Source organism: Schistocerca piceifrons, chromosome 7 (genome assembly GCF_021461385.2).
Source record: "Schistocerca piceifrons isolate TAMUIC-IGC-003096 chromosome 7, iqSchPice1.1, whole genome shotgun sequence".
Lineage (NCBI taxonomy): Eukaryota > Metazoa > Arthropoda > Insecta > Orthoptera > Acrididae > Schistocerca > Schistocerca piceifrons.
Window position 1 is genome coordinate 78336613 of NC_060144.1, and position 69612 is coordinate 78406224.

A 69612-nucleotide genomic window follows, 5' to 3' on the forward strand; every position below is an offset into this window, starting at 1 on the left:
CGAATCTGTCATTTTCCAGGGTAACGGCTCCAAGACACCTGTACTGCGGGACGGAGACGAGCTGGCGGCTGCTCCATTATCACCTGGGGAACATTCACCTGGGTGTCCATGGGTCCAGTGGAGCTCGAGCGAGGCACCGTGAAGGCCAAGGAGCATCGACCACTCATTGCAGACCACGTACGCCATTTAATGACGATCAAGCCTCCGTACGGTAGTGGCATGCACTATGTCACATGGCCATGAGTGTGATAGAATGGTTCGAGGAACACTTTGGCGAGTTCCAATTAATGTGCTGGCCTCCAAGTCGCCATATCGGAACCCGATCGAACACATACGAGATGCGATGGAACGTGACGTCAGAGCTCATCGCTCTCATCCCCAGAACTTTCGGGAATTACGTGACTTGTGTGTGCAGATATGGTGCCAAATCCCTCCGGCGACCTACGAAGACCTCATTTCTTCGATGTCACGCGCGTCGTCGTTGTTACCCGTGCCTAAGGTGACATGCTGGCTACTAGGTAGGCGGCCATAATGTGCTGGGTGATCAGTGTATAAAATGAAGCAAAATGTTTCAAGACACAATCATCATCATCGTATTACGATGGCAACACAAAAAACATTTAACGTAAGTACACTTAGTCCACAAACTTGTTGTTCACAGTTTTGATATGTGCCGTTCCATCCTGCGTAGAAAGAAAAGGATAGTCCAATAGAGGCAATATTCACTTCATTGTTGGTCTGCAGTTCACACATTTTTTAAAACATAATCACATACTTTGTTCACATGAAATCTCTGTCTACTTCTTGGGTGTTCAGTAACTTCCATTGCTATGGACCTACTTCGTCTCTGTTAATAAACTAGCAAAGGATACTGAGAATACGACATAACAATCAATCCTATTGTGCAATAGAAATAAGTTCGTGTCGATCTAACTATCGACGTTTCGATCACGCTGTTGCTAGTCACTTGTAGTGCCTTCCACACAGCTTGTTGTTGCGCCTCTGATGTTGGTGGAGGAAATATGTTACACTAAGAGAGATTGTGACAATTTGACGTTAAACACACAGAATAAAAATTACTTTGAAGAATTACAAATATATTGATACAGAAACACAGATTCATATATATTCTTAATTATTTCGTACTTTCAATTTTCGAGTACTGGAGAGAAGTTGATGAAAAAATGTGAGTTACTGAAAACCTTAATTTCGTTTTTCCACTTTTGGTCATGGATGAATATTTCCATTTCCTCCAAGATATAAATTTTTCTCATCTTCTCTAAAGTGTGCAGACCTTTATGGTCGTTGTTTAATTCGATACCACGTCGTATTTCATTTATATGCTCCCCTATAGCTGATTTATTAATTTATCAGACATGAAGCAGTCAATATGTTCTTGAAAACTGTTTCAAAATATCTACCCGTTTGGTCAATGTACCGTATGTTACTATATAAATTCGTGATGTGATAAGTTTCGCAACTGACTATTAGGTGTCATCCACAAATTTCTTCTGTAAGTTTTTGGTAGTGGCAAAAGTGATTATGACATTTGTTTTGGTAAATAGCTTGGTTAATTTGTCTGAAATGAATATTTATGTCTTTATTTGTTGTTGTGAGTGGTGACCATGTCAGTTCGTTTTCTTTTGTTTTTTGTTACATACTGTGAAAATACATCCATTTCACATTCATGATAGCCACTGTTACGTGCAGTGGGTCTGATGGTGTTCTTGTCTGTTCAACAGTCTGAATCAGTAAGTGGGAATTTCTGTGCTCTGCATAAGTAAGCTCGGATTACAGCTTTTTATGTGATTTGAGGAGTGTGGTGGATTTATTTGCGAAAGTGTCAGCGTACATTGGTTATCTGTGTGCACTGTTGTTCAGGGACCAATTTGTATCAGTTATTGTCATATCTAAAATTTGTTTTATTTTTGAATTGTTGTATTGTGAAGCCAATGTTTTAGTATAAACCTCTGAATCTGGTTCCCTTTCTTCTTAAGTACTGTTATATACCATGAACGTGTTATGTAAATATCTGCAGCCTTCCACAGTTTTCTGCGTGATGTAAATGTTGTCCAAAAGTCTGTTTTCAAAGTGGTCAAAAAAAAGTCTACAAAGATCCAACTATAGGGCTACGTCCTGTTTATGCATTTTGCTACTGAATATGAAATAGTGGTGGGAGAGCATAAACTCAAAAATTCTCCTAATTCAACAATTTCCGCTGTGGATATACGAGCTCTGCGCACTATGGGACTTAACTTCTGAGGTCATCAGTCCCCTAGAACTTAGAGCTACTTAAACCTAACTATCCTAAGGACATCACACACATCCATTCCCGAAGCAGGATTCGAACCTGCGACCGTAGCGGTCGCGCGGTTCCAGACTGTAGCGCCTAGAACCGCTCGGCGACTCCGGCCGGCACGTAAAAGTAATTAAGACTGCATTTAGTTACGTGCTTCATAGATGGTATTCATTATAAATGCTATGACGAGGAGTGTGTCAACTGAAAAATCGTAGATCGCATATAAAAAAGTGGAAAACTGTTTTTTCGTGGTCATATTCTGTCCATTGTTTGTGTATAAATGACTAGTTATTAGTATTCAAGAATTACTGTGGATATAGCTTGGTAATTTAATAAAAGATATGTAATTCAATCTATGAATTCTTTGCTACTAACGCTGATGTGTAAGTTTACTAAATCTATTGAAATAAGTTTTTAATTGTCTGCGATTTGAAGATGTTTGATGCCTTGAATTGTTCGGTAACTATTTTTTCACTGAATAAGACATTTGAAATTTGTAATTGGTTTTATAAAATCGAATTAATATTTTTCATAAGTTCGTAGCCTGGGTGGTTCGTAGTAACTTGGTTTATGGATTTTTGGGTGAGCCCTTAACTTTGGGACTGTGGGGTCCTTGTTCTTAATAATTGAATTTCGTCCCTTGTGAATGAGAAACATGATTTATTCAACTGCTTCTTTAGTTCATTGTTGAGCTGCTGTACCATCATGTGAGATTTCTACGTTATGAACCGTGTGATTACGTTTGTCGCTGAACGCTGCAATCTGATATCAAATGTGTCACTCGATAATAAATACTTGTCATCATGCGTCATGGTATTAACTTCTCCCCTTTTACAAAAGTCATACTCCATCTTCATCGCCAAACTTTCTCCAAATTTACAGTCTCCAGTCTCTTCAAGTCCCTTACAGTTAAAGAAAAATGTGTACTTACCGTTCAAAACACACAACGACAGCAGTAAATGTGCGTCACGTTATTAATAAAACCTGCACAGATAATTTGAGAGAGAAAAAATTCTGAATCACTCCATTTATGCTCTCGGGTTAGTATAGCAAGGGATAACAAGTTGAATCCCAAATGGCTACTGCATCATTCTCAGACTCTGTAATGCAGTGTTCATCAGCTCAAACAATTACCGTAAAGTCACAAAACATTTCATTTTCTAACTTTTTTAGTTAGGAAACTTTGTTGTGCTTCCCACTGTATTGTTCAACATAGTTCCTACCTGCTGATGTGTATAAAGGAAAAACATTTTATAATTTGATGTTTAAATTATTGCACAAGATTGCATGAGAGAATGTTTAATTTAGATAGTTCAATGAATTCTAGGCTGGGGTAATCCAGAACTCGAAATTCGTCTGAAGTGGTTTCATTGTACCTGGGAACTACATGTACACACGTGATACTTTATCTGTTATGACCGAATCGCACTGTCATCTACTTCTGACGTTATCTGGCCATTGATGGAACTTGCTATGAATGTACCTTATAACAGAATAGATTTTTTAAATGTATCAACTTGTCAGTAATATCCTTAGATAACAATCGTTCATGGACAAGAGCGTGCACTTGCAAATAAAATAATAATAATAATAATAATTACACCTGAGGTGCGCGGCCACATGTCCCTGGTGCGTTATTCCAGCAATAGACCCCTCATGATATGCACTGAAGTGTGTAATTTTTTGACTATGCATAGAGATTCCTGAGTAACGTATTGTAAAGCCATAACGGAAATGTTAAGTATTGTGTTACTGGCTGGGAGATAACCTTTGGGTCTTTTTGGCCACATGGTGCAAGTCTTTCCAATATTCGCCATTTCACCGACTTGCACGTCTGATCAGGACACACGAACACCCAGAACGGAACGTAGAAAACCTTTGATCCGGCTGGGAATCGAACTCGGGACTCCGCGACTTAGAGAGCAAGACTCAATAGTGGGTCACAGACTTATGACATTAAGCCACAAACACGAAATAAGGCTGGAAACGTCACAAGTACGAGACATGTTTTCAGTCATTTTAACGAAAGTTTTTCGATACATGAAGCAAAAAGGAAGTCTTCCTTGCTGAAGCTCCTTTGTGAAATCAGCGAAAACGTTTCCAGGGACACGACAATCTTGTGGGTTCAGTGTATACATTTCTTCGTCCGTTTCTCAAGAATTACTAACAAGGGAAACTCGCCATCGGTCACCCCCTCAGATTTAGTGGTAAGCTGGCCCAATAGATAGCCCGTCAAAAATTGGACATACATCAGGCACGAAAGCAGGAATTAGTTGCACTGAACTGTGAAAAAAAAGCAAAATACAAAAAGGGAACGATCCAAGAACAAGAAGTACAATACAGAGCAGCCTGACACAGTTAGTGAGTGGTCACTGTGGACAATACGTGGTCAAAATTCTCTCCACCATTTATTTTCATTTTGTTTTTTCATAACATTGTGAACCGTCCAAGGTCATTGAAATGTTAGTTCTCTTTTTGTAGCCTTGGCAGTTCTCATACTACACCTTCGATATAGAATATGAGCCATGTGGTAAGTATAGGTTAGCATCGCAAGTAATTGTGTGAACAGTGAGAACAGTCGAGATTCCAGACAGGTGTCTCACAGAGATGAAAACAACAAATAAACGAGTGTGAACTATGTCACAACAAAGGAATTCAGGAGTCAAAACTTCCAAAAACGGAATGTGACTTCAAGAATGTTAAGAAAATATGTTTTGAGAAGCACAGAGAAACTGCGTGATTGTGAAACTGTTGCGTTCATTTCTTGTAGGTTATGAGCCAAACTATTACATTTTCAGAACTTGACTATGTATTCATCATTTCCTTGGTAGCGATCACATTCACATTCACACGAACAACTAATGCGGTAAAGAAGGTGTATCTGACACATTTACCAGGCGTACAAATTGGGTGTCTCGCTAAGAGATTCCTATCATATGACACACGTATGTCGATAATGCCGCGCGCGACCCACCAGACGCGTTTTCTGATGGAGGATTCAGTTTACTTGTCGCCTTGTCATCAAACGTTTGCGGTTCCCATTCGAAAGCAACTTCCTTTCGGCTGCTAACAGAGTAGTTATGCAGCATCAACTGTCATTGTATGTCTCTACCTTACACCTCGCCGTTGCACGTGGACATTACACCGCGAGACAGAAATTTATATACAGCGAAAGGCGAAAAAAAAAAAATTGGGGCGAGGGATGTTTGAAAACGGCTCTCTCGCTTGGCAATTCTACTCTGTATCCATTTTTTGTCTCTCCACCACGACATCTTGCTGTGACAGGCTGCCCTATATTGCACTTTTTGTCCTTGGATCGTTCACTGTTTATATTTTCCTGTTTCTTTCGCAGTTCAGTACACCTTCCTGTTTTCATGCTTGATCCGTGTTCAGTTTTCGACGGGCTGACTGTCTGTCTACTGGGCCCTCTTACCGCTAAAGCCGAGGGTGGTGCAATGGGGTGTTTTCCTTGTAAAATGTGAAAGTGCTCTATATTTCGCAGAATAATCACATAAGTTTTTCTGGTTTCGGTACAACAGATGTGTAAGGTAGTATTTACCCTCGGAAATCTTTCTGGTCTTGAAAACATTATCCTGAAAGTCACTGCGTTATTTGCGGGTGTTGGTCCCAGGGTTTTTGTAAACCCCTGCCACTTTATGAAAGTTAGAAGAAGACGTTAATCTTGTGGAAGTCACCTCCCAAAAAGGAAATAGATAAATAAATAAAACAAGACCTTCCATATGGCCAGGCAAGTGCAAATCTACACAGCAATCTGGTGAATCCACCTTGTGTAGTGCCATTCATGAACAGCATTCCAGGGGGTGTTTTCCAACAGGATAATGCTCTCTCACATATCTCTGTTGTAACCCAACATGCTCTACAGAGTGTCGACATGTTGCGTTAGTCTGCTCGATCGCCAGATATGTCTCCAATCGAGCACATATTGGACATTATCGGGCTAGAACTCCAGCTTCCTCCATTACCAGCATTATCCGTCCCTGTACTGACGGAGCTCGTGCAACAGACGTGGAACTCTATCCCACAAACTGTCATCTGGCACCTGTACAGCACAGTGCATGCACGTCTACACGTTAACAGTTAGCGTTCTGGCGGTTACAGTGGTTATTAATGTACCAGCAGTTTATTTTTGCGATAGCTTATCTCGTGGTTGCATTATCCTGTGATCTTTCACTATTAACCACGTAAATAAATGTGTTACCTAGACAAATGTATCCCTGGAATTTCCTTACTTTACACTAATTAAATTTTGGTGTTGCAGTTTTTTCCCGTAAGTGTAACTTTGCTATCTCTTTGAAGTGTAAGATACCACCTTGTGTTGATGGTAGTGATTGCACTCTTGATACTCCAGTTATTCCGTAAACAGTGACTGCTAAGTCGGAATGTAGTTTACGGTGTATTGTACGCAGTTGGCTGCAGACACTGAACTGGAGTGTCGAATTGCTAGTTTGGAACTGTGTGTGTGTGTGTGTGGGGGCTCGTCTTGTTTTGGCAGAAGAATTTCCACCTCTGTCAGTAGAAGGCGGAAGAAATTAGTCCACGATTGAGATGCTCCCTTTGGTGACTGTCTACGCTATCAGCGGAGGAGTACGACTTGCATATAGACATGGCGCGGAAGCAGAAAATCTTCAGAATTTTTGACCGCCTTCTGTGGGTCGTTCAAGTGGTTGCGCCTGTGTAGTAGCAGCCACTCGCGGTATTTGGTGTGTACCATTGAGTCCGGTTCACTACAATAATTCCTTTCCTCGGTGCACAGTGAAATGACGCAAAGTAAGCTAGCATTTTGTCGGCTGGTCTGTATCTAGATTGCTTATCGAAGTATGCGTTTTTAGAATGACCTGTAATGACTATCATTCCTCACTGAAAAGCATTTCGATTTGTCACGAATTGTAGAAAATCAATTTTGCAACACTAATTCTTCTATATAAATATTGTGTCTCTGTAGAATTATCGTGTCGTCTGTGTACGCTATAACCGAAACTGAGTCCCTGATTAAAGGATTTTAAATTACTCTGTTAGAGTCAATTGCCATCGATCACAAGGAGAAAAGTATTTCTAACGTGAAGAGTCAAAAACATACATTTATTTGACTGCAATACCACTTAATAATTGCGACTAATAATATTTCATAATCTTGTAGTGTTAATACGAGTCTATTGATACTGAATACACCAGTTCTAACAGTTTCTGTGAAGAATGACACAGGTCATGGATGTTATACTGGCAGCGTCCACTTGCAACAGTACTCCAGGGAGCCAGTGGTACGCGTTCAAGAAACCATTGTGATTTCAGTCGGCGTATTCTAACTGTTCCACAGAATAAATTCCGTTGTATTTGAATTTTGCTTGGATCTGAAGAACAATTGCAATCAACACGAATCTTCGTTACTGCTCGCCTGCATATCTCTACTAAGAAAAGTATACAGACAGAAATAAACAAAAAAATTAGCTAAATGTCTGTTAATTATACTGAAACGAAGGCGTAATTTCCAATTGTTCTTCCTCTGCACTCGACGAAGTTGATATAGTTTTTTTTTTTTTTTTTTTTTTTTTTTTTACTCTTAACAACTATCATTAACATTTGACACGGCACTGTTTTTTTTTATTAACGGTTGCAAAAACTGCAATCCAACGAGGATACATGTGACTGAAATCTAATATGTTTTATGGTTTATGTATCTGCCAATACACATAGCACTGAGATTGCAAAACACATGTTCTCTAACTTTAAGAATTTAGTACAATGTGAAACAATGACAGCGAATAAATATTGATGTGTGACATCTAAAATGGCTTAGGTATATTCATAAGTTTTCTACAGCAATGCAGTTTTGCGTGTAATCAACATGTAATAAACATCGGTTGCCCGGGAACCGTAAAGGAGAATCTGCCGACTAAATACATGCCTTACACGTTCAGTGAGAGTTATGAGAGATAGGCTTGCTCAGTGTTCGCCACAAGTAACCGGGCACTGTATGCTGGAGAATGGAATATGTGGTTGGCAGAAGAAAACACAGTACCTCGGACGCTCAAACACGACAGCTGTTCGCGTTGCTCTCTATATTTGGGATTCTTAGAGCTTCCGCGTTGTACCACTTCTTCATAGGATTGTTATTTCAGCTGAAGCAGGCTGCAAGTAAGAGTCGTTTGTAGTTCCAATAGTCAACCATGATTACTATACTTATAGTTCACTTTATGCCTTACTTCCTAGACATATTTCTTAGTTTGAGTGACAAACTCGTCACAGTATTTGAATCGGTATTCTACGACTGCCCTGTACGAGCCATAGACACGTTTCCTATAGATTACGCAACGTCATCTTCCCATTCTATACCCGTTACTCATCTGTACTGGAAAGACCAACTCGATATTTTTCCCGAAAGAGTGTCCGGGAAAGAAGCACTTGACTTTCGTACTTTTCAGCTGATACGAGTGTTGAACAAGTCGAGTGACAAGTTAATTTCACAGAAAATTGTGATATTTAATGTTGTCTGTTAGCCCACGAACAAATGTGACTTATTTAATGACCTCGGGCGCTTTTAAAACCAAACACAGGGTAGACTACACACTATATCGAGCCGATATAAACAGTCTGAATCTATAAACGGGAATCTCCATAAGACATGATCCTATCATCTAAAAAGAGTGTCGAAGTTATGTCGAGATGGCAAAAGTTAAGAAAAAATATTAGCTGTGTTTTTAATTCGCCGGCCGCGGTGGCCGAGCTGTTCTAGGTGCTTCAGTCTGGAACCGCGCGACTGCTACGGTCGCAGCCGGCCGAAGTGGCCGTGCGGTTAAAGGCGCTGCAGTCTGGAACCGCAAGACCGCTACGGTCGCAGGTTCGAATCCTGCCTCGGGCATGGATGTTTGTGATGTCCTTAGGTTAGTTAGGTGTAACTAGTTCTAAGTTCTAGGGGACTAATGACCTCAGCAGTTGAGTCCCATAGTGCTCAGAGCCATTTTTTTGCTACGGTCGCAGGTTCGAATCCTGCCTCGGGCATGGATGTGTGTGATGTTAGTTAGGTTGTTCTAAGTTCTAGGGGACTGATGAACTCAGATGTTAAGTCCCATAGTGCTCAGAGCCTTTCTTTTTTTTTTTGGTCCAGAGAAAATGTTGCTTGAGGTTTCATGGGGAATTTTTCCATGGGAAAGTGTTACTTCAATACTCATATCTTTTGAATAATGACAATTTACTGTCATCTCAGGCTATTCCATCAGAATTATCAGTGTCAGTCATTAACTCCTTGTCTCCCGTGCATTGTAGTCTGTGGCTTTATTCCTAATTGCAACCGTCTGCGTCTTATTAATACGTGCCTCCGATTTTCCCGTATTTCTAGAAGTGCTGGAAAGAACTTCTTTGGTCCAGCCATCACTCATTTGCCTTGCTACATCTCCCACCAATCTCCATTTACTTCCCATTAAAGAAATAACTACGTCCTCTACCACTACCTGTTCTCGGATACCTTTAATTGTTTCCTTGTCTCTCCTTGTAATCCCCGACATTCTTCTCTATGTTGCTCACTGTACGACGTTATCTCATGTTCCCCATGGTGTGGGCAATGTACGGTCTTTAACTTCGAGCGTGGCTCGCTAGTATCAATACGGGGTGGCCATACACGGTCTCTATTTAGCCCAGCAACACAACATAATAATGTTAACACAAAATCCTTACATTAGAAGTGAAGTATTAGCAAATATTTTAAGAAAAGATGTACTGAGGTCGGATCTGTTGGTTAAAACGCTGAAGGATAATCTCTTTCCTCGAAACAGATTGATTTTAAGTTTTAAGTAAATCTCTTTTAATCATTTTTAAAGAAGCACGACGTATGCGAATGTTGGCCCAAACTCATAATTCACCGAATAACTGAAAGATGTCTACAACCAGTGCAAATTTTGGTATCACTTCGTGCAGACGCAGGATTACACCCAACAGCATGCGCTAAATCACAACGTACAAGTCCCCGTGCAGGAAAATAACATTCGCGGCATACGGACCGAGCACAGCATTACTGCCTCCACACGAAATACCTCAGCAACACACCATATGCAAGGGATCACGAGCTCTGGCTCTGATCACTCCCCCGATTCAGTGCAGAAACTTTCGTCCTGTAACACCATTCGTAGTTTTCACAACTTCATAAATTACTTATGATAAAACACATGAAATTCTTTGCAGTCATTTTACAATCTCTTAAAAAACTGATTTATGCATTATTTTAACAATTTTGAACAAATCTAAAACACATAAATCTCCACATTCGGCATTCTCCTCAGAACACTAACTTGACCTATTTCATAAATCACAATTACAATTCAATAAACGTCGAAAGCTACTGAAATATTGCAGAAAGAAACTCATGCCGATAAGATCATTTGTGTCTCGGTGGAGCAGTTCATAGTTATGGCGGTACTTACGTAAATAAACTAAATTCTTTATAAAATTTTTTATAGTTATTTCATTAGAAACATAATCTGTTCATTATATTGAAGGCGTTATCCTCTTTGAGCTGGTGTAGCACTTGTATCACTTTCGTGATGGATTCGGTTGTTAAAATTTCCTTTTTTTTTTTGTCATCAGTCTACTGACTGGTTTGATGCGGCCCGCCACGAATTCCTTTCCTGTGCTAACCTCTTCATCTCAGAGTAGCACTTGCAACCTACGTCCTCAATTATTTGCTTGACGTATTCCAATCTCTGTCTTCCTCTTCAGTGTTTGCCCTCTACAGCTCCCTCTAGTACCATGGAAGTCATTCCCCCATGTCTTAGCAGATGTCCTATCATCCTGTCCCTTCTCCTTATCAGTGTTTTTCACATATTCCTTTCCTCTCCGATTCTGCGTAGAACCTCCTCATTCCTTACCTTATCAGTCCACCTAATTTTCAATATTCGTCTATAGCACCAGTGTACTATAAACGCTAATGCCAATAATGTCAATAACTTTCTAGCTATTACAGCTTCATACATGGATTTATGTTCAGTGAGTCCGTCCCACTGCCCACGGCTCCGAAACTGTCTTTGGCTTTTCTCTGGCATTAAAACCTACAAAAGAAATGATCGTGTGGCATGATGATCGAGAGACCCCATTCTGGGAAGTTCGGCCGCCGGGTTCCAAGTGTATTTTTTAAAATTTTTGTTTCCTTATTTATTTGCGGCTCTATGTGTTTTATATTAAATTACTTATCTCAGCATCATCTACGTCGCTAGGGAGGTTTTTAAACGTTAATGAGAAAGACCCTGTATTAATATAGGTGCGACTAGTTCAATGACTTCATTAACAATTTGTAATATTTTCTTCTGAATACATTCGTTACACATTATTTCAATCGAGATGTCATTTACAGTAGGATAGGTTTCTTAGATATGGTGCCTAAAGTTGCGGAAGGGAGGTTCTATTGTTCCAAGCAGCAATCGTCCAATGCCTCACGCTTCAATAAAAATATACAAACGCACTGGCAGAAGCGGGTCAGAAATGTTATGCTCTTAAATGAAGACAACTGTTGGTGAACGTACGAGATAAATGACAGCTGGATAGCGAGATGTCCATGACACATTCGGTACTTGATGAAGAGACTCCAGAAATCCATTGCTGTGGTTTTCAAATGCGACACCCGTGTAGTTTCCTTTCATCTTTACTGTCGCGAGAGGTAGTGTTCGCAGACCACTTTCGCTAGTGTTCCGTTACAGTAATGGCGGTATGAGTGTCCAATAATTCCGAATCATTGTGACTAATACACTTTTTTCAAAATAAAATGATTGACAGTTGAGCATGAGAGGGGTCGATACTGTCGGTTCGATACATCCACACGGTGGCGTGTAGTAGTGACTTCTGTTTAGCATGGTACCAATAACCGTATCACTCCACTACGCACTTTCACAAATAGTTTACGACATCCTTTCGCGTGAAACTAACACGCCACACCGAGAGACAATATAAATGACGAATCACAGTTTCTCCGTTACCGGTCCATACCCTTGTCTGCAATTGTGTGTGGAAGTTTATCACCTGAGGGACAGAGTGGTGCGACAATGATGAACAGAACGGAAGTTCGTGGCCAGACACAGACTGTGAATGGTTGTTGCCATGGGAGCTGTTCTTCAAACCACTAGTTGCCAGTTACTTTGTAATTCCGATCCGAGTGTTGGTGGGAAACGATATGGTACAGCAATGGTTCTACGTCACGTTAACCCTTTGTTTCCTGACATAATAAAAAATTTACTTTTTACATTTTCTTTGCAGAATTTATGCTGTTGTGACTTCAAATGACGGTAGGATTTTTTGTAAAATTTTATTTTATTTTTCACAACTTTTTTCTCTCCTGGTACTCAGAAGTACCGTCAGACTCCATGGACAGAATCACAACATGCGCAGAAAGTGCTCCAATTTTTATATCTTGTACTTTATTCCACATAAATATTAAATATTTTTACATTAAAAAATTAATTAACAGAAATATGATATTTCTAAATTTTTTTTTAAATTTCGCATAAATTTATTCTAGAGCAACTTCACAATACATAGTAACTTAGCTATACATTTTTGACAGTATATACATATCACATATTTAGTGATACCTCATGAAATTGTAGGAAACAGTTCTTTTTCTCATTGCAGCACAAATACACTTTATACGTACTACATTGTGGTTGTGGTCTCAACTGAATTTTATTTTTCGCACACATTTCGCATCGTCCTCTTTTACAACTGAACACTACAAGATGGTTTCCTCGGTTGCCAAGACGTACATCCCTCGGAACAGAAAAGTTATCCTTCCTTCTCTTTGGGAGAGTTATTTCATCTTTACCAGAGTTTCTCTTTTTGAGATTTGGCACTTGCTGTTCATTCATTAGCCCTAGTGCCACAGCACGCTTGAATTCCAGAAGTGGCAGTGCCTCATGTAGATCACTGAAAATGACGTAAGCATTGACAAAAGCAATTTCTATTGCTCCCCAGAAGAGATGGTGCCACCATTTCTTTGATCGCTTGTCAAGACCATAAGTTGAACGTAATCCGTCTGCATGATCCACACCACCCATGTTTTTATTGTAATCACATACAATAACTGGACATGGTATAGTCATACTAGTTCCATCTTTCTGTTTTCTTGTCACTGCGCTCTGTTCAGTGCCATGGAAGTTTGACGTAAAATACACTACTTTATTTTCCTTCCATTGAAATACTGTTAGGTCTAGAGATGACTCTCTGTGATTTGATTTAGACATTTTTTTTAGGTAAATTCCCTGGCAAACCTTTCCTGTTTGTTCGAATTGTTCCACAGGCAAATGTATTTACCGATTTCTGTGTGAGAAAAAGTGGACAGAACAACTAGTGAGAGGTAACGCACTGTTGCTACAATAAAGTGTTCGCACAACCTGACGGTACTAATAAGTCCGCCTTATATTTTCCACTTTATCTCATTCACTTGTAACGTAATGCTTCAAACTGTTATAAAAAACAAAGAAGGTAAGTACGTACAATGGAAAACTCAACGGAAGTTTCAATAAATTGCGCACAAATTCAGGCAACACCATGGAAACAAGCACATACAATCTTCTGTTTTCACAGCAGCGCGCGAAAAACAATTTCAAGCTCTGACCGCCAGAGAGGTCTATGTATTGCACAATAACATCTATGAAACAGTAGAGCAGAGTTACTGTTACGTACCGACAGGCTCTCAGATCACGAAACTGCACCACGAGAAAATAATGAGAGTCAAAACTTACTGGTACTTTTAAGTACCGTCAGACAACAAAAGGTTAAATGTGTTGAGAAGGCATAAGGTCGCCACAGTATGCAGGATGTTCCTGTACATTCACTGAATTTCATGCAAACACCAGTACAATGGTTCCTCATTCTGATCAGGAACATCATTACCTTTCTAAAAAATAAAAAGTTCCACCTCAGATAGCCGTGCGGAAGGCATGGTACAGTTTAAAATGATTTCCTAACCCTTTGCATGAGTATTTTTACCAACTAAAACTAAAGGTCTCACTCCATAACTGGAGAAACACCTCCATACCATCATTCCATTCCAGTGCCCCCATGACACTTTTCGGTATACACTGTCATCCACAAGGTCTACACACGGCTCTCTGAGTGCCAGGCGAGGTAGCTGATTTCTCACACCGAACATTTTCCGTGACTCAAGACCCACCTAAGACGTTCTCTGATTCACTGTCCCTTCTCCTACTTAACATATCGGAAGAAGCAGAACCACGAAAACCAAAACAAGACAATAACGGGAAACTAAAGACTAATGTTTCGTTAAAGTGCTCGCTGTAGGCAGATCACAGACCCTTATTTAACAAGGATGGTGGAGAACATCTACCGTGTAGTTGTTAGAGGAAGTATCCCGATATTCGACTTAAATGCTTTATTAAAGCCACTGAAAACCAGGCCTCGGCCGGATCTCCGGCTTTTCTACAAGCGATGTCAGCGTGTTGACTATCGTACATCCTCCGTCGAGATTAAAACACAGTTACAACGTCTCTCCACTAATGATTCTCTCACTGATCTCTCTCTCTCACATTCAGTGTATCCCCTACACCCTGCGGCCTGTGTTGAGAAGGCATAAGGTCGTCACAGTATGCAGGATGTTCCTGTACATTCACTGAATTTCATGCAAACACCAGTACAATGGTTCCTTTTTTACTGTTACAGCTCAGTAGTATTTGTACGTTAATTCTAAAAAAAAAAAGAAAGATACTTTTACCTTACCACCTTCTTGACATTACCACTGCCCAGTCATATCGCAAACGGTGTACCAAGGCACGTGAAGCTCTCGTGAATTCTCAGTGACCTGTATTTGTGGGTCTCACCGTGCATGCCTGTTAGAAATCACTCCTCTGAATCCTTCTGACGGATGCCAGGTCTATGTTACTGAAGCACTATTCCTCCAGTGGTCTACTGGTCAGCAATGCTGCCTCTAGATCGCTGAGTCCAGACTTCGATTTCCGGTCAGGTAGAAGATTTTCTTCCCCAGGAGACAAGGTGTGTTGTCTTAATCATTTCATCTCATCTTCATCACAAAGACGCTTTAAGTCTCTGAAGTGGCGTCAAATAGAAAGCCAGCCGAAACAACATCAGATGGGGTCTTCTGGCCAATTGTGCGATACCATCATTTCATTTTATTCCCCAACGTACATGGTGTCTCAAGGCTCTCGAGGCGAAATTTTGTTTTTAGCAGAGGATTTGAATCTGAGAATTTTACTATGAAGCCACAGAGTAACGGTCCCCGAAAGCCGGACGAATGTACGGAGAAATATTTCGCGACAGGCAACACTCGTATGGAACGACGTCTGTCTTACCAGAAACTGTACAACTTACGTTTCAGAGATCTGTGCCATGTGACGTGTGGTGTAATATGCGTGTGTTGTACAAGTACAAGAAGATTACAATAAAATTAGTTATTTATTATTAATGTAACATGAGGTTTTATTTAATCACTGCTTTTCCTAGCTAATGAACGTTATTTTATTAAAGAAATATACGCCTAGGAACGTGTAGCAATGTTGTCTGTCAAACACTGTAAATGTCACTAAGTTCATCCACAAAAGTAAACAGTTATAATCAGCAAATAAGCTAAATGTATAATAAGTAATCTGAACTAAGCAAGATTAACGATTTTTAGTAATTATAGTGCTGTTGTTTAAAGGACTCCTTGCTTGTTGCAGATCATTTATCAAATTTAACGCTAGTGTTATTCGAGGTGGCAACACTTTTCATTAAGCAAAATGAACAGTTTTGTCACACAATACCACACGGACACAACACTAATGTATTTTCCTGTCAAAATGTTTCATTAAAGTTGTTAAGAAACTACCAGGCTTCATACATCAGCAGATAAGAATTTGTATTTAAGATGCTGTTTGCATTCATAGACGTTCAATGTATTCACAGTCTAACAGAACTTTATTAGCTCACAGTGGGTCCTCGGCCACCAATATACAATTAATATCGCAATTAAAACCAACAACATTTATGTCTGTATAGAAACTCAGTTTAAAACTACCGCTGCAATATTTCACTAAGATGGCTGCTAACATAAGACAATCACTTATCGATTCTGCTTCAGGCTATATTTTACTCTTAATAAGTAATATATATTAAATCTTTTCTCACCTTCACTAGATGCATTAAAACTTGAAAATTTTTCTCAATGTTACAAGACACATTAATATTCACCATTTACCAATAAACTACGCTAATGACTGCGCTCTTTGGTAGCTGCGCATCAAACTTTTTATATAGGATGAGAATTGCAATTAAATAAAACTACAAACAAAGAAGATTCATTTCAATAACACATAAACTCTATTTTCAAATATCGGTTAACTACGTAACACAGTTTTTTACAGACATCTGTGTTACGTCAGAACAGTCACATCCTATGAGTACAACAGTTCGAACAAGAAGAAGAATTTTTCTACAAAATCATACGTAGCAAAAGACTGAGTTTTCGTTATCTTTTTACATGGGTATTGTTTAAGATATAATTTTTTACAAAATCTTAAATTATGTGGGTGACGATAATTATTTATTATTTTACTAACGATTAGTTCCTTTTTTATTAGTATTACGAGAATAGGATCAAAGTTCAGTTACATTCCACGTACAATGCTGTCGTGAATATTATTTTGAATTAAATATTACTGCCAACGTCCCCACAGATAGCTGTTCACACAGAAGAATTAGATTAAATGCTGTTGTAGCGTGTTGGAAAAGTTTTATCAGTAACTATCGGTCAACTTGCGCTTAAAATACACACTTCGAAGAACGTAGTGTGAAGCGCTATCATCAATGGCGTGTGCAACCAGTGAGCGAAAAGATTCTGAAGCCGAACTTTAATCTTGTCAGTGAAAGATCCAGCGCATTACTGCAGTCCAAACTCTGTAAAATTTGTATTGTGTACGACCTAGTCCTGTTCCACTATTCAAGCCATGGTGATGCTGCCACAGAAGCCATGTCTTGGACTGCTGAAAATCCACACACCGCACCGTGTAGGAAAACCAGGAAAGACTGTCTAGCGACTTTTCGACTGCAGTTGTAAGAGTTCAAGCAAACAGGAGCTTATTACTAGTGACCCTGTATGACATGCTCGTGTTGCTTTATGTTCGTTCGAGATGTGCTCGCCATAGTTCTTGGGGACTGTACCAATCGTTGACCCCGAGACAACACGACAGTGCACCAACCGACTTCGGGAAGAACGTCTGTCAGAACCTGAGCAACACATATCCTCATCACTGGATAGGAAGCACATTTCTTATTCCGTGGTGGATACAATACTCGTATCACACTCCCAGAACATTTGTCTTATGGCCTTATGTGAAACTGTTGTTTTACGAAACCCCAAGGGGAGCAGTTTGCCAGGTACGTGTCTACCTGTCTCATTGTACAACAAACAGCAGGGGTATCTGAGACTATGCAAGCGAATTCAGACTAGCGTCCTTCACTTGCAATAGACACTAAGAACTTCAGATGTTGCTGTAAGGTGTAAAATAAACACTTGCAACAGTTCCGTTTATCAACCTGCCTCCATGGATAAGTTTAGCTGAAAATGTACGCGCTTTGGCCAAAAAGGTTGTCTGCACAGGAATTTGGCGAGGTCACGTGAGGCACAGCACTTCATCCACATGGCGCTATTAGCCCGTCACTATTTTGTCACTCTTCACTGGACAAAATTTCGTAACCCAAAAAAACAGCGTATATGACTATGTGATCCGTCAAGACAGTGAGACGTTCGTCCTAGCAGCGTCACCAAGATCCGTCGTGGCAGGTATACGAGACGGGAGAAATACTTTCAGACTTGAAGAGGAATGCAATGAGCCCAGTTCCAAAGAAGGCAGTTGTTGACAGGTGTGAACACTGTAGAAACATTAATTCGATAAGGCAAGGTTGCAAATTGTTGATACGAATTTTTTACAATGGAAAACGTGATAGAAGCAGACCGCAGGGAAGATAAATTCGAGAGTCGGAGGAATATAGGGACAGATGAGGCAATTCTAATGCTGCATCTTATCTTAAAAGACAGGCTGAAGTAAAGTAAACCTACTTCTGTAGCATATGTAGATTTTGATAAATCTTTTGAGAATGTTTAATAGACTATACTTTTTGAAATTTTGAAGGCAGCAGGGATAAAATGTTATTTATACCTTATAGAAACCAGATTGCAGTTATAAGAGTAGAAGATATGAAACGGAAGCAGTATTTGAAAAAGGAGTGGGACGGGTAGCTACCCCATGTTATTCAGTCCGTGCAGTGAGCAAGGAGTAAAGAAAATCAAGAAGGAATTTGAAAAGAGAATTAAAATTCAAGGAAAATAAATAAAAACTTTTAGGTTTTCTGATGAAATTGTAATTCTGTCAGAGAGCGCAAAGGACTTCGAAGAATAGTTGATCGGAATGGATAGCGTCTTGAAAAGAGATTATAAGATGAAAATCCACAAGAGAAAAACATAGGTGATGAAATGTAGTAGAATTAAATGAGGCCTTACTGAGGGAATTAGATTAGGAAACAAGGACTAAATGAAGTGGTGGAGGTTTCCTATTTGAGTAGTGATATTACTGATGATGCTGATGAAGAGAGAACGTATGTTGTACAATATGGGAAAAAAATGATTTCTGGGAGTATGTTAACATCCTGACAAATTTAAGTGCTAGGACGTCGTTTCTACAGGTATTTGTCTACTACAGAGGTGAAGCATGGTCTATAAGAGATTCAGATGGTTCCAATGGCTCTGAGCACTATGCGACTTAACTTCTGAGGTCATCAGTCGCCTAGAACTTAGAACTAATTAAACCTAACTAACCTAAGGACATCACACACATCCATGGCCGAGGCAGGATTCGAACCTGCGACCGTAGTGGTTACGCGGTTCCAGACTGAAGCGCCTGGAACCGCACGGCCACACCGGCCAGCAGAGCTTCAGACACGAAAAGAATAGAAGCTTTCGAAATGCCATGCCAGAGAAGAAACTTCGATGCAGATTAAAACAGTGTGCCGGGCCGAGACTTTTCGTGGGAAATGCGAAGGTCCAGAGTTCGAATCTCTGTCCGGCACACAGTTTTAATCTGCCAGGAAGTTTCATATCAGCGCACACTCCGTTGCGGAGTGAAAATGTCATTCTGGAAACATCCCACAGAAAAAATTTGAAAATTAGATGATTAGATCTAAACACTAATGAGGAGCTACTGAATAGAATCGGAGAAAAAGGTCCGGCTTTTAGGACACATCCTGAAGCAACACGGAATAAGCAGTTTCCAAGGAAGTATGAAGGGTAAAAATTGTTAAGGGGGAGACGTAGTTATCAATGCGGTAATTAGGTTCTAACGGGTGGAAGTTGCATTAGTTATTCAGAGACGAAGAGGCTTGCACTGTATACGCTAGCGTAAAGAGCTCCAACAAATCAGTCTTAGGACTGAAGATTGCAGCAACAACAATGGAGAATATTTTGTGAAGGATACACATAGTCCAACGAGCAATTCTGACTAACGTAGTGTAGGAAGAATGACGGTGGGGAACACTAACAAGGGAAAGTGCCCACCTCTTCGCCCTCAGATTTAGCGGTAAAATGGCCCATTGAATATCCCGTCAAAACCTGAACACAGATCAAGCATAGAAACATGAAAGAGATGAGCAGTGAAAAAAGAAGCAAAATTTAAACAGCGAACCGTCGAAGCTCAAGATGGGCAACACCGAGTGAATTGCAAGAATCCCGGCATCACAGTTGTGTGGTCACGGTGTGGGACTGAAAAAGGGGAGATCTGTGTTCAAATCTCCCCAGCGATTTCTTTTATTCACCAAATTATGTTCTTTCCGTCCGGTCATTGACTACTGTGTTCTTTTTCTGAAGTATTGGCAATTATTGTAGTATACACAAGTTATAGAATATGAATCATGTTATGGGAATATATTACAGTCGCAAGTAAATGTGATGCATATTGACAGCAGGAGAGATACCGCATAGACTTCTCACAGAAATGAAAACAGAAAAAAACGGGTGTGATCATTATTACAACAAAGGAATTCAACAGTCAAAACTTCCAAGACGGAACGCAGGAGTCATAACACGTGGTTCGTGTGCAGAACAAACAGGAGGTACGTACGTCTGGATCTCCCTTCCTTAAAAACAAATCGTTGTTGCAAACGAATGTTACACCACAACAGAGATACAAATTTAAATAAAGCGAACAGACACGTCAATGACCGGACGGACAGTTTGAAAAGAAGATAATAATAATAAAAAGATATGTGGGGTACAAGGGAGATTTGAACTCGAATCTCCCCCTACGCAGTCCAGCACTGTAAGTAACCACGTATACATGACGCCGGCGCTATTAGAAATCGCACAATATTGCAGATATTCAGCTCACACTGTTCGCTGTATTGATTTTCTTCTTTGTTCACAGCTCAGTACACCTTCTTCCTGTTTTCGTGCTTGATTTATGTTCAGTTTTTGACGCGTTTGTCGACTGGGCCATTTACCATTCGATCTGAAGGGGGAAGGGGTGCAATAGAAAGTTTGCCTTGTGACAATAAGTCTGAGCTCTCACAGAACTTTAAGCAGAAAACGCCTTACAAGGTAACTGACCTATGCTGTGTAGAGTTGTGACACATCGTCTCTATATCCCATCTCATTGATGATAAGGTGGAATAACATGCCAAACACAGTCTTCCATCTTCTACAGCTTATTTTCCTTTACCTCCAACTACTGCTCCTCCCAATCAAACGAGACTTTCCCGCTCGCAGACATTATTCTTACAGTGCACAAGTGTTCTCTCAAGCTGCGTAAATGGCATAACATACGACACCAGGCGCTCAAAGCCACTGTACAACACTTGCTAATCTGATGTGCCTATGAAAGGAAAATTCCTACAGAAGAATGCTGAAGATTAGATGGGTAGATCACATAACTAATGAGGAGGTACTGAATAGAATTGGGGAGAAGAGGAGTTTGTGGCATAACTTGACAAGAAGAAGGGACCGGTTGGTAGGACATGTTCTGAGGCAACAAGGGATTACAAATTTGGCATTGGAGGGCAGCGTGGAGGGTAAAAATCGTAGAGGGAGACGAAGAGATGAATTCACTAAGCAGATTCAGAAGGACGTAGGTTGCAGTAAGTACTGGGAGATTAAGAAGCTTGCACAGGATAGAGTAGCATGGAGAGCTGCATAAAACCAGTCTCAGGACTGAAGACCACAACAACAACAACATGAAAGGAAATTAGGCTAGAGTGTAATGTTACGTAAACGCAAACACAGAACTGTGAAGTGGTCTCAACTTGTTTAAGGAGAACAGTGAACCGCTAAATCACGAGGACTGCACAGGTATTCGAAGTTTGCTTCTCAAGTAGTATTGAGGAGATGTTACATCGTAGCAGACATATTATTGATCAAAGTCTTTAACCATTATGAAAATGTCTCATACCTATCATTTTAGTAATAGTTTTTATCAACCGCACTATTGCTACTCAAACGTACTCGTATTTTTCCTCTATCACTTACTGATAACCTGCTATACCAACCGGAGATCACTAATGCGCAAGAACCAAGTAGTAATCAGATTCCCGCGGTAATAATCAGCGATAGCCAACGTTTATCACTTTGTCTCTTCCACGATGAGTACTGTCATCAAGTGGTTTACAGCGTATATATAAGACGCCGGCTGCAAACGCTTTGTGGCAACGCTGACCTCTGAAAATGCTGAAACCGACGCTGTTGGCAGCCCTGTTAGCTGTTGCTGCGGCACAGACTGCAGTCAACCAGTTTCCGGAAGGTTTCCTTCTAGGGACCGCCACATCTGCTTACCAGATCGAAGGAGGGTGGAATGAAGATGGTGAGTGTATTATAGACGTTAATGAATTTTTTACCTTCAGGTTGGCAACATCGATGTACCACAGCTATTAGCATAACAACTGCAAAGAGGCCTTTTCATTTGAAGCCTAATAATAGCTTGAAAGAGTAACCTGCATAGTCAATCCTCTACACATATGGTCACTTCCAGTCTTATAAACTTTCTGTTTGCTAATATTTAAACAGAGTCAAAATGATCTGATGTAGTAATTTTGTGTAACTTTGAATGGCATACATTTTAGACTGGCCTTTACAAAGAATTTGTTTTACGAATATCGCTGGAGATAAAATATGCCAATAACTGATCATTTTATTTATAACTGAACGACATGTTTCAGAGTACTGTATCTACATTATTATCGGGATTCTTAAAAAATTAATGGTCTATAAATCTTCATTGTATGTGAAAGCTTTTGTGTTGATCTTGTAACAATGGTAGCATATAGCTAAGAGAAAATCGCAACAGTACGTAAATCCGAAAATTTATAACAAAGCCGTTACTTGAATTTCGTGGATGACCTATATTTATTATAAAAATGGATATATATATATATATATATATATATATATATATATATATATATATGTATGTATATATGCGTGTACATTGAGGTGACAAAAGTCACAGGACAGCGATGTACACATATGCATATGGCGGTAGTATCGGGTACACAGCGTATAAAAGGGCAGTCCATTGGTGCAGCTGTTATTTGTACTCTCGTGACTGATGTGAAAGGGTTTCCGACGTGATTATGGCCGCACGGTGTGGACTAACGCACTTTGAAAGCGGATTAGCAGTTACTGCTAGACGCTAGGGATATTCCATTTCGGAAATCGTTAAGGAATTCAATATTCCTCGATGCACAGTGAAAAGAGTGTGCCGAGACTACCAAATTTCAGGTATTACTTCTCATCATGGACAATGCAGTGGCCGAAGGCCTTCACTTAACGACACAGCGTAGCGACATTTGCATCGAGTTGTCAGTGCTAACAGATAAACACAACTGCGTGAAATAACAGTAGAAACCAATGTGCGGCGTACGACGTACGTATCCGTTAGAACAGAGCGGCGAAACTGGGCGTTAATGAACTATGCCTGCAGACGACCGACGCGAGTGCCTTTGCTAGTAACACGACATCGCCTGCAGCGCCTCGCCAGGGCACGTGACCACATCAATTGGACCCTAGCCGACTGGAAAACACTGGCCTGGTCAGATGAGTCTCCATTTCAGTTGCTAGGAGCTGATGGTAGGGTTCGAGTGTGGCGCAGACGTCAGGAAGCCATGGATCCAAGTTGTCAACAAAGCACTGTGCAAGCTGATGATGGCTCCATAACGGTGTCGGATGTGTTTACTGGAATGGACTGGGACCTCTGAAACAACTTACTCGAAATGGTTATGTTCGGCTACTTGGAGACTGTTTGCATCCATTCACGTACTACATGTTCACAAACGACGGCGGAATTGTTATGGATGACAACGCGACATGTCTCTGGCCCATAATTGTTCGCGATTCCGAGCGGTTCTAGGCGCTTCAGTCTGGAACCGCACGACCGTTACGATCGCAGGTTCGAATCCTGCCTCGGGCATGGATGGGTGTGATGTCCTTAGGTTAGTTAGGTTTAAGAAGTTTTAAGTTCTAGGGGACTGATGACCTCAGATGTTAAGTCCCGTAGTCCTCAGAGCCACTTGAACCATTTTGTTCGCGATTGGATTGAAGAACATTCCGGATAATTCTAGCGAATGCGTTGGCGACCCAGATTGCCCGACATGAATCCAACCGAACATTTATGGGATATAACCGAGAAGTCAGTTCGTGTACAAAATCATACATCGGCAACCCTTTCGCAATTATCGACGGCTTTAAAGGCTGCATGGCTCAATATATCTGCAAGTGACCTCCAACGATTTGTTGAACATGTGCCACACCGAGTTGCTGCACTACTCGGGCTAAAAGGAAGTCCACCACGACATTAGGAGGTCTGCCATAACGTTCTGTCACCTCCGTTATGTATGCCCTAAAACACTGGACCGATTTCAGCCAAACTTGGTACACATATCACTTACTGTCAGAAGATAATCACTAAAACAATAAGAACCACCTGCCTATCAGAGAGGTGGGGATGGGGCTGGCAAAGCGTTGTAGGCCACGAGTGCGAATTCCATACTTGGTTCATAGCACTTAGCCACTTCCAGCATACTTTATACATAACGCCAAACCATTAAGAAGCTTTTCCGACCTATCAACCCCCCAGACAGATGATGAAAGGAAAAGAGGTTTCACTCTTACTACATTTTTGCCTTTCACGCAGTAAAACTGCCGTATGAAGCAAGACGTTGTAATTTATTACTTATTTACTACTAACTGCGATCGCGACAAATTTTGCAGACAGTATTCGCATACTGAATGTACCAACAACTTTATATAATTGCACGACGCTTATTTCAGGAGATACGACGTCATAAACATTGCGCTGTCTGAAAATGAAATTGCAAGGCGAACTTTTTTAGAGATACAGTGGAAATATGTATAGAAATATGTCTGAAATACGTTAAATGTATGCGAAATATATTTGGCATGTATTTACTCGGAAGGAAAGGGAAGGAGATGGATAGAAATAGTGGATAGCGATAGATGGGCACTGAGAAGAGGGACAAGTAGATAGTGAGAGGTAAAGGAGGAAGGGAAGAGGACGTGATGGACAGAAAGAGGGGATTGGAGGAGATGGACAAGGAAAGGAAAGACGAGGAGATGGAGAGAAGGAGTATTGAGGAGTTGAACAGCGAGAGGGGGAGGCAGTGGACTGGGAGAAAGGGAGGAAGAGCTGGGCAGAGTGGTTGACAAGAAAATGAACAAAGAGAAGGGAGGAGGAGATTGAATTATGTAGGGTAAGGAGGAGATTGACAAACGGAGATTGATCAAAGGAAGACGAGCAGATCTACTGTGGAAGGGGGAGAGGGGGGAGAGCAGATAGACACAGGGTGGAATAGCAGGAGATGGACAGGGGGAGGAACAGAAGAAGATGGAGAGCGAGAGGAGAGTTGGAGAGGTGGAGAGAGAGATGGAGTGTAGTAGGTGGAATATAGAGGAGGAAGGAGGAGATGGAATAATACAATACTGGCATAAACACACACTCAGGTAATACTGGATACTCAATCTGTTAATAGAGATGTCTTACAGTGGTCACCGACTGTTTTCCACAATCGTATACAAGTTACACGCTTCACTCTTGATACAGACGATATACTCTAGTATGCCATCTTATAAATATTCATTTACAAGTCAGCTGTAGTCTGTGACATCATTTTACGAGCAATTAATATTTTTAAGCACGTTTTCGCAGATTAAGATTAATCAGGTACCTATCTAGGTCTTTTGAAGTCTGTGCAGTGATTTGTCTTGAGATACACATGAAATCATTGCAAGAGTGTCCTTCCTGTCATCCGTCTTGTTTTCCCAATGTCTCAGCGCAGTAAGCGCCTTTGCCTCCAAATTGTTCAAACACTGAAGGCGTCTTACACTTTGTATGTCTATGTTCACTCCTTACATCTATTTGCCTGGTAGTGTATTTGTGAATAATCGACTGCAGAGTTCCAGCAGCAACTGACATGGATATGCTTTTTTCACCATCGAACGACTACTAGTATGTTCAAATGATTGTTACTCTAGTGCATAAGCATACGAGTCTATACTTGAGAGAAATATAATTCATTGTGACAAAAAATTCCCAAAGATTTTATTAGAAAAACCACATATGTATAATAATAATTAGAAAATATTTCTCTACTCAGTTTTAATGTAACACTGAGCAGCTGAACGTTGTGTACATGCTTGTCTGTGCAATGTACTTGTCTAACTGTAATCGCTTAGAATTTGTGCACTGTCGATGAGCTGAGAGAAACTGTGGAGTCATGTGCATATCGATCGCGATCTCTGCTGAAAAAGACGTCGCTCAACTAAAAATAATCCCATCTGCAGTGAATACGAAGAATGCTCTGACGTGATGAACATTGCTCACTACACACACTCACGAATGGAACTGTGTTTTGGCCAGAGTTCAGACAGTCTTCCTTCCTTAACAATGTCCTTATCAATGTCTGCATTTTTCAGTATCATTTGCATAATTTAGTATTCTCCCCCATAGGCCCGAACTTTTCTTTTTCCTAGAAGTTTGCCTTCCCCTTCTTCAGATGCCATTGCTTGGTCGAGCCGTTATTTCTTCTTTCTTACCGCCAAACCGTGTAGAAAAGTTCATATATTTCCCTGCTCTCACGCGGCTGTTGCATATTTAGGCTCTGCCTTACCACTGTAGCCAGTCACTTTCCCGCAGATAGATGACAGTGAGGGTTACAGATTGGTAGCAGACGCTGGTTTCTTTTCATGGCGAACAAAGGACATCCTCTCTGTGAAGCGACATTCAGTCCACGAGTAATACACTGTTGCCAAAGTATCGTTCCCGGTGCATCTACATTTACATCCTCATGGATACTCTGTAAATCACATTTATGTGCCTGGCAGAGGCTTCATCGACCCAGCTTTACAGTTCTCTAATATTCCAATCTCCTATAGCACGCTGAAAAAACAAACACCTATATCTTTCCGTGAGAGTTCTGGTTTCCTTTATTTTATTATGGTGATCGTTTCTCCCTTTGTAGGCCGGCGTCAAACAAAATATTTTCGCATTCGGAGGAGGAAGATGGTGATTGAAATTTCGTGAGAAGATTCCGCCGCAACGATAAACGCCTTTGTTTTAATGACGTCCACCCCAAATCCTGTGTTATTTCAGTGACACCCTCTCTCCTGCTTCACGATAATACAAAACGTGCTGCCTTTCTTTGAACTTTGTCGATGTACTCCGTCAATCCTATCTGGTAAGGATCCCACACTGCGCAACGGTATTCTAAAAGATGACGGACGAGCATCCGTTTTCTATGTGGCACTATTTCGACAAAACCATATTCAGCAGATTAAAAATGTTATATCTGTGACTTCAAAATTCAGTACTGAACTTAAGAACATTTATAGCCTCATATGTCATTATGTAGCCTATGTTAACCACCTTGACAGCTGATGATGACAGTAAACCAATAGATCAGTTGTATGCCACTGTTTGCAGAGCAGTTCATTACAGTATGGATTGATGTTTGAGTGAAAGATAATTGAAGAACCAAATTTAAGGGCTTCCTGCTGATATGCCCTTGGTACTCGTAAAATAATTGTTTCATAATACCTACTTCACAGAATTGACGTGTATTGTGTACAGCTCCCGTCATTTCGTAGAAATATTTACCACACTGCAACAATACCTATTTGTGCATGCAGGCAAGGGCGAGAATATCTGGGACTACATGCTGCACGAACATCCGGAGTACGCAACGAATGGTGACAATGGTGATGTGGCCTGCGACTCGTACCACAAGTACCAGGAGGACGTGCAGATGCTGAAGGCGCTCAACGTGAGTACAAGCTGGCGCTACGCAGGTGTGGTACTCGGTGAATCTACACTGTTGTGATGCGTTTCAGTTGCAGCAGAGGCCTCTTATCTTCACATTAATATATTTTCCCGGATTTCCATAAATCTGTATCGTCAACCGTATCTGATTCAATTGTTTTCATCTTTTGTTCTACTCAAACAAAAATTAATGGAATAGTTACTGTTCCATCGATATTTATTATAGCATTTTGTAACACTTTTCTCCCCTTGTTTTCGTTAAAATGTTGGTGAAACTACAGTACAAACACAGCACACGCATTTAATTATGAAGATTCGGTATAAGCACGACGAGAATGCTGTCGTTGTGACCTTCATGAAACGAAGGAGTTCGTCTTCGATAAAGATATTACATAACTTAAAGTGGTCATTCACAGCAACAGCTGAGATATATAATGCTATGCACTTCATAGTGCTGAAATACCCATTCTTGAAAGTAAAGCTGTGATGGAATATTGATATCAGCATATAAAAAGTGATGCTTTTTGAACCTTAGGTATTTTACATCATAATTAATTAGTATTACAACAAGTAATACATTACCATAAATAATTACAAATAGATCAGTGAAAACACGTCCTGTTATAATCATGGTAATAATTTTAATTTCAGCAAAGAGCTTGTAGTCACTTATCTTGTTCATTACCTCTACTACACTGGATGTGTAATTCATGCCATGAAGTGAGCCACTTCACAGCCCCAAGTTGGGCAGCGGTTTAGTGTCGCAATGGATTTGTGCTTTAACCCCAAATTAATCAGCTAATTAATGGGCATTACTTTGATTGATTACAGAACAGTTGTTACACTTCGGTGTGGCATGTTTCATTAACAAAAGGTAACTGGATTAGCTGTGCCAGCTGCAGGAATACAAATTCCGTAATTACAATCATTTTATTTCCAAGAAATGTTTGAGACCATAAGTTTCTCATCCAGATTCTGAGACAACAAGGTCTGTATTACAAAATCAAAGCAGTTATTAGCGAAACAGTAAATGGTAAAAAATCTAAGGTAAAATTCAACGGAGAAATATCGGAACTTCTTAAAACTAAAACAGGAGTGAGCGGGAGAAGGTGATGAGCAGTCTGAATTACTTTTTAGCGGCGACAGCTAAAATCAGAGTTCAAGCTGCCGAACTAAGCAAAGCAGGAGGAAGTAATACTAGGGTAGACTGCTTCACCTTCGCAGACGACTTGCCGTTTCTAGATCATGACATTTAAACGGCGCAGAAACAAATAGAAATTCTCAGAGAAACAGGAGAAAGGCTAGCGTTCCAAATATTATTTGAAAAAAAGGAAAGCGAAATACATTCCAGCAAAACTCTGTCACTCAAAATTGTAAAAACTAAATCCGGGATAATCGATATTTTTTCAATTGAAATATGTAGGGGATGTCATTTAGGAAACAAGCATCGAAAAGAGTAGGTATAAAATTCCTGTTCGCAATAAGGAAACAGCTTTCAGGCTTATATACACATCAAAAAAAGTTTTGCATCATCTCGCTTCCCAGAACTCCTGAAGACAGACGTTGACTGTGAGTATTGTATTACAGAAACAGTCCGTTTGTCTGTTCAGAGATATCACTAAAACCGCCCAAAGGTGTAAACAGCCATGCAAGAGCAGCGCCTATTAGACGGAGGGGGTCCGACAGCCGATCAGTTCCAGTCATACCACCAGGAAGGAGGTACACGGCACGTGTTGTCTGTACTTCAACCACGCCTAGACGATCAATACCGCGGTTCGATTGCCTCCGCAATCTTACTTTGCACCAGGAGGGGCACTCAACAAGGGAAGTGTCCAGGAGTCTCGGAGTGAACCAAAGCGATGTTGTTCGGGCATGGAGGAGATACAGAGAGACAGGAACTGTCGTTGTCTAGCCTCACTCAGGCCGCCCAAGGGCTACTACTGCAATGGCTGATCGCTGCCTACGGATTATGGCTAGGAGGAACCCTGACAGCAACGCCATCATGTTGAGTAACGTTTTTCGTGCAGTCATAAGACATCGCGTTACAACTCAAACTGTGCGCAATAGGCTGCGCTACTTCACTCTCGAAGTCCATGGCGAGGTCCATCTTTGCAACCACGACACCATGCAGCGGGGTATAGATGGGTCCAATAACATGCCGAATGAACCGCTCAGGATTGGCATCACGTTCTCTTCACCGATGAGTATCGCATATGCCTTCAACCAGACAATCGTCGGAGACGTGTTTGGAGGCAACTCGGTCAGGGTGAATGCCTTAGGCACACTGTCCAGCGAGTGCAGCGAGGTGGAGGTTCCGTCCTGTTTTGGGGTGGCATTACGTGAGTCCGACGTACGCCGCTGGTGGTCATGGAAGGGGCCGTAACGGCTGTACGATACATGAATGCCATCCTCCGATCGATAGTGTAACCATATCAGCAGCATATTGGAGAGGAATTCGTCTTCATGGACGACAATTCGCTCCCCCATCGTGCATATCATGTGAATTACTTCCTTCAGGATAACGACATCGCTTGACTAGAGTGGCCAGCGTGTTCACCGTACATGAAACCTCTCGAAGATGCCTGGGACAGGTTGAAAAGGACTGTTTATGGATAACGTGACCCACCAGCCACTCTGAGGGATCCACGCCGAATCGCCGTTGAGGAGCGGGACAATCTGGACCAACAATGCCTTGCTGAACTTGTGGATAGTATGCCACGACGACTACAGGCATGCATCATTGCTAGAGGACGTGCTACTGGGTATTAGAGGTACCGTGGGTACAGCAATCTGGACCACCACCTCTGAAGGTCTCGCTGTATGGTGGTACAACAAGCATTGCGTGGTTTCCATGAGCAATAAATAGGGCGGAAATGATGTTTTTGTTGATCTCTATTCCAATTTTCTGTACAGGTTCCGGAACTCTCGGAACCGAGATGATTCAAAACTTTTTTTAATGTAATGGGTAACAAAAAATGCATCGCCAAATACGCCAGACTTAGACACTACAACCTAGTCATATTCAACTTTATGTCCAAATTATGCCGCATACAGGCAAAGAGCAGATAAAGAAATTTAAAAGAATAGCAATTTGTACTCGCATATGAAATTCTATGGACATATTAAGAGAATGAAACCAATCAGATTAATTACACTGGTTGTCATATTCTACGAAATCGACAGTAAATTAAAAACTGACACAATGAAATGGGTCGGTGCGGTAAAAGAAGATCGGAAGGAAGCAGTAGTAACACAACTTAATATACCGGATAGGGAAAAATTTAGGCATAAATTCACGACTGGAGAGTTGGCCCAGCAGAAAAACCCAAGAAGATCAGAATAATTTGGTCAGACTACCGAAAAGAGCCCATTCTCAGAGAATGACAGTAATGTGGGCACAAAGTAAAACTGAAACAAAGCGCTGAGAATGGGCCGTGTTGTAGACCGTTTGATCCAGCACGGTCCAAATGTGAATAATAATAACAAAATATTTCTGTTCTGTTCTATGTCTGGACTGATGGCTAACCACTTTACAAAACGTATCCAAATACGAATAATATTTTTCCTTCACACACTAAAGTTGGGAAAGGAAACACTGTTTTGCTCTTGGTATTAAGACTCATCTTAGAGCTGATTTTCGTGGCTGTTAATCATTATTTCAATATAAACAGGACACTAGCAGGCAGATATTTACATGAGTGCTGTGGTACTTGTTTTTACTGGGAAGAACACGGCATTGAGCCGGCGTGGTAAGTTATGCAGCGCCGAACACGAGGAAGAATTTCTGAAGTCAGGCATAAATCTGGCAGTCGCTGCGTGCACGGTTATGGCAGAGGCTGCTTCAGTAGCAGTCGGGTTAACGGTGTCAAACGTTCGCTGCGGAACACTGTAACCGATAGACACCAGAACCAAATTACTGACCTCGTAGTTAAGGAACCTCGCCTAAGGCACTTCATTGGATTTGTAAGCTATGAGTATTCATCTCAAAAATCGAATTATCTATTGGCACATTTCATTGTTGTTGCGTAATATTGCAGCTATAATGGGTCCCCAAAAGGCCTGGAGCATTATTATGCAATGAGGTGCCCTCCTCTACAGTCGATGTTAGTGACATTAGGTAGTCTGTGATCCATTCTGGTGGACACAGTAAACTGTCATACAATTTCATCATCATATTTTTTATTATCGTCATCAACTTCTAATATTGGAAAAAATTACTGTATCTCAGTTATGTGTGTAGTTAATCTTACATTACCCAACATAAAATTTATGAATTTCTTTCATGTTCAGAGTTAGCCGAAAGTAGCTACGTTGGACATCTTTGTACTGTATCTAGCGACTTTGGAAAGCTAGAAAAATAATTTTCTGCTATTGGGGTGGAGTTTTACAGTGTAGTTTGATTTTAGATCATCGCCCATTATTGAGTTTTCGATCTTCGGTTAACATACTACCTTTCTTTCTAATACACTAAATATGTGTGACATATTCATCTTGCATACTGTTACACTTTCAATTATTATTGGTTTTTCCATCTTAAGTATACTGCAATTAATTGAAAAGTATTTTACACCAGATGCGTTTTGCTTTTATTTAAAAACCATCTTCTGTAGTCATTCTGAAAATATGGATGTATAAAATGTTTGTACATTCCGCTTTTCATAGATTAAAATATTTCTCTATGAAGTTGGCGTGCAGTTTATTTACGGTGTCTCTGAATCCTGTTTATATGTTATACAAACCAATGGTTTTTCATTCATTGTTAGCGGAGGCTGAAGTCGAAAGAAAGTTGTTTATACACCCACTCTCATTTCACTATCATTCGGATCATTTCTTCGACGTCACTCGGCTTTCTATGCATTCCTTTTTCTGTGTTTAACAGAGGTTTGCCATATCCACCTTATAGGTCAACACCTTTAAATTATACTTCTCCGAAGCTACGTGTAATCTGTAGGCGGTGTCGAATTTCTTCTGCAGCCATTTCTTCCTCTATATCTTATTTCTTCTCCCATCCTTTACGACATAAACTTTCACGCTTTGTTAACTTTATTTTCTAGCAACTTTTACTGTTGCTTTACTACCTCATTCTCAAGATTCTTTTGTTTCTTCTGCTTTCAATAAGTTCGAGTGATTTTGCACAATCCATTACTTCACTACACTGTGAATTACTGTCCTACGTTACTTATTTCCTATTTCACTATATTCCATGCATCCTCTACTGAACTACTTTCGACGCCTTTGTATGTGTTATTGCCACATACAGTTTGGTAATCTCACTTTCTTCTAAATTTGCAGTATCCAAATCCGTTGTATACTTTTTTCTTTATTCTCTTGCATTTTAGTGTACTCTTCAAGCTTCTGCCTGAATTTCATGATATGATTTGTAGCTCTTTACCTAGTGCGATTTATATTTTTCCATTCCTCCCAGCCGGTGTGGCCGAGCGGTTCTAGGCGCTTCAGTCTGCTTCAGTCTGCTCATCAGTATGGGACCCTTACCAGGTTGGATTAATAGAAGAGATAGACATGATCCAGCGAAAAGCAGCGCGATTCGTCATGGGGACATTTAGTCAGCGCGAGAGCGTTACGGAGATGCTGAACAAGCTCCAGTGGCGGACACTTCAAGAAAGGCGTTACGCAATACGGAGAGGTTTATTATCGAAATTACGAGAGAGCACATTCCGGGAAGAGATGGGCAACATATTACTACCGCCCACATATATCTCGCGTAATGATCACAACGAAAAGATCCGAGAAATTAGAGCAAATACCGAGACTTACAAGCAGTCGTTCTTCCCACGCACAATTCGTGAATGGAACAGGGAAGGGGGGATCAGATAGTGGTACAATAAGTACCCTCCGCCACACACCGTAAGGTGGCTCGCGGAGTATAGATGTAGATGTAGATGTAGAAGCGCGCCACCGCTACGGTCGCAGGTTCTAATCCTAACTCTGGCACGGATCTGAGTTAGTTAGGTTTAAGTAGTTCAAAGTTCTAGGGGACTGATGACCTCAGATCTTAAGTCCCATAGTACTCAGAGCCATTTTTTCCTATTCCTCCCCTATATAAGCGTTTCAATCGTCACGAACTTTCAAATTCTCGTCTTGCTCTACTAATTAATCGATTCCTTCATTTCCCTGTGAAGAGTATAGCACATTCTTACATGTGATATTACTGGTCAAATGTTGGAAAATAATCCTGTAAACATATGTCCAGAAATAATTACTTGTTGAGATATGGGTGATTCTGCCCTAAAACAGATAAATCTTTTCACATTTCAGGAGCTAATTCCGTGTTTACCACTCATTCTAACACATCCGTCAGCGTTCCTTCTCAAGTATTCATGGGTTCATGCTAACACACCCGATTCTCCTCATATTTGACGACATGCCTTGACGAACACGCTTATATAACGTGTGTACAACATCAATGGATGTCGAACACGACATTACCTTTCAATGTCACCATAGCGAGAAATGTGAGGGATTAAGGCCAAGTAACAGTGAGGTCACGTTACTGAACTTCGCCGATCAATTAGCCCCACATTAAACTTTTGTGTTGGATACTACAGTATGATAAGAGGTTTACAAAATGGGTTGCCGTTGTTTTTGTAATGCCATTTAGCCTGTAGATGAGGTATTCGCTCGAAACATGTCGCTAAATAAATAAGTAATACAATAGTTCACAAAGTTTGTGACTGGTAGCGGTGATTTGAAAAAACCTTTACACCTCTTTTCTACTTTGTGTCTATGAAAAGAGAGAGAGAGAGAAAACTTACGCATTTATTTATAAATTGATTCCACGTGAATATTCACATTTTATGTTCCACAAAATCCAATAGTTGATTACCTTTTTCTGAACATTAACATGAGGTGTGGCGACCATTCGTCCATTCTTTCCCGAGAGCCGAAACCGGAAAAGTCCACGTCCCAACTCATCACAAAGATACTGCATTGGGCTGAGGTCGGGACTCTTGGCGTGCCAGTACGTGTCCAGAATGTTATTGTCCACAAATCATTGCCTCACAGACGATGCTTTATGAGAGGGTGCATTGTCATACTGAAACACACAGTCAAGTTTTCCGGACTGTTCGTCTGCTGCACGTAGTACATGGTGCTGTTAAATCTATTAACATCTTTCTACATCCACCGTTTTCCTAAGAGGCCCATTCCTGTACAGTTTTTTCCTGTCGAGTACGAAATTAGAAAACAACCTTCAGTTGTACTGAACTCTTACGTTTGCAAAAGTCCACCACCAACACTTGTTTTTTGCATGTGTCATCTGTCATTTGTAATTTAAGCTACACTAATGATATTCTTCTCCTATTCTTACAATGTTGTCTTTCAGAAGAACACTTACTATTTTCATAAAGTATCTCACGCTATTCTGCTTGTTTATGAACAGGCGGAAGTGTACCGCTTCTCCATCTCCTGGGCGCGCATCCTGCCCACTGGAGACGTTGACGTCATCAACCAGCCAGGCATCGACTACTACAACAACCTCATCGACGAGCTGCTAGCAAATGGAATCCAGCCCATGGTAAGACGGACACATGCACGTGTTTGGGGTGGGCAAGCAATCAATTTTCACCGTACGCTGATTCTTTTGTTGGATGTATTAACAGTAGTAATAACAGCGGACTGTGTGAGGAGAGAGAGGAGTAGCTCGACCCAGCTGGTGGTTGTGTACACTGAATAGCTTTAGGACGTGGCGGTAGGCAGCAGCACATTAGGTGTTCTGCAGATAGCGCTAGACTCGGCCTCTTGCATACTGGCTGTGGCCGAGGGTATGGGCCATTGGCTGGTCTGTTTACTTCGTCGTTGATCCCGCACGCTCTTCTCTCAGCTTACAATTGGTGATTCACTGGTCGGGCATATCTAGCAAATTAAAACAATCTATCTCTCCTAGCATATACGAACTTACGTCTAGAGCAAATATTCAGCTCACGTCTATACAGTTTCCTAAGTTTTCTTCTGCAGCATCGGCTGGATGGTATGGTCTATCTATTGTTCGAGAAGTATGCTTTCACATGTTCAGGGAACGACGCATAAATCTAATTGAAAATGAAGGAAGAAATGAAAGCCTGAGGCTCGCTAAGCGCTGACTGATATTCAGATCACAAAATCTCGACTTAGGTTACAACGCACCAACATACATATTACACAGGAGACTTGCTAGAACAGTTTAGCGCCAAGAACAAAATCCAATCAGACGGTAAAACATGGTTTACGACTGTCACATTTATCGCAGTTCTCATGTTGATACGTAAATACTTTTGCTGACACAGCTACAATTGGAAATTATGTTCTTGCGTAGGCGTATATTGGCCACATTCTCTTCAACAGTATAATCTTCACACAATGATGAGAGGTTCAGTTTACTTATATTGCGTGTTACAAAAAGGTGCGGCCAAACTTTCAGGAAACATTCCTCACACACAAGTAAAGAAACGATGTTACGTGGACATGTGTCCGGAAACGCTTAATTTCCATGTTAGAGTTCATTTTAGTTTCGTCAGTATGTACTGTACTTCCTCGATTCACCGCCATGAATTCATACGGGATACTCTATCTGTGCTTCTAGAACATGCGCCTTTACAAACACGACACAACATGTGGTTCATGCACGATGGAGCTCCTGCACATTTCAGTCGAAGTGTTCGTACGCTTCTCAACAACAGATTCGGTGACCGATGGATTGGTAGAGGCGGACCAATTCCATGGCCTCCACGCTCTCCTGACCTCAACCCTCTTGACTTTCATTTATGGGGGCATTTGAAAGCTCTTGTCTACGCAACCCCGGTACCAGATGTAGAGACTCTTCGTGCTCGTATTGTGGACGGCTGTGATACAATACGCCATTCTCCAGGGCTGCATCAGCGCTTCAGGGATTCCATGCTACGGAGGGTGGATGCATGTATCCTCGCTAACGGAGGACATTTTGAACATTTCCTGTAACAAAGTGTTTGAAGTCACGCTGGTACGTTCTGTTGCTGTGTGTTTCCATTCCATGATTAATGTGATTTGAGGAGAAGTAACAAAATGAGCTCTAACATGGAAAGTAAGCGTTTCCGGACACATGTCCACATAATATATTTTCTTTCATTGTGTGTGAGGAATGTTTCCTGAAAGTTTGACCGTACCTTTTTGTAACACCCTGTATGTTTTAAGCAAGGTCTTTTCTGTTCCTATTAGGACATCTAACGAAACAGCTGTATTGTTAGGGGGTAAAATCTTCACCTGGACAATTCTTCGCACTTGTAACTAATACGTGTGACACTTCCGTTAATATCTTGTTAGGTTATCTAGCGCTGGCATAATATTCAGATATAGGTAGGACAACATCTATATGAATGAGCTTCGAAAAAAAGTGTATCTGACTGCTTAACGCCTTTTTGAAGGATCTTCTCCTAGCAGTCGAGCTCTAACGCGTACGTGGGAGGCGCTGTGAATATCAGGCCAAGTGGTGATTATTTATCGAATGTCTGGAGCCACGAGTGTCACCCAGATTATAGTTTTGGTCCTGGTCAAGTCAAACTGTGCCTCACGTCCATCTTTGATAGTCGATGAGCACGTTGTTCGCTCTCTCCTCATCTTGTTCATCATCTAAAGTGGGTCTAAGATTATCTGCGTGCGTATTTCCTGTGACCTTCACCCCATAGAGACGGCCTGTAATCATAGAAGTGGTGCTTCCATCGCCGTCACATAGAGAGAAGCCTACCAAAGGGATCCCTTGGTCTGTAACTGTACCTGTTGTGAAAAAATATTATTAATCTCGATTCGAATACGAACGAATCGCCCACATACCTCAATGACTCGACGAATTTCTACCATATCCCATTATATCCTTTATAATTTCAAGGTAATCAAAATCAACCTTTTTTGGGAAATCGAGAATTTCAATCTGCGAGGTAATTAATCCATTGATTGGATTTTCCTGCGCTCGCATTAAGGACTGTCCGGTAGCCCCTATTTGTTCATTAGTTGCTTAAACCTACTAAAACTCACCCTGACACAGTTCAAAGCTGTTTGCAGTTCCTCAGGCGGTTGAATCCATCTTCTGTGTATCGAAACCGTCGCCAAGCCCTCTAAATGTCACTCTGTGGAACATCCAAGGATACTGAGCTTCGGGCTGTGTCTGGCCTGCTTTCAGCCAACCACTAGCCAGTTATTCTAACCTTCAAGATAAGTTTTCTGTAATCCCGTAATAATTTGTTGGCGAATATGTTGCAGGTAACGAAGTGAGGAAAAGGCGAAGAGATGGTCCACCATTTAGGCCCATTTTCGTGTGTCTGGAGTAGCCCACATGATCTACACAATGCTGGTGCAATGCGTTTCTTTCGTCAATCGTAAACACTTTTAGACCGGGAAACAAAAATTACTATAATTAGAACAACAATCAGTATTAAAACATGATTAATCTGGAAGGTTCCACTGAATGTATTTTTTATACCTGTAAATACAATATATGCACGGAGGGAACTTGATTTCAGATTTAACAAGAACCACAAACATAAAACTGAGGAAGGTAATACGAATACGATATGGTATGGATTTCGAAATACAAATGTAATGATGAGGTATATGCTGTACAGGTGACGATGTACCACTATGACCTACCGCAAGCACTGCAGTACATCGGTGGATGGCCAAACCCACTCCTCGCCGACTATTTCGTGGAGTACGCCAGAGTGCTGTTTGAAAACTTCGGAGACAGAGTGAGTAGTGACAATTCTACTGTTTCTCACGTGGGTTTCTTCCTGTTGTGACACATCTCTGACAACAACGGTTCTGCAGGTGAAATGGTGGATCACGTTCAACGCGCCGGACGTCTTCACCGGTGGCTACGCCACCTCTGGTGGTCAGGCGCCCTCGCAAAACGCGTCTGGCATCGGCGACTACCTGGCCTCACACACCGTGATCAGGGCCCATGGACTCGTGTATCGACTCTACGACGAACAGTACAGGGCCACGCAGAACGGTGTGTTAAACGTTCCTTGTATTAAGTGTTCTTTGGTCACTATTATTATTATTATTATTAGTCATTTAAGCATTGTATGTAAAGATCCTAACCATTTTCCTCACAAATATACAGTACACCACAGAGAATCGAGGAAGTGTTTCTTCCATATTCATGAATTCATAAAAAAATTTACGTATCGGCTAAACCTCCCACTTACCTCAACTCTTATAGGGTCATATGTATTCGGATGCCATTGCATTCACAACACTCCGTACACTTCACTCACACAGTCATTATTCTTGTTCGACAAATATTTGAGTACGCTACCACACTGAAAAAAATCCAAACGGAAATTTTCTTTGCAGGAGTCATTAGATAGTCATAGTAAACACATTGCACAAATACCTAACAGAAACGAAGATGTTTCGCTCTGAATAATTCATTTTTCTTCGATCATATGCAAAATACCTTAAGGGCAAGCTGAACCACAAGGTTTCCTGGATGCACCTCCGCTCAAAACATTGGCGCCCACTACATCTTATTGTAACTAAAAGGAAAGATCTGCGCTACTTTCTTCATACACGTTCTTTCATTAGTGGAGACTGTGATCGGATCATGCACTAGTAGCGACAGAAGTGCGCTTCATGACTAAAAAGTTGCACTCTGCCAGAACACCTTGCAAAACAAAAATTAATTATTTCCAAAACAAGAAAAGCTGCTGCAGTACAAGAAATTAGTGACGAGATCCATGGGACCCAGCCGCTCCTATTTCTGAAGACTGGCAGAGGATAAAATCGCTTATTACCATTACGGCTGGAAACGTGTTCGGTAATCTGGAAGCAAAATCCCAGGATTTGTTCATCGAGAACGTGGATGTCTCGAAACCTCTCCTTGACGCTAAGGGTAAGGCCACTGTCATCTGGCATAAAAACCCATGCAGTTCTACAGCAAGGAGCTATGCGAAGTAAAGACAGCTGCTCAACGCTCTGTCGGCAACGGCAGCAATTCCTATTGGGAGCAACTTTGCACTGGCATACATGAGTGTTTCGATGTTGGCGACTTTGGTGGTGTGTACCCAGGCATCAAACGGGCCATTGGATCCATTCCAAAGAAGAGCGTATCACTCAAGGAAATGGCTGGAAAAGTCATCACAGGTCGGAATCGTCAATTGCACCGTTGGGTAGAGGATTACTGCAGCCTCTGCTCACATCCCATCAACATTATTTCAAAGCAAATGGATGAAATTCCTCATATGACACCTTACCATGACTTGCATGCCACACCTACTATGGAGGAGTTTCAAAGAGCAATTGCACAGCTCAAATGTGGGAAGTTCCCTGGGAAGGACATCTCCACAGAAATTGTAAAATTGAAGGCAGTTTTTCCGCTGCTTTTCAACCTCTTAATGATATGTTGGGTTGAGGGTAGTGTGCCGCAAAACATGCGCGATGCCAATATTGTTACTTTATACAAAGGTAAAGGTGATTGCGGCGATTGCTACTGTCACTGTGGAATATCACGTCCGAGTATACCTGGAAATACGTTTGCCCGTGTGGTGCTGGGCAGACTTCAGAAGCTTGCCGAAAGTATATACCCTGAAGACCAATGTGGGCTTCGTCCCCAACGATCTACAATTGACATTATCTTCACACTCCGTCAAATTCAGAAAAAGCGCCGCGAGCAGAAAACCTTTGTGTTCATTGACTTTGTCGACCTAAACATGGCTTTCGATACAGTCAGCAGAGAAAGAATGTATGCAGTACTTCTGAAGACAGGGTGTCCTCCAAAGCTCTTAAAGATGATCAAGGCTTTTCACGAAGGTATGGAAGGTGCTGTGGTCTTCGATGGAATCACATCTGACACGTTTGCTGTGAGAAGAGGGCTTCGTCAAGGCTGCGTATTCGCTCCCACCCTGTTAAATATTTTTTTCTCAGCACTCCTCGAGGTTGTTTTTGGTAAAACTAACCTGGCCATTTATCTGTATACTAGAGATTATGGGAAGTTCTACATTTCTCTACTCAGATCTAAGCGCTTCTGAGAGGACTTGCTTGTAAATAGCCTCTTATTTGCTGACGATGCTGCATTTGTACCACATACTCAATACAATCTGCAACAGCTCCATGTACATAAACGTAAAGAAGACTGTTTCCATGGCACAAGGATACACAGATCCGCCTGCCATCTAACTGGATAGCTCCTTGTTGAAGGTAGTCGGGAAATTATGCTATCTTTGTCCAATAATGACGGAAGATGTCTCTCTGGATGACGAGGTAAATGCAAGAATAGGAAAGGCTGCCGGTACTTTCGGTAAGTTTCGCACACGAGCATGGGACAACAAAAACATTGTCGACAACAGTGCTTGTGTATCAATCATGTGTGCTGCGTACTCTCCTATATGGAGCTGAGACTTGGACGTCGTATGCCAAACAGGAACGAAAGCTCAACTAATTTCACCTGCGGTACTTTGGAAGCGTCTTGGGAATGTCATGGAAGGATCATGTAACAAATGATATGGTTCTGAAAACTGAAAAACAACAGAGTATCACTGCCACGCTCAAGCAACGTCGCCTGCGGTGGTTAGGACACCTGCATCGTATGGACCACCCCCGTCTGCCCTGGCCCACATTACTCAGTGAAATAGCAGGGGCAAATAGACCCTTCCAACACCTTAGAGATTGCGTCAAGTGCAAAACGATCGTGCAGACACGAGCTTATGACTAAGCCTCCCGCTGGAGCGACTCATATTTGCCTCGCCTGTGGGCGCCAAGTCGGCTCTCGTATCGGACTTTTGAGTCTCCAGGATTCAATTTGAATCTTCCGACAGGAAGGACCAGGCCATTAAAAAAGTAGGAGTGCTCTTTCCTGTCTGACAGTACAATGTTTTTAGAACTTACTCATAAATGATAATAGTAGGTATATCCCTCACTAATTTATGGTAGTAAATTAACCGATTTTCTCTTCTTGTGATATTAGCGGCATTTGCGAGTATGCTTCAGTAGATGTTTATGGAGTTCGTGTTATGACGAGTAAACAATGCATAGCATCCTTCAATGTTACTAAATAATGCCTAACGTTCTTTGTGCGAAGTGAAAGTAGTGTATTTTATTAATTTTCCGAATCAAAATCTGTTACAGGCAGCGTAGGAATCACGTTGACTGTTTCGGGAAGAGAACCAGCTTCAAACTCGACAGAAGATTTGGAAGCTGTAGAGAGAAGGCTTCAGTTCGACGTAAGTACTGTAATTGCCACACTAGCCCCACGTATTCATCTGCTTTCCTTTATTATTAATTTGAAAGTATGTTTCGTCCTTTTCCAGTGATTGATCGTATTACTGCTTATTATCACAAGCTACCTTAATCGTGAACAGTTCAGTTCATGTCATTCAGTTTCTGTGATGTAGGAGTGATTACTGTGACTACTGGTACGGTTTCTGGCTCGTGGTCTCTCATGGGATGAAGTATTAATCCATGCTTCCAGTATACATGAATTATTTGTGAAAAACTGAGCTATGCATCCTTCAAAGTACGATCAGAGTCTACAGTTACGCAAAGATTTTATATACTGGTAACTTTTAATGGATTACATAGTTTTGACTTTGAGCCTAGAAACATATAAGTGGATCGTATTAATGTCCTCACGAGCACTCCGTGAAAGAACGTCTGTAATGCACACAGACGACTGTTTATTGTTGATAAATGAGCCTGCTCATCAATGTTTCTTACGCGAATTTCGAGAGATATCGCTCTCATTATTTGTTGCGTACAAGGCTAAATGGAGTACTAACATGCCGCACTACATTCGCAGGAGGTTCCAGCATACATCTGAATAGTGAGCTGTCATTTTCTAGAAAAAATTTCACTGGATTATTCAGTAATGCTGTCGAATTATATTTTTATCTTTATTGGTCCGCCTTTTTTAAACAATACTTCAATTTGTGAGTGATTGGATACTACCTCGCAAAATAAAAAGGAAAGGGACTGCGAAACGTCAATAACAGCAAAGACATGTCTTGTGAGCATCCAAGAATTTAGCTATGAAGTGCCATGAAACATAAAATTCTTGGTGCCCATGCATCATTAAAATATGCCGATTCTTTAATTTTTTCTACATCTATAACTATATACACAACGCAAGGCACTATACGGTGCATGGTAGAGGATGCCTTGCACCACTGTTAGTGCCTCTCATTCCTGTTCCACTTGCAATTGGTGCGAGAGAAAAACCGCCATCTGTACGCTTCTGTACGAGCCCTGATTTGTCCTATGTTGTCTTCGCGGTGCTTACGCAAGATGTATGTCGGAGGCAGTAAAATCGACACACAGTCTGTTGCAAATGCCAGTTCTCTAAATTTCCTACATAGATTTTTGCGAAATGAACATCTTCTCCCCTCCAGGTATTCCCATCGAGTTAACAGAGCATTTATGTAATACGTACTGAAGCAAACGGCTACAAACCTAGTAACACAGTCTCGATGTCTTCCTCTAGTCTCTCCTGGTGGGGATCCCAAACACTCTAGCAGTACTCAAGAATGAGTTGCACTAGTGGTTTGTACCCGATCTCCTTTATGGATGAATTACACTTCCCTGAATTCTCCCAATAAACCGAAGGCGACCATCCGCCACCTCTACAATTGAGTGCTCATTTCGTTTCATGTCACTCTGCAGCACTACACACCAGATATTAAACGAATGTAACTGTATCAAGTGGTACATCGCTAATATTGTACACAGTCACAACAGGTATGTTTACCCTACTTATCTTCATTTTCCCATCTTTAGAGCAAGCTGCAGTCACTCAGAGTTGAGACACTTTCCCATATGCTACAGCGCCATTAGCAAACAGTTGCAGGTTGCTATCACCTTATCCCTAATTTCTTTAATGTATTTAGAGGACGAGACGGTTCTGTCACATTTTCCAAGGGCACTCCTGGCTATTCCTTTGTCTCTGATCAACACTCATCGTCCAGGTTAACGCTCTGGGGTCTATTACTGAAAAGGTCTTGGAGCCACTCACTTATCTAGGTGCCGATGCCATACACTAGGACCTCCGTTTAACAGTCGACAATATGGCACTGTGTCTATGTCTGAAATCTCTAGATATATTTAAAATCCAGTTTGTATACCATTTGATTATACATTCACCTGTTTTACTCTGTGTCAAGATGTTGACACGAGCATCAATAAACTGGCTACGAGGAAAGAATACTGATTATTTTTATCTGTTGTTGATCAGGTTGGACTCTATGCACACCCCATCTTCAGCCAAGACGGGGATTACCCGACCGTCGTGCGTCAGAGGGTAGACGCCAACAGTGCAGCAGAGGGCCGGCCCCGCTCACGGTTGCCAACATTCACTCAGGAAGAGCTTGCATACCTCAGAGGTGAGCTTGCGTCCTTTTACCAACTCCACATTTATCAAAGCAGGGTACATAGGACGATATCTCCAACAAAATGCCATATTTAGCAAGATTAACATAATCATTTAATTGTACATTTTTCCTCCATCTTCTTCTTATTCCTTCCTTCTCCTTCATATGCTTCAACAGCAGTGCCACAAGCAGCAGCTGCTATCCTTTCCACAACATGCACACTTATCCTCCACATAGTCTATATTTACATGCTAAATTCGAAGACACACTTTTTGCATTCCTTATTCATGAGACTTTTACTTCGTTTTAGTTCCTTAAAATGTCACTCACCGACCAGACTAGGATATGATCTCTAGTTTTCTGTGCTCTATCGATCCAAGTAGGAACTAAAATAATCCAAAATAAAAGCTTAAATGTAAAATATATTTCATTTTGCTAACTTGTAAGTCACATTGCAATGTGTCACTACTGGCACGACCAGAGACTTAGTTCAGGTAATGCTATGTGTCTGCCTGTAAATGTTTCATGTTGTACCAAACGTATCTTGAATGCCGTGAATGATATTTGCTGTATCTGTACTGCTGCCGTAGTATATATCCTGCCTGTCTCTACATTTGTGGTTGCTACCTGTACTTGCCCATTTCAGCCCAGCGTTCATGGAGACTCACATCCTCATCCAGATGGTAGATGTTCCATGGGTTTCCTAAATCGCTTGATGTGTAGAGACATATTTCTTTGGAAAAGACAAGATCTGTTTCTGTCCCTATTCCCTTGCTCCATTTGCAATGAACTAATTATTGTTGGGATGTTAAACATTAATCTGTGTTCCTTGGTGTGAAACATACCAATGTAAGAAAATTCACCCCCCCACCCTAGAATTTGGTTGGAAAACATACAAAAGCGGGATAAGTGCAAATTGTTCCCAATTACATGCCATGCACATTATCACGTGGTAACTTTCAAACTATTTCATTGTCTTATCGTTATAAGTTATATTCAGGAAAAGTTGTGATTTACGAGCAGTATATAACCCTATCAGTCCAAAAAGTTTCGACACTGGATCAATAAAATAGAGAAAAGTAAAGATGGTGGATTTAATACTTCATGGTCTTCTACATAGTCTCACTTGGGTACAGCGTAAAAAAAAAAAAACCATACAGCAATCTGAAACTATCAGGATGTTTTCCAACTCGAAGGTCACACTGGCTGGAATGCCGATTATGTCGTCAAAGCGGTGACGGTTCATGAGACGTTTTCCACTTCGTCGTTTTGTGTAGATTCGTATTTATAACACCAACTCTCATCACCTGTGACGACTTTTTTTTTCTTCAGAAAAGAATTTTCCGGATTTTGCATTTCAAAAACGTAGCGACAGACGTAAGGGAATCGTTGCTTTTCTTTAGGAGTCTAGGTGTGTGGGACAGATTTCACACACACTTTTCTAAAGTTGCTCTGTTATGATTCTTAAGTCAGCAACACTGATACACAATCACTGCATATCCACTACTTAACGTTGGCTGTTCGAAATCCACTAGTGGACTGTTTAACGTTGTTAGTTCAAGTAGCCACTACTACGCTGACCTTGCTTGTGCGCCAAGATTAAAATCAGTCTTGGAACTTTTGGGATGGACGGTGTAGGTGGCCACAAGAAAATGTTATACGGATTAGTGAAAGCCGAATGTGAATTGATAAGACCAGTTGAGTGCAGTAATTAAACACTGATAAGCCCAGGTATGCTCACCGCCTACCGCGAAATCGAATACCGCCTGATGCGTTGTGGGTACGTGAAGTGGCAAGGAAAAGAAAAGGCGGTAGAGACGAATGATGAATAACTACAGCGGTCTACAAAACTCTCTGTCGTAAGCAACTGTGACAAAGGGCAGAATGTTATGGCCTGGTGCCTAGAAACGAGGATCTCGTAAACAGCGAGGCTCGTGGCAGTTTACGAGCTACTGTCGTAGGAACCTGTGGAAAGTGGTTCAAGTATCGTGAAACGACTAACAGGCGAGAAAGTGTTGGACGCCCCTGCCACGTCACAGAATGTGGAGGACGAAGGGCTTGCATCCTCTGTAAAGCAGAATACATGGTGGGCTATGGCAGCTTTGGTGGCAGAGTACATTACTGTTGCAGGCAGCAGCGTTTCGGAATATACCCTTCAGAACGCATTGTCCAATCTGGGGTTCCCAGTAGACGACCATTAAATGTTCCAGTTTTGACCCGTCGACAATGTCAGTTCCGACTGCATTGAGGGAGGGCTCATCGAGACTGCACCGTGGATAAATAGGAATGTGTCGCCTGGTCGAAAGAATCAAGTTTATCGTTTACCAGGTCGATAATCGTGTCTGGATACGACATTGTCCAGATGCTCCAGTAGAAAGCTTTATGCACTATTGTAATGGTTTTCAGGCGTGATTTTATTGCAGCGCGGCTGAAGTCACTCCAGGTATCTTTACAATCCATTATGATAAATATATTTGGAGCCTCCCAAAAGAAATTAAAAGCACTGTCGGAAAATACTATGGAAATTAAAATATGAAATATCTTTACATGTAAAAGATTCTTGCTAGTAGTTGTCCTTGTACATGTCTATATGTTACTTTAAATTATGTACATATGGAGACTGAAGTGGCGAGTGAAGATTTGCATCAAGGCCAGGATTCGAACTTGGGTATCCAGCTTACAAGGCAGATGCGCTAACCATTACTTCACTCTAGCACAGTGTCTTTCGATAACTGTATGGAGTACCCTAGCAGGCCACCTACTCAGACCAAATTACCGCTCACGCCACAGCACTTTAGGGATTCCCCCTATACTCGAAGAGCATCGCAGAGGGTCTCCAGCTGTACTGGAAAAAGGCAGCCGGTGTGGCCGAGAGGTTCTAGGCGCTACAGTCTGGAACCGCGCGACCACTACGGTCGCAGGTTCGAATCCTGCCTCGGGCATGGATGCGTGTGATGTCATTAGGTTAGGTTTAAGTAGTTCTAAGTTATAGGGGACTGATGACCCCAGAACTTAAGTCCCATAGTGCTCAGAGCCATTTGAACCTTTATTTTTTTTTTTTTTTTTTTTTTTTTTTTTTTTTTACTGGAAAAGCATCCCAATATCGAACGAAATGGGGATCCTGCCTGAAACCTAGACATAGGTGCTTTAACGAAATGAAACTATATAGTTCCAGAACCCTTTTCAAGTCTCAAACATCCATAAAGGATACATGCAAATGAAGTAATGCATGATTGGATTAAGAAGGGAGGGACGCTAATCTACTTCCAAAGTCACTGTGGCCGAGTGGTGTAATGGTTAGTGCATCTGCTTAATGAACAGTAGACCTTGGTTAGAATCCCATACTTGGTACAAATTTTCGCTCGCCGTTTCAGTCTGCATATATACATCACAGACGTTTCAGAGTTGGAAAGGTCTCCGGAGCCATAGTTTCATTTGATTAAATCAGATAAGCCTGGGTTTCAGGCAGGGTCCCCCGTGTCGTTCAATGGTGAGGTGCTATTGGAATACAGTGGGAGAGTCCCTCCAGTACAGTTCAAGCTTAGGGGGAAAACCAAATGGGGTGAGGCGTGAATGGGAATTGGAATTGAGGAGTCGGTGCACTTTCACAAAGACACTGTGCCAGTGGAGCCCAGTGGTCAGTGCGTCTGCCCAGTGAGCGGGAGACTTAGGTTTGAATCCCAGCCTTGATAAAAATTTCCATTCGTCGCTTAAATCCGCATTTATACATCATAATGTTTGAACTTGAAATGGTCTCTGGAACCACATACACTAAGGTGACAAAAACCATGACATACCTCCCAATATCGTGTCGGACCTCCGTCTCCTCGGCGTAATGCAGCAGCTCGACGTGGCATGGACTCAACAAGTCGTTGGAAGTTCCCTGCATAAATATTGAACCCTACTGCCTCTATAGTGTCCATAATTGCGAAAGTGTTGACGGTGCATGATTTTGTGCACGAACTGACCTCTTGATTATGTCCCATAAATTTTCTATGGGCATTCGCTCGAATTGTCCACAATGTTCATCGAATAAATCGCGAACATTTGTGGCCAAGCGGCATGACGCATTGTCATCGATAAAAATTCCATTGTCGTTTGAGAAAATGATGTCCATGAGCGGCGGTAAATGGTAACCAAGTAGCTGAACATAACCATTTCCAGTCAATGATCGATTCGGTTGGACCAGAGGACCCAGACCATGCCATGTAAAATCATACCACACCATTGTGGAGCCATCAGCAGCTCGCAAAGTATCTTGCTAACAGCCGGGGTGCATGGCTTCTTGGGATCTGCGCCACCCTCAAACCTTACCATCAGCTCTTACAACCTGAAATCGGGACTTACCACACCCGGCCACCGTTTTCCAGTCGTCTGTGGACCAACCAATATGATCGCGAGCCTTGGAGAGGCGCTGCAGGCCAAATCGTGCTGTTAGCAAAGACACTCGCGTCGATCATCTGCCGCCATATCCTATTACCGCGAAATTTCGCCGGCTGCTCTAGCAGATGCGTTCTTCGTACGTCCCACATTGATTTCTGTGGCTATTTCACGCTGCGTTGGTGATCTTTTAGCACTGACAACACTACGCAAACGCCTTCTCTCGGTCGGTAAGTGAAGGCCGTTGCCACTATGCTGACCGTGGGGAGAGATAGTGCCTGAAATTTGGTATTCTCCACACACTCTTAGCACTGTGGACCTCGGAATAATGAACTCCTTAAGGATTTCGAAAATGGAATGTCCCATGGGTCTAGCTCCAACTACCATCACGCGTTAAATGTCTGTTACTTCCTGTCGCGCTTCCATAAACCCTTTCACATGAATCACCTGAGTACAAAAAGTAACAGTGCCACTGCACTATCCTTTCATACGTTGTGTACGTGTATATGTGCATACCGCTATCCCACGACTTTAGTCACGTCAGTGAAGTTTCATTTGACTTGTACAAATTTTATTTTTATGACACTTCATTCCGCCGTTTTCAATCTATTTCTGTTATTTACGAGCATTAAGTGTAATGTTGTAGGCTCTATAATTATCTGTAGATTAATTCGTTAAACCTTGTGTGAAATTATTTCTTCCGTAAACTCTGTTACAGGTTCCTCTGACTTTCTCGGTGTGAACCATTACTACACAACCGTCGTGACATCAGGTGAAAATGGGCCATTTCCGTCCAAGAGAAGAGACTCGAACGTCGTCAGTGTCAGTACAGAGGTACGTAAGCTGCGGAGGTCTGACACTAAGTGCTCAGCTAGAAGTGCGACGATAAATAATTTAAAGTGGTATTTGGATCAGTTGAAGTATTTTAGACGTGACAGCAGTGATTGTATAGACGCATTTGTCATCGATATGCATTGATGACATATCACATAAATCAGCTATGGTAGCAATAGAGCACACGTTTCTCATTTACTGATACAGGCAAGGACGAAGGACCTTCAGCAAGTAAGTCACACATTGTTACGGCAGACCACGTAACTTTTATTGAATGCTGAACTACACTTAAAAGTGACCCAGATACATGACACTGTTCCTCAAGACAGTTACAGATTTTGCGTAAACAGGGGTCGGAACGTCCTACCAAATATTCAGTTCCTCGTCGACAGGAATCCGCTCCTTGGTGACGAAGCCATTCGAGAACCGCTGTGTGAAGGTTAGAAATTCTTTTTCCCCCTAGGTGTTCTTTCAGCTTGCCGAAAAGATGGAAATCGTATAGTGCAAGGTCTGTACCCCCGATGTGCACCACCCACATCTGTGCGTCCTTGGTTTAATCATTGGCACCATTTCACGGTGGCTCGAGGCTACGTTGCATCCTGGTTATGTAACGCTAGAACATTAATAGACGTCGACAGGTATCGAACCCGGTGCCACGCGTCCAAAGGAAGGGCTGGGCCGGTTTTCATTCACCTGCACATACTTGATGGGTAGGTAACACAAACTTTGTTTAAAATTAATTCAGACTTGACAGTTTAAGCAATTGATCTTTAATAATTTATAAGTTATTTTAATTCCACTGGTAACAACCTAGCCAGATAAAATTTTACCCACACAGCCTGAAGAGCTATACAAAAAACAAACGAAGACGGAAATACAACAGATCCAAAAGCTAACGTCAGTAGACCTGATTTTAAAAAACAGCAAACAACAAGCAATAACGTCTGAAGGGCTGATTTCAAGAAATCTGCACTACCACAACCGATAATGTCTGAAGGGGTAATTAAGGAAATGCAATTAAAAACTCAATAATTAACTGGTACTTGAAAAGCTAATTTTGAAACAGGCCTGAAGGGCTATCTTAAACATACTATATTTAAACAACAAGGTATTTGACTGAATAATTAACGAGAAGCAAAAGGTTTAACAAAGGACTCACAGAAACGGATAGACTTCAAAATTTCCACAGATGATAATTACGATCGGCAATAAAATAACTGAAGATTTCGTTCTCAAGTCTAAATTAGAGGGAGATGCTTCACATTTCGCTCATACATGACCTGGCCGGTATACTACAGCCGACTCGCGAACCACCAGTTTAGAGTGGGAGTGTCCACAAGTCTACAACAGACTGCAACATTCACCTACCGGCCGGTACTGATAATTAAATGCAATAATAGCAGAAATGGGAACCTAAACGGAAATTTTGCTGGCCCCACGTTAATTAGCTGGCACCGCAAGGAAACATTTTGTTACTGAATACAATTCGCGGCCCCAGCCGACAATTAAACAAACACACATGAGATACCAACACGCCAGACAAACCGTACACAGCAAACACTCTCTCCGTGAAGTTTTTAACGAAACAGAGCATAAAATATCTTAATATAGGGAGGAGCAGATTGAGCCGACACAGATACCAGATCAAGATATACAGTCAGGCAATTCAAGCTGCGTAACGACTAACTAGAACAGTTGGCGATAGCGGAAGAACCTTGAGGATGTGGCACACACTATCGTAGTAGTCTGCAGAAGCGAATAATTATGCTCAACATTGCACCAGGCTGCTGATTTCAGTGCTGAACTAGCAAGACCGGAATGCATAGCCCAGTGTGGCGTCGAATGAAATGAGGCTTGCACTTGGCGGCCTAACTTCCCTTGAAGTGTTGGCAGAAGAGCCAACACCGTGTTGCTAGAGGAGGCCGAAATGCACGCTTTTAAGCTCACGCAGATTGGCGTGAGGTCTGGAACAAGGTAAAGTAATTATCCTATAAAGAAAAGAACGTAGTTCTTGGAATACTTAACTTTAATCCACAATTGGAGAACATTGGTCTGACGGTACAGGCATCACAATATATGTAGCAAAGGATTATAGCGCCTTGCTAGGTCGTAGCAAATGACGTAGCTGAAGGCTATGCTAACTATCGTCTCGGCTAATGAGAGCGTATTTGTCAGTGAACCATCGCTATCAAAGTCGGCTGTACAACTGGGGCGAGTGCTAGTAAGTCTCTCTAGACCTGCCGTGTGGTGGCGCTCGGTCTGCAATCACTGACAGTGGCGACACGCGGGTCCGGCGTATACTAATGGACCGCGGCCGATTTAAGGGCTACCACCTAGCAAGTGTGGTGTCTGGCGGTGACACCACATCCCCGAATAGGAGCCTCCTGGCCAACGATGCCATACGCTCATTTCCATTTTTTCCAACGAGGATCTTACTGTCACGCGTACCTCAGCTTTGAAGTACACTTCTAGTTGTTGCACCATTTCAGTCAGGCAGTGAGTTGATCCTGTTATCCGCACCGCAGCAAACTTATGTACTGGAAACCCGGTACGTGTACCTTGTATTGACAATTCGCATTGTAATTTTTCAATGCTCTTAGCGTCATACGAACAGTGCAACTTACCTTCCGAAGTTCCCAGGTACATTTCCATCGCAGGGCGTCTGCAGTACTCGAAATTCAAACTTATTATGTAGAATAGTAAGTGTTCCAGTGGCAGCGGAGAACCTCATGTGCTGGGAGATAGTTCTGGCTCATTGTGTAATAGAAAACTAAATACACAATAATTCCAATAGTAGAATTCGAAATAAGTAGTAATTGGCGTTGTCTCCGTTGTTTGTTGGTGAACTTGTTCTGCAGGCAGACGAACGTCGGCGGAGTAGGTCGGACGGATTAATTGCATTACTGTGAACTGAAAACGACAATATTGGCATCTTCTGACAATAGTGAGATTGGTCCGTGTGTGTCAAAAACGTGATTATTGGCAAGAGAAAAAAACACTTCGTGTGAGTGCTCGTTTTGAATACAGAGTCACCAACTTCCTTCTCAGAGTATGAAAATATTTTTTTGGCGCCCATTTATACTTTGCTGTATTGTCCCTCACGTTGTGGTTATTAACTACATTAATGGTGAGGTGTCTGTTGTAGAACGCTTATTGTACTGACATCTCGCGCATACATTTAAAATAGAAACAGCACTTCTCCTGCAGAAGTGTCATTTCTGCACTAAACTGAAATTTTCCTTCTTGTCTGTAGGCCAGGGATAAATGGTACACGTATTCTTTTTACATAAAACTATAGGTAGTTCCTCTATAATCACTACAACATGAATAATGTATATAATGTCCAAAGGTGCAACAAACTTTTCAATTTATTACGTACTACCCAACCATAAACATACATCAGGGTTTCATTTGCTTCCTCTAACAAGAGTTCCCGTGTTTTACCAATAAATACGATGTTGCTGACGTCAGCAACGAGAACTTTTCCTGTGTGTCCTATACCTTCTGGATAGCCATTGATGTATGTGTTTGGAACAGAACTGGACCAAGTACACTACCCTGAAAGACATCTGTGTTTATCTGTTTCTTGGCTTGCAATGGTTTCACTAAAAACTTGTCATCAGGAGACATATGAACTTTCTCTGCATTTTGCATTCAGTTTTCCAAGACGGCAAAGGAAAGAGGGATTTCACAGTGTATACTCTATAGTGTTTCCTAGATTTCTGAAACCAATTTGTAGCCTTGCCCCACTTGTCGTGAGCATTCGTTTCTGATCTTTTAATATAACTTTGTTTCCGTGCTCTTGTACTCAGTCCTACGTTACATATACAGTATATCTTCACTTTTTCCTGTTCCAGCAATTTCCTTGGGCATTTCGCAACGTACTGAACTGGATTGCCAATGAATATCCAGGTTATCCTATCATTGTGACCGAAAACGGCTTGGGAAATGATGGTGGTCTCAATGACACTGATAGAATGGATTACTTGACGGTGAGTTCCGATCATTTCCTTCAGATATTGATAACATTAGAAGCTTAACTCCGTAAGATCAAATCTTTAAATATTTTACATATTGGTTGCAGTCTTACTTGACGGCGCTTCTGCAAGCTGTCAACACTGATGGCGTTCCAGTGATTGGCTACAATGTTTGGAGTCTCATGGACAATCTAGAATGGAGCAGTGGTTTCACGTGAGTCCTTGTGTATTTTCTTGCTCCATTTTGAGACAGAAACACTAAAGCGATTTATGCATCGTGAGAATCACTTCAGAGGCTATAGGAAATGATGAAGTGAGCATTGACATAATTGTAACCATGCCCGAAATTATTATTTTAGTTCTTACAGAGGTGTTTTATTTCAATCTTGTTAGCCATACATATTCTTTTGAATGGAAACGATATTTAATTCAACCTACGCCGAATAATAATGACCGAAAATCGCCATGCTTTTACTGGTTGATTAGGATACTATGAACATTGTCAAACACTTCGTACCTTGTTCAGGAACACATACTGTATTATCTTAATATTTATCGATGCGAAAACATGTAACTCAGGCTTCCAGAAACGTATTACGACAACAAGCACAGCAATCAAAGTGACTGAGTACCTCAACCCATGGGCTAACAGAACATTGCTTAATATCAGCTAAGAATTTGAGACCGATCATTTCGTTACGTGAGGTTTGAAAACTACACGGTTGAATTTCTGAGATAGTGCAACTAAGGAGTACAAAAGATAGCTGAGAAGTAAATAGCGGACATTTATTTAAGGATTTGAAAAAGTTGAAATAGAGGAATGTTCTCTCAGGAATACTTTAGAGGTTAACAAACGGTTCCGCTTTTCTTACTGTTGACAATACCTCATCTGTGTTATATTATTGTAAATGTACCTTAATGCTGACTGTATCAACATCAAGAATGGTTCAATACTTGGATCTCAAACTACATCCGACTACAGCTAGCAAAAAATGCTTGCATAAGGTATATGTGTAACGTTCGGTGATTTGGTAATGTCGTCCTTGTACTTAGATACTGTGATGCTACCAGGAAGACAATGCGGTTTTTCACTAGTCCTATATCCTTTATCAGTTTCGTAGAAACTCATCTCCTCAACATCTCTTCAGAAATTTCAAACATGCAGCATCATTCCATAACAGAAGTACGAGTTCTTATACGTCAAGCATCTTGGCCGAATCAAAGTGTAACTCTAAATAACCCTTTATATCAAAAATACTTCTGGAATATTCCGTCCAAAAGATTGATTCTAATACTTCTCCTGTCTTCATTATTGCAGCTCCTTTATTGAAACACCTAGACTGTCTTCCTCTTGGGCAACAGCGCGCAGTTAACAATGTTTCAGCTTTTCCATCCCGAATTGTTTTGCTTCTATTCTCTGCCATTTCGGTATGATGTTACTTTTCTTCTTGGTAACACTTTGTAGTGACAGTTCCCTGTTATTCTTCCAACTTTCCAGGACCAAATAAGAAATGTGCTAAGAGTGAGATTTTGCAAACTGTAGTTGAGTTCTGTGAGAGAAAATGTTTCCTTCCATTCATGGTCCGAAACTGACGCTGCTGACTTCACCATAAACAGGTCTTTGGCTACAGCATGCGAGCGAAACACAAAGCCTGGAACACAGGTAAGCTCCTCTAATATATAGTTCTTAGGCAAACTGCAACTGCCCAGTAGCCCTGAAGCAAAACAATTCGGGATGGAAAAGCTGAAACATTGTTAACCGCGCGCTGTTGCCCAAGAGGAAGACAGCCTAGGTGTTTCAATAAAGGAGCTGCAATAATGAAGACAGGAGAAGTATTAGAATCAATCTTTTGGACGGAATGTTCCAGAAGTATTTTTGATATAAAGGGTTATTTAGAGTTACACTTTGATTCGGCCAAGATACTTGACGTATAAGAACTTGTACTTCTGTTATGGAATGATGCTGCGTGTTTGAAATTTCTGAAGAGATGTTGAGGAGATGAGTTTCTACGAAACTGATAAAGGATATAGGACTAGTGAAAAACCGCATTGTCTAGCAGACTTCACTGGATTTGTGTCTGATGTGGAGATAAGCTAAGGGCTCTGTCATATTGTATAGTGACTAGCCCTCGTCGACATTATGGTGGCATAGTGGCACAGGATGAACACCATGTGAGGGTACTGGAGTGTAGTATCTGTACGTGGTTGTTCTTTGGAGGGCGACAATGCCCAGTGGCGCAGAGAGTCGCAGGCAGAGGCAGTTGTTGAGAGGCTGTGGAAGGTGTAGGCTGCGTGAGCCAAAGGCGGTTGCGTAGCGAAGGATTTATCTCTATGTTTAATAGTAGTGGCACACAGTTTAAATAATAGTGTGTTTATGTTTGTGCAGTGTGATAAAGGAAATAAATTAAATTTTACCAGTTCTTAATGCGTCTCCATCAGTTAGTACCACACCATTGCATTTAACAATAAGCGAAGTCTCGATATACACGGTCAATTACAATAAGAGGATTGTAACATGGAAAAAAATGGAAATGAAGTCCCAAGCTTCTTTACAGAGCGTAGGGGAACGATGCGGGAGACCCGCACCGCCTTACGTAATAATCATTAATTAACCCACATAATATCCAAAGGAGAAGGGAGCTTATAACCACATACATCGGCACCTGAGTAAGCGCCTGGAAATGACACTTCATCGAACAGTGAAAACTATAAGATTGAAGTCGATCTCGAATACACTGCAGAAACATAATGAGTTTTACGCGACTGAACATAGAAAGAAAAAGGCACTGAAATAGAAAAATAGGATCAAAGGCAAGGAAAAGAACATCGCACCACGAAGGAGTAATGGAACAGAAATCATTAGGTATGATGTTCATGTACAGACAAACAAATGATAAAAAGCTTCACAAACTGACGAAGTCAATGACATTTGGTCCACTTCTGGCTCTTATCCAAGCAGTTATTCGGCTTGGAATGGATTGATAGAGTTATTTGACGTCCTCCTGATGAATATCGTGCAAATTCTACACAACTGGCACGTTAGGTCATGGACGTCCAGAGGTGGCTCGAGAGCCCTGCCCGTAATGCTCCAACCACCCTCAATTGGGGAGACATCTGGCGAACTTGTTGGCCAACGTAGGGTGTCGCGAACGCAGAAGAAACTCTCGCCTTGTGTGGGTAGGCATTATCATACTGAAATGAAAGCCCAGGATGGTTTGCCATGAAGGGCAACAAGAGACGGCACTGAATATCATCGACGTACCACTGTGCTGTAAGGGTGCTGCCGATACCAACCAAAGAGGTCCTGCTACGAAACGAAGTGGCAACCCAGACCACTACTCTCCGTTGTCAGGTCATGTGGCAGGCCACAGTCAGGGTGGCATTTACGACGTGATTATAGCCGCTCGACTGAAATTAACAGACTTTCAACGTGGAACGATAGCTGGAGCTAGAAGCATCATACATTCCATTTCTGAAATCGTTAACGAAATCACCGTTCTGAGATCCACAGTGTCAAGACCGTGGCGAAAATGAGCGTGCCGAGAATATCAAAATCAGCCACTACCCCTCACCATCTCAGTACAGACAACTCAATGGCCGATGGCCTTCACTCAGAGACTAAGAGCAGCGTGATGTGGATAGAGGTGTCAGTGCCAACAGACAAGCAACACCGGTAATAACCGCAGAAATCATTGTGGGACGTACGAGAAACGTGTACGTTAGGGCAGTGCGGTGACATTTGGATGCGGCAGCACATGACCGATGCGACTGCAAGAGCGCGACCATATCGGTTGGGCCCTAGACGACTGGAAAAACATGGCCTGGTCGGATGAGTCCCGAATCAGTTGGTAACAGCTGATGGTTGGTACCGACTGTCGCACAGACTTCAAGAAGCCATGGAAACAAGTTGTCAAAAAGGCAGTGTGCGAGTTTGTGATCGCTAAATAACGGTGAGGGATGTGTTTGCATGCAATGGACTGAGTCCTCTGGTGTAATTGAACCTATCATTGAATGAAAATATGTTCTGATACTTGGAGACCATTTTCAGCCACTCATTGACTTCATGTTCCCAAACAGCGATGTATGTTCGCAACTGGTTAGAAGAACATTCTGGGAAATTCCAGAGAGATCGCCCGACATGAATCGCACAAACATTTATGAGACATAATCTATATCTCAGTTTCTACACAAAATCCTACTCCGTCAACACTTTAGCAATTATAGATGGCTGCAGATTCAGCTTAGTACAGTATTTGTGAGGGGATTTCCAACGACGTGGTATCCAAAAATATTTCGTTAACGATTTCAGAAATGGAATGTATGATGCTTCTAGCTCCAGCTATCGTTCCACGTTGAAAGTCTGTTAATTCCAGTCGAGCGGCTATAATCACGTCGTAAATGCCACCCTGACTGTGGCCTGCCACATGACCTGACAACGGAGAGTAGTGGTCTGGGTTGCCACTTCGTTTCGTAGCAGGACCTCTTTGGTTGGTATCGGCAGCACCCTTACAGCACAGTGGTACGTCGATGATATTCAGTGCCGTCTCTTGTTGCCCTTCATGGCAAACCATCCTGGGCTTTCATTTCAGTATGATAATGCCTACCCGCACAAGACGAGAGTTTCTTCTGCGTTCGCGACACCCTACGTTGGCCAACAAGTTCGCCTTTTGCTCCCAGCAAACTCCTGCTGACGAAGGAATTTGTGATCACCTTCGAAAGTTCGAGTTTCACTTCGGTTTCACATGGTCCATACACCGACAAGACTTTATACAGGGATGTTACCTTCTTAAATTTCCATGTTGTAATCACGGCACATAGGCTACATATTCCTCTGTAAACAATTCACACTTTTCCTTCTATCGGTTCCGCAAGAAATCGTAATTGTGATCTTGAAAACCATTATCTTCGTTTTCCCTGTAGCACACGTTCCTGTTTATTTATGTACTGTGTGTGTATATACACCTTACAGTGAAAATTACAAAAGCGACAGTAGATCTACTATAAATGCATGCCAAAGACTTACCAGTTGTCACTGTTTGCAGCACAAAATACGGACTGTACGAGGTGGATTTCGACAGCCCTAACAGAACCAGGACGCCGAAGGAGTCTGTATCTCTCATATCGCAGATCTACGGGAGCAGGGAAGTGCCTGAGGAATACTTCCGCTATATTGTTCTCTGAGTTTGTTACTACGACTTGCGTTGTTCTCTGCTATATACTGTATTTCTGTAATGAATAAATAAAGCAATTCGGCTCAGTCTCTTAATCAATGAAGTTATTTTCTTGAGTGTTAATGAATGCATTATGCAAAAGCACTACGGTTTGTTATTCAGGTTTTCATATGCTTCAGATTTTCATAGCAAACATCAACAAGAAATACATGTCACATCATCCACGACAGCATATCGATATTTAAAGACGAGACTCTGCAGCATATATGTTACAGAGCCGACAGTGCTTTTAATTCCAGTATCCTTATCTTGTAGGTGATTCTTGCATCTATTCTAAATCACTTCTATGGAAATTGGATATGGCCCATTTCATTTGGCATGGACCTGCTTTTAATTATTTCGTCATCGAAATTCACAAGCAGTGCCCCGTCCTGTAATTACAAGAAAATAGCAAAGATGAGCAAAGAAAAAAGAAGCGACATGGCAAGGAGAGACTACTTGGCAACTAACAAGTTAAGGTAAGCTGCTCATGCAAGCTAAGGCTGCTTCGAACGCCACAGTGTCGTGTACCGAGAGGGAGAGTGCAGGACACGTAGCTACAGTAACAGGGGTCTTATGTCAGTAGACTATTGTCTGAGTGGAAGATAATGAGGGCTGCCTGTAGACCTCCAACTAATGCTGGCCTGCAAGCTGTAAGTGCTACAGAGCACGGAACTCGGTGAGGATGATTAAGTAATTGGGTAGAAATCTTTAGAAGTCTCCTCTGCCGTACAACTTCAGATGGCTTCTCTGGCACTAATTATCAACGAAACTGCCCATTATTGTCCCCTCTGCAGCTCTAGAAGACATCTCGGTAGCAAAGACTGGCACATAGGTAGTGGAAAATAACAAAGTCCAGCTACCGTCGGACTGCGACATGCAGACGGCGTCCACTGGTGTCTGTGCTGCCCTACTCTCCCTTGGGTACTGAGGAACCCCCACTCATATGCCTCGTGTGCCTGTTTCCCGATCCACAGGTACGCACACAGTGCTCTACCATTAACGTATCTACACTCCTGGAAATGGAAAAAAGAACACATTGACACCGGTGTGTCAGACCCACCATACTTGCTCCGGACACTGCGAGAGGGCTGTACAAGCAATGATCACACGCACGGCACAGCGGACACACCAGGAACCGCGGTGTTGGCCGTCGAATGGCGCTAGCTGCGCAGCATTTGTGCACCGCCGCCGTCAGTGTCAGCCAGTTTGCCGTGGCATACGGAGCTCCATCGCAGTCTTTTAACACTGGTAGCATGCCGCGACAGCGTGGACGTGAACCGTATGTGCAGTTGACGGACTTTGAGCGAGGGCGTATAGTGGGCATGCGGGAGGCCGGGTGGACGTACCGCCGAATTGCTCAACACGTGGGGCGTGAGGTCTCCACAGTACATCGATGTTGTCGCCAGTGGTCGGCGGAAGGTGCACGTGCCCGTCGACCTGGGACCGGACCGCAGCGACGCGCGGATGCACACCAAGACCGTAGGATCCTACGCAGTGCCGTAGGGGACCGCACCGCCACTTCCCAGCAAATTAGGGACACTGTTGCTCCTGGGGTATCGGCGAGGACCATTTGCAACCGTCTCCATGAAGCTGGGCTATGGTCCCCCACACCGTTAGGCCGTCTTCCGCTCACGCCCCAACATCGTGCAGCCCGCCTCCAGTGGTGTCGCGACAGGCGTGAATGGAGGGACGAATGGAGACGTGTCGTCTTCAGCGATGAGAGTCGCTTCTGCCTTGGTGCCAGTGATGGTCGTATGCGTGTTTGGCGCCGTGCAGGTGAGCGCCACAATCAGGACTGCATACGACCTAGGCACACAAGGCCAACACCCGGCATCATGGTGTGGGGAGCGATCTCCTACACTGGCCGTACACCACTGGTGATCGTCGAGGGGACACTGAATAGTGCACGGTACATCCAAACCGTCATCGAACCCATCGTTCTACCATTCCTAGACCGGCAAGGGAACTTGCTGTTCCAACAGGACAATGCACGTCCGCATGTATCCCGTGCCACCCAAAGTGCTCTAGAAGGTGTAAGTCAACTACCCTGGCCAGCAAGATCTCCGGATCTGTCCCCCATTGAGCATGTTTGGGACTGGATGAAGCGTCGTCTCACGCGGTCTGCACGTCCAGCACGAACGCTGGTCCAACTGAGGCACCAGGTGGAAATGGCATGGCAAGCCGTTCCACAGGACTACATCCAGCATCTCTACGATCGTCTCCATGGGAGAATAGCAGCCTGCATTGCTGCGAAAGGTGGATATACACTGTACTAGTGCCGACATTGTGCATGCTCTGTTGCCTGTGTCTATGTGCCTGTGGTTCTGTCAGTGTGATCATGTGATGTATCTGACCCCAGGAATGTGTCAATAAAGTTTCCCCTTCCTGGGACAATGAATTCACGGTGTTCTTATTTCAATTTCCAGGAGTGTAGTTACGTCTTGCAGCTCTGTCCTGCTGCCCCGGTTGGCCTTTGCCTAGTAACGCATTCAAGAGTCGACTCCCCCCTGTTTCTCGCCAGGTGCCGCGAGTCCATTTTGCGTTGCTATCTCGTTCAAACCCTGTGACAATGTTTCGGGGCTCCCTTGGCCGGTCACAGAGGAACAATTCCTGACCTTTTCATTAAATTCTATGGTGCACGGAAGTGCGGTCCGCAACAACAGTCTACCAGTTTTCTCCTCCAACGTCCTCTGGAAGGACCAACAATTTAATGTAGCTTTTCCATGTCTGTGGATTATTGCTTCTTCATATAATCACACCGGAAGTCTTATGATTCAAAATGGTTCAAATGGCTCTGAGCACTATGGGACTTAACTTCTGAGGTCATCAGTCCCCTAGAACTTAGAACTACTTAAACCTAAGGACGTGACACACATCTGTGCCCGAGACAGGATTCGAACCTGCGACTGTAGCGGATCCAGACTGTAGCGCCTAGAACCGCTTGGCCATTCCGGCCGGCCAGTCTTATGGTCAACTAGGGCCGAAATACAAAACATTTAGGGTGACTTTAAACGTACTGCAGAAAAGAAAACATTCCTTTAACGGGATCAGAGCAAGGTATCAGGCGTTTTCCGGAGTAGCACAGCTCGGCGACGGAGCTACTGCCGTAAGGAGGCGGTCAGTCTCGTAAAGCCTTTTGTGCTGAAAAGCGTTGTTACTGGCTAAATTATTCCTGCGTATATGTATGAAATTGTAACTAAAACTAGACAAGCTTTAAATCTTATTCACCTGAGTCTCGATGGACGTCATTCATTTGTGATATTTACCACTTAAAGCAGTAAAGCTGTAACCTGTAAAGTCAACTACATTGGAAATAGTGCAGTGTCACTATTTATTTTGATAATAAGCTGCACGAAAGCCAACGGCTGTTGTCGTTGTTCAGACAGCTTGTGAACACATGAAGGTGGTTTCGGAGGTGATGCATTCAGCGCCATAGCTACCAGTTGCTGCAATCAACACACACCAGACGCCCTTGTAGGAGAGTACCAAGCTGGCAAATGGAGAAGACGAACCGCAAGATGCAAGAGCATACAACCATCGCACTAAACTCGGAAACTGTCGTACTGACTGACATTAAAAAACGGGGCTGTTATGCCGTGGTCGGTAGCGAGCCAGTGGGTGTGTTGGACCTTCCATCGAGCTACGGACCCCCTTGAAGATGTCTCCCGCAGTCGGAGACGAAACGTGGGGAATCACCACAGAATTCATCAACCGACCACGGCATAACAGCCCGGATAATTATAATGGACATGATATTTCCGGTCGTGAAAGTCTACATTTTAGTATTAAAAAACAGACATGCGATTGAATTACATAGCCGATGCTGACTCATAATCGTATCACAAGCTGCGACATCGTCGCGAACAAACACAGTGACCCGTATATGCAATAAGTTTCCTTTAATTTACGTCTGTGGTCACAATCTTTTCTGTTTAACAGATTACCGGTTTCGGTATTTAATGACCATCATCAGATCTGCAGCAAAAGTGGGAAAAATATAAATACACTCGCAAACTGTTTACAGGTTAAGAACAATACATAGAGCATATTGAAAAGTACTACTGACAAAATTTACATTTGTGCGCTTTAAATGTGAAGAGGCATACCTGTCTCATAAAAACAAAGTCGTAATGCACTGCAGCCATAGTGGCATAGTCAACTGTTAAATGTGGAATCAACACCAGCATCGTCAAATAAATATAAATCACATCACACGCACGAGTCATGTTGTCAGTAAAACTACTGTTTAAAACAAGCTGCCGTACAGGAGCCACAAAATGTTTGTGTAGTAAGTCGACCAGATGTCGATAATGTCAGCATACACTAGTTTTCAACAATTAATTGAAACAGCGAAAATAAAAAGGGGATACAATAGTTAAAGTCTGTAATAAGCTTATAAAGTATGAAATGAGGCTACACTGAGCCACAGCGCCAGAGATTGCGCCAAAGAGTATTATTCAGCCGCCTCCACTAGCAGTGCTTGTTGAGAACTCGTAGTAGGCAGTGCTTGCTGAGATGTCGTAGTGAAAAGTTCTTGTCGAGAAGTCGTAGTGGAGAGTGCTTGTTCCATGTTTTATGCAGTCGTTTGATGGGCTAGACAGCAGATGTTGTTCTAATGGAGATATTGTAATGATTAGAGTGCTTTTCATCAATATATATGAAGGTAACAAAACTCGCTTTTTTTTCTCATTATTTCAATGTCTTGAATAATGCGTCATTACAGGTTCAGTCAACAAAGCATCTGGCTTGTGTTCTTGTATTAGAGTGTAATTCTGGTTTTCTTGCGCAATTATAGTAGTTCTATTTTTTTTAATTACTTCAGTATAAATGATATTTAAAATTTCTTGTCTTATTGAAGAAGAGCCGTGCCAGATGTGTACGTTGAATCACACTTCCACACACAGAACAGCTACACTTGTGCTTTGGTTTCGTACGTTTTATAGTTGCTGGGGACTTAATTAATTAATTGTGTAACAGAAATTTTCTCTCATTCTTTGTTGTTATTCTATGCAGTCAGATTGCGTACAAATACTAGTCAGGGCCAACCGTTTACGAAACAGCGTAATCGGACATACAGTGACTAAAAATAAAAATTATTTTCAAAAACAATAATTAAGCCCCCATGCATGTATAAAAAGGGTTACAGTAGTAAAAAGCAATAAAAAGAAGAACACGACAAAAGTATTATTGTTAAATAGACCAGTGTCAATATTATAGGCAATGACATAAATACTAAACACCGTTGATATTGCACCGGGTAATATAAACAACATAAAACAAATCGCTAAAGAAGCCACAAATGAAAGGAAATATAGTTCTGCACATAATCAGCGCCCTCTGTTAGCGCTAACTCTAGAATTCCGCACAGGCGGGAAGTGGTTGGAGGAACGTGACCGGCAGAGGACCCCTCGTACCCTGCGGCACTCCGTTGTAAGAAGAGAATGATAAAATTCCATAACAGTGGATGATCTACATTATCTGATTAATGTAGTCTATGAAATGAATAAAGAAGGAACAAGAACCTACTAGAGGCATGCGTAAAACGTATGAAAACGAAGTAAATATGTGATACACTCAATACTAGGTGTTTTTATGAGACAGGTATGCCTCTTCACATTTAAAGCGCACAAACGTAAATTTTGTCAGTACTACTTTTCAATATGCTCTATGTATTGTTTTTAAGCTGTATACAGTTTGCGAGTGTATTTATATTTTTCCCATTTTTGCTGCAGATCTGATGATTGTCATTAAAGACCGAAACCGGTAATCTGTTAAACAGAAAAGATTGTGACCATAGACGTAAATTAAAGGAAACTTATATCATAATCGTATGTCTGACTTTTGTTGCTGAAAACAGTATTACAGTTTTTACATTTGATACTTGATTTATTTATTTATTTATTTTATTTTTTTTTTTACGTTATCGTTCTGGGGCAATGTAGCACTTCTCAAATGAGGCAGCCTCTGAGGCTACTTGTACGTCCGCTGTAGAATAGAAAGATGTCTGTTAATACATGGAGTTATTTAACCACCAGTCGACTCCTTCATACTGAGTACGAAGTTAATAGTTAGTCAGTCAGTCGCTTTTCTGTAGGAAACATTTCTGCCTTCATCTGAAGTATTTTAAGAAAAATTTGGTATGATATAACCCTATGCACTGACCACAAATACTATTATGATGCCTTAAAAATTGTCTTGCGTCACGCGTCAATTCTTATTTGAATAAGGTGATGAGTTTACACTGATACGTTCCCAGTCATAACCTTTTATTTGGCAATGTCGCTGTCAAGCAACAATTACATTGCACGCTGTTTTCTGCAACTTGTTTCAGATTTCGTCCATGGATGGGAAATGGTGCTTGCCATCAACATTTAAGTTCTCATGTACAGTATTATTCTGTTGGCTCTGGTGAATAGTTTCGAATATTTCTGTGCATTTTTCGCAGACATCTTGCAACGTTATATGAGCATCAGTCGTCAGTGTAGTGGTTTCATTCGATTTTATGGCACTGTTTTGAACCGAACTGTGAAAACTACGAAGAAAAGAAAATATGAGGTCTTGAAGGTAAGTTACTACACGTATGTTTTACCGAATTCGTACCTGGGACACTGCAAACGGACTTTTCTTTTCTGGGAAGAGGAAGCCTAGCTTCGACTATTGGATGGACAACTAGGTCAGAAGAAGAAAACAGCAGCTCTGTGAATGATATAGGACATGACAGTTTTGGTCTCTGATCAGAGCATGGGCCCAAAGCTGAGATGCCGACTTTGCCCTCGGGGGTAGTTGCCCGAAAAATGCGGAAAATGTGTAATTGTTCTGTGCTTTGTAGCAAAAAGGAATTGTTTTAAGATATTTCACGTGGAATAGTAGAAAATGAACCATTTTCAGCTACAGGAGCAACATTATAGTTCTTTTACTGTAGGTTACCGTACGCCTATCGCGGGCGATGATACAGGTAAAATTGTTCACTTGTCAATAAGTACCTAAGTTAAGTAACTTAATACTTTTTCTTCACACTATTCCCGTGTGTGCCAAATAAGGGGTTAAAGAGTAGTAAAATTATGTATGGCTTAATCATGTAAACTCTGAGACCAGAAAATGATTCATTGAAATGTATGTTTGGAGAACACCACGGTAATGGTCAGAATCGTGAACAATAGGGTGGACAGAAGTGAAATGATTAGGAGCCTCTAAAACGTGTTAATGGACACTGTTGAAGAACATATGGACTGATCGAAAAAGGAACGATGTTCTGCAATGTGTTGACGCGTAGAGGCGTCTAATGAGTGACATACAGAATCTGAGAGATAAATGGACAAGCATATAGTCCGATAATAATCATTGTTGAAAACTGTGGCTGAGAGAATGATCTGAGGAACGAATTGCATGGAGTAGGACTTGATTTCAGTCTGTCAGTCACATAGTTGTGGGAGTAAACGGATACAACACCTTTATAGTTACGTGTATATGCAATAAATTAAAACGTAGATAATACGAACCCAAATTAAGAAATAAATCTGACTCTTTTTCAGCATGACATACCATAGCACAACTTCTGATAAAACTGGAAGTTCCCTACGTAAATCTAACTTAAATGTTAGCCTTAGAAAAGAAAATAGTTTTAGACAGTGTGTTTGACTACGTCTCATGAAGAAAGATTATATAATTACACACCGCTGTTTATAAGATAATGCTATACCAGCGAATGGCTGGATACCCGTGCACACGTCAGAAAAACAAGAGAAAAACAATGACGACCCAGTGCGGGAAGACCACCTGCGGACAGGACTCAAACCTTCGCCGGAGTCGAGCTGCCTGGTGGACCGAACGTCGGACCCGACACAACAAAAGCAAGTCAATAGTAATCTATGCAATAACGAAATACAACGAATGTACGACACAATGATGTCAACAGGTCAAGTACGAGCCACAAACCAAATCGAAACCAAAGAGGAAAACCAACATCAAGTAGTCGGCGAATAGTCATTAGTACGGTGGAGATAGTGTGATCAGAAGAAATACACTAAAGACTGAGTAGACTTTTTTTTCTTTATTGTGATTTCATTCCCCTGCCCTTATGGGTCAGGGGAGGGCTGCCAGCAGCACAATCCACTGCCCTTCAGCCGAGTGATACATTTAATAAAAAGATGAATATGACACATATAAAAGGCGATAAAGGGGGACTTAAGAACATAATAAGGGGAGACAGTAGGGGTTAAAATACACACACACGGAGACGTTCATTGTGGGACAGTTAAAAAGCAGCCAACATAAAGTTAAAAAACATAGACGGCGATTTGCGTAGCCTGTAAAAAACTCTGAAGTCACAAGCACAAGTTAGAGGTTGGCCACAGTATCAAAACACATCAGAACGAAGACCCTTTAAAGCCACTGTATGAAACGGAGCACACACAACGAAGAGTAAAAACTGCCTGGGGGAGGGGGAAGGCCTTACAAGGGAACCTCCCCATCGCACCCCCCTCAGATTTAGTTATAATTTGGCACAGTGGAAAAGCCTTGAAAAACTGAACACAGAGCAATCGAGAAAACAGGAAGAAGTTATGTAGAACTATGAAAAAAATAAGCAAAATATACAAACTGAGTAGTCCATGTAAAACATAAGCAACATCATGGATGGAGTGAGCTCAGTTGCGCCGTGGTCTCGTGGTTAGCGTGAGCAGCTGCGGAATGGGAGGTCCTTGGTTCAAGTATTCCCTCGAGTGAAAAGTTTACTTTCTTTATTTTCGCAAAGTAATGATCTGTCCGTTCGTTCATTAACGTCTCTGTTCGTTGTAATAAGTTTAGTGTCTGTGTTTTGCGACCGCACCGCAAGACCGTGCGATTAGTTGACGAAAGGACGTGCCTCTCCAATGGGAACTGAAAACATTTGATCGCAAGGTCATAGGTCAACCGATTCCTCCACAGGAAAGCACGTTTGATATATTCTATACGACACTGGTGACGGCATGTGCGTCACATGACAGGAATATGTTGTCGACCCACCTAACTTGTACACTTGGCGAATGGGTAAAAAGATTCTTCTACGTTGCCCGATTTAGGTTTTTTTGTGGATGTGATAATCTCTCCCAAAAAAGTGATGATAACATAGTTTGTCACATAAACTGCAACAAATGAGTGCAAGTTTCACAGTCACACAGTTTTCCCTGTGCTCTGTCAAAACATATGTTTTTAACGTTTTCAAATTTTTCCTTGTGTAGACCGTCAAATCCTGCATCTGTCTAAGCAAATCTGGACATGTCCTGGAATTTTGGAGAGCGAAGCTGATTATGTGTGAGTGTCTGAACTTTGATAATTATCTGAACATAAAATATTGAAATTTAGACGCGAGCGATGACTTGAACCAAGGACCTTTCGTTCTGTAGCTGCTTACGCTATCCACGGGACCACGGCGCTACTGAGTTCACAGAGTCCATGATGTTGCATATCTTTTACATGGACACTCAGTTTGTATATTTTGCTTATTTTTTTCATAGTTCCACACAACTTCTTTCTGTTTTCTCGATTGATCTGTGTTCAGTTTTTCAAGGCCTATCCACTGTGCCAACTTGAAACTAAATCTGAGGTGGTGCGATGGCGGGTTCCCTTGTAAGAGGAGGGAAAAGAGGGGACAGGAGAGGGCTGGAGAGGACGGGAGGAAAAGCAAGGAGGTCAGGGGTGCACTAAGGGGCAAGAAACGGGCTGGGTGGGAAATGGAAGGCAAGTCAGGAGGATGCACAGAGATGCAGTAGGAGTGCGCTGGAAAGGGGGGTGGAGGACGGAGGAAAAAACCACTCAGGGGAAGAGAAGAGGAGGGGAGAGGGAGCCCAGAGTAGTGGGAGGGAGGCTTGGAGTTGGTAGGAGGGGTAGATATCAGGCCAGAGTTCTTCATGTGGGAGGGGTAGGCGCTATAAGTGTCATTGGGAAAGGAGGTGGAGGGTGTGAATATGGAGAGAGAGCAGGACACCACAATAAAGGTACAACGATGGGCTGGGGGTAGAGAGGATAGAAGGCACCAGGGGTTGGAGGGGATCGAGTCTGCAGACAATGTACAGGGTGTGGATATGTTCGAGGAAAAGAAGAAGGGAAGGAGATGAGGTCATAGAGGATCCGTTTGTGGGTGGACGGGATGTGGATACGGAAGGCGAGGGGAAGTGCATGGCGTTCGAGGATTTGAAGGGCTTTATAGAATCTGTGTGGGGCGGATATTCAGGCGATGCTGGCATAACAACGGATGGGATGGATCAAAGATTTGTAGGTGAGTGATGGTGGAAAGATGCAGTCCCCATGTCCAGGCGGACAAGAGTTTGAGGCGGAGTCTGTTGTGGGCTTTGTGTTGGATTATAAGGAGATGGGGAGTCCAGTTGAGGTGGCAGTCGACGGTGAGGCCAAGGTATTTCACGGTAGGGGTGAGGTGGGTAGGACGACCATAAATGGTGAGGCCAAAATCGTGGAGCGAGCAGGAGCAAGTGGATAGATGACCCTAAAAGGTCAGGCAAAAATCGTGGAGCTGGAAGGAGGAGGTGGTATGACCTATGATGATTGCATGCGTCTTGGAAGGGTTGATGCAAAGGAGCCACTGGTTGCACCAGGTGGTGAACTGGTCGAGGTGGGTTTGAAGAAATCATTGAAGTGTAGGATAAAGGGCAGGAAGGTGGTGTCATCAGCAAATTGGAGGAAGTGAACAGGCGGGGGGTGGTGTGGGGGGTTTGGGCATATCTGCAGTATATTTTACAGATGATAGAGGAGAGGATAGAGGATGGAACCTTGGGGCACGCTGCTGTTGGGATAGAAAGTATGGGAGTTGGTATTGTGGTTAGGGGCATAGGAGGGACGATGGGAGAGGAAGGAAGCAACGAGACGGACGAAACTGATGGGACGACTGTGGGTCTCGAGTTTAAAGACGATCCCGGGATGCCAGACACGGTCGTAGGCGTTCTGGAGTTCGAGGGAGGCTAAGCGGTCGACGTGCGGCGGTATTTATGCCGATCGCGGGGAGCATTATTGGCCGGTGTTGTTTACGTGGCGAGACGGTAGCGCACTCACTCGGCGAGTGCAGCGCTGCAGCGACACTCTCCTCTACCGTCCATCGAGGTCCATTTGCTCCGGCGGGCATTCCAATTTCGCGCTACCCAGAATCAGAGATGTGATGACTATCAAAAGAACTATAATGCACAAGTGGTCGATCATCTGTAACTCGCCCCAGTGAACGTATTTTTACACAAAATGAAACTTCATTTGGTACACACTGAAACACATAATCATAAA

The 69612-nt window shown here is 42.1% G+C and overlaps 1 protein-coding gene across 1 annotated transcript; it reads left to right on the top strand.

Annotated features, from left to right (window-relative positions):
* Positions 1-22013: 22013 nt before the first annotated feature.
* On the top strand, positions 22014-58315 carry LOC124805441 (myrosinase 1-like). Its single transcript, XM_047266003.1, has 11 exons — positions 22014-22149; positions 27489-27622; positions 35018-35152; positions 38208-38330; positions 38410-38593; positions 41710-41804; positions 43808-43955; positions 49042-49157; positions 53015-53149; positions 53242-53348; positions 58177-58315. Exons 1-11 carry the CDS (start codon positions 22014-22016, stop codon positions 58313-58315), a joined length of 1452 nt encoding a protein of 483 aa, XP_047121959.1.
* The last annotated feature ends 11297 nt before the right edge of the window (positions 58316-69612 follow it).

Bases quoted from the DNA above. Each gene is read 5' to 3' on its own strand.
- LOC124805441 (XM_047266003.1), top strand. From the start codon at position 22,014: ATGCTGAAACCGACGCTGTTGGCAGCCCTGTTAGCTGTTGCTGCGGCA. The intron at 41,805-43,807 runs GTAAGTACTGTA...GTTGTTGATCAG, and splicing joins AGAGAAGGCTTCAGTTCGAC to GTTGGACTCTATGCACACCC. The intron at 53,349-58,176 runs GTGAGTCCTTGT...CACTGTTTGCAG, and splicing joins GAATGGAGCAGTGGTTTCAC to CACAAAATACGGACTGTACG.